The following is a 55,569-nucleotide window of genomic DNA, read 5'->3' as shown; positions in this document are numbered from 1 at the left end:
ACGCTGAAAGATGAAGGAATATTTAATAATAAGTTTAAATGAAGATCGCTATTTTTCACGCCCGCAAACGTGGTCTGTATCAAATCAAATTGCATTTTGTATTAAAATATGTTTTTTACGGATATTGTCAGTCTGTGTTACTGGGGAATTTGATTTTAAATAAAATGTTATAAAACTATTACGTATTTTATTTACAACAGTGCCTAGTACCCGTTTTTAACGACGAAAATGCTGAAAATCAACGAACTTATTTTTGGTGGGCGTCTAAGTAAGTGCTTATTTCAATTCGTTTTCAGATCTATACTTATAATAAATCTGTAGAGAGGTCAATTCTGTACATGAAATATATTTTCAAAATAACTATCAGGGGGTGATTAGTGATCGATACTGATGGCAAAAATGCAATCAGTAAAATTTTTGTCTGTCTGTCTGTCTGTCTGTCTGTCTGTCTGTCTGTCTGTCTGTATGTTCCTTATAGAAATAAAAACTACTTGACGGATTTTAACGAAACTTGGTACAATTATTCTTCGTACTCCTGGGCAGGTTATAGGATACTTAGGAATTCCCACGGGCACGGGAATTAGCGGGAAAATCCTTTTGTATGAAAAATCTAAACTGCTTAAGTTAGACGCTTGAAATTTGGCATGCAGGTACCTTAGTAAACTTAAAGCTTAGTTACAACAGGATATTGCAAAATTCCCACGTGAACGGGAGTTAGCGGGAAAAAACATTTGTATGAAAAATCTAAACCGCTTAAGTTAGATGCTTGAAATTTGGCATGCAGGTACCTTAGTAAACTCAAAGCTTAGTTACAACAGGATATCGCAAAATTCCCACGGGAACGGGAGTTATCGGGAAAAAACATTTGTATGAAAAAATCTAAACCGCGTAAGACAGATGAAGGGGGTAAAACGGGATCCACGCGTACGAAGTCGCGGGCGGCCGCTAGTCGTACCTAAGTACCTTCCTACTCTACGCTCTGCCTTCGCAATTCCATTACTTACTTATATGACCCTATTTAATTTTAATAAAAGACAATAAGATTTACGATCAGCGGTTGCCATTAACAAATAGAGCGTCCAAAATCATCTGCACGATTATAATGAAGTGGCCGACGATAAATAAAAAGCTTTATGACTTTAATCGTGCCTGCAGAACTCATCAGCTACGTAAGCGGCACAAAACATATTTGGACAGGGTTGACGGACTCACCAAATAATATTTCAGTTATTTTTTTGTGTAGAGTCGGCTTTAGAACTACATATTACCTACTTTTTCGAAGTTTTATTAGTTTTCAAATAGGTGGTTAACTGCACCTAGTTTTTATTAAAAATGAACAGAACAATATTGGCTACAAGTATAGTGCCTAAATAAATTAATTTGAATGTTTTTTTTGCTAACATAACAAATTGTGTCAACCCTACAAAATTTTAAGAATTCTTACGTCATTTTAATTACAAATAAGTATCTAAATAAGTAGGTAGGTAAATAATACCTAAAAGTTCAATGCAGCTAAATAAATTATACCTACCTACATAGTAAGGAATGAGTTTACAAAGAAACAGAAACGAGTACCTACCTAATTAGGTAGGTAGGTAGGATCTCTAATTTTTAGAGAGCTACCTACTACTTGCCCTAGGTATCCACCTCGGTAGCACATTTACCTACATCTACATTGCTTAATAGAAAGTATCACTCTCTAACAAAGTAAATCAGGCAAGTAAGTACTTATTATAAGTAGGTATAAGCCACATATAGCTCAAGGCATATCAAAACAATCAAAGTAAGACATCAACGCTGCAATTAAGCTGTAAAAAAGCAAATAAACCAAAAAAGTGTCCAATATATTGATCACCGCGGTGAGGCAGCTGCCCAAACAAGGGGCACGCGCGCACACAACGAGCTGGGAATTGCTTTTTATGCCTTTTGACTGCAGACGTAAGTATTGCCGCCTTCTCTTTTAAAAATAAACTGCACTAATTTTTTCTAAAGTTAGTACATCTTTATAATGTGCATATCCAATGCCTTTTGTAACTTGGCTCTTGTTTGTCAAAAGTCAAAATATTTCACATTTTCAGTTATGTAGGTTTTTTATTTGTAACTTACATTTTCACTACAACTTATTTTTTAAGCCCTTGAGGGGCTAAAGGCTAAGGTAAAATTTTATGCCGCATCTACGCGGTCCTTGCCGCCAAAACAGAATTCAGCAATATACCTACAAACATAGCTTCAGCTTTTTTGGACGTGTATAAAATAGATAGAGAATTACTATCGGTTTCATATTTTATGATCAGTAAGATATTAGCACAGAGGCACAGACAGAAGCTACAGACGGAATTGGAAGCTGCACCGAGCCGTGTCATCCGCGGCGGCATCATCTAAGATCTCTTATCAACTAATTACTAATGATACGCTACGTGTTCTCAATTAATTAGGTAGTTACTATCTCTACTACGTCCCGTCTGGTGAATTTGGAGCAGAATTTTGTAGCTAGGACGAAACTTTGAAATTTAAACTACGATTGAAGTTGCATTAATTAATTAAGTACTACGATTATTATAAGGCTCAACAAAGAAAAAACTGTGGACGATTAGGCCTAAAGATACCGTATTATCAACAAAAAATATTCAAAATACATAATAAGTAAATTGTTATGCGTTAGTCTCGCTGAAACTCAAGAACTCCGCCTGGATATGGAAAAATTGCGCGGAAGATTACGAAGTTCACCGAGTTAGCTAGTTGTAATACTTTAAATTGTTATTTACGACAAACCTAAACAAACCTTTCAACACGCTATTAACTACAATATCGAAATTAACTGTCTACAAAAATGTCGCCGTGGGAACCGGGGGCAGAGGGCCCGTCCCTGGGGGTTTCGCTAACAACAATCTTATGACTGTAAACATGGACCCGTTCTCATACAGATCATTCAATTAGGACCTAATTAATGGTTCTTTAGTAATAACTATTCAATGTGTTAGGTGCGTATCTCTTCACATGGACAGTAGAGTTATATGGGTCTTAATTGTATGATTGATGAACAAAGGAAGTTGATAAAGCTTAAAGTTTATCAACTTCTTTTGTTTTACACTTTTATGTAGTGGAGCCTGATAATTGCCGGTTTTCCATGCCGTTTTTCATAATTTTCCATGGTTGTTTCCGCAGCTTTAACATTTGAATGAAACCTACCAAAGTCCAATAGGTATAGGTACTAAATAAGTTTCATGAGGGCAGATTTTGTTCAATGATATAAATAATTTTGTGTCTCATTGTCCACTGTCAAATCTCAAACAACACAATAAGTGAACTTCTATTAAAACAAAAAGCTCACCATGTCCAATGTGTGAGCGGCTCCTCCCCGCCCAAAAACTGGCCCCGCCTTCCTGAAGTCACTCTGCGCGCGCGCATTGTTCTATTCTTCAGTGGATCAAAGCGTATTCAGTGGTCACCTGAAACAGTCCCGTTGCAGTTAGTGAAGAAATTTGAAAGTCAAAAAAATCTAAATAGTGTTTAACTTTATTGTGTTTGTAGTCGGTACTAATTACGACATCGAGTGATTTTTGAACCGTAACTAAAATTTGAAAATTATTTTTAAATGGCGCAAAGAATTGAAAAATTATTTGATACAATCGAATAAATGAAATTTTTAAAAAATCCTACAAATAATGGAGTTCATAAAACCAGACTTCATGCCCAATGATTCGACTGATACTCAGGAATTAACTTACTTCGACATCCCGTGCCATGAAGAAGTGGTTCAAGATGTCTTCCACCCAAGCTATTTGCCGATGTTCTACGACTACCGCCAGCTGGAAAGGCACATGTTTGACGGTCCCAGCGATGGGAATCAGTGGGATTGGGCTGAGTGGAACGAGCGGCAAGTTTTGGTAAAGGTGGAGACGGATTTTGACGCTGGAGGTGCGTCTTCCAGCTTCAGTGAGGAAGGTAAGAGTAACAATGCTTCAGTTATCATAACAGCAGCCTTCTAAAAAAAAAATAAAAAAAATAAACAGTGTTATGAGGTGCAAACTGAAAGTGAGTTGAGACAAGTTCAAAGGTGACAAAATTACGTATTTGAGTCGATATTTGCTATTGTTATTTTATCAAAATTAAAAAATATTTGAAAAATACAAACATAATTTCCGTATTTTTCTTAGTTAACTATTGCTTTTTAATGACATTAAATTTATTTTCTGAGCTGTATGTAGGGACATTCTTGCGTTGCGAATACTTATGCCATTTATTGTTTATGATAAGAAATTTCATAAAGATATTTATCAAAACATTATTCGCATCAAATACATAGCTAGTAGCTAGCTATCCTATCCTACGACAAAGCAATAAAACACACCTGTCTGCCAGGAAGCTCACAAACAACGGCGGTCATAAAACTCCTCGTAAACATGCGCGGGCGCCGGCGCTAACATTTGCTATCAATTGATTTGATCTCTGCTGTCTTTACACCTACTGTTATAACTATGATAATTTTACTGAGATCAAAAGAAAAAGTTTTTTCGTTATTTACGACGTCGTACCTACGAGTGCGTATGAAACTGAATTGTAGTTATATTTTATTCCTTCAAGTATCTACCAGTAAATAAAGATAATACAAATCACTGTTAGCGCATTAAACTTAAATTAAACAATGTTTACTTATTTATTTACAAGTGATTCATTTAAGTTTCATCAATGTGCGCATGTGTAGACTCTTGTGTAGAGTTGGTGAAAAACCAGAAAAAAGCTTTAAAGTATGAAAAGTTTGGTCAGGTCAATATTACGTCAAAACAAATTGTTATAGCGGAAAATAAAATATATTTTATGTAGATCTAAGTTTTCTTTTATCAGAAGTTCGCTCGCCTGGCAGCAGCCGCAAGGAAAGAACAGCGTTCAGCAAAGCTCAAATACGAAGTCTAGAGGAGGAGTTTGCGAGAGCCAACTACCTGACCAGGCTGCGGCGGTATGAGATCGCTGTCGCCCTAAATCTTACCGAACGACAGGTCAGCTTTTTTTTTCTTAAAGGGACTTGACATTTTTAGGAAAAAATCTAGAATCTATGACTCCAACCAAGTATTTAGTCGGCCGTTTGGTGTAGTGGTTCAGAACGGACTACTATGCCGAATAGGTCCCGGGTTCGATTCCCGGCCGGGCAGAATTTCTGTGACGGGTCGGGGTGTTAATGTTTTAAAAAAGTAATTAATATGTTTATATCCGTTGTTTAGTACCCATAGCACAAGCTTTGCTTAGTTTGGGACTAGAGTCGCAGTGTAAAATGTCCAAGGATATTTATTCATTTTCAAAATTCGGAGTAATAACTCAAAAATGTTAAATCGGATGGACAACTGATTTGAGAATTTGAGTGAGAAGACGCTAGTTCGATTCCCGTGATTTATGGTGATAAATGTAGTTTATGGAAATGTTACAAATAGGCACTCTATTGATAAGGTAAAAATCATTGTTTTATTTTGTGCCAGGTGAAAGTGTGGTTCCAGAACAGGCGTATGAAGTGGAAACGCACCAAGGGAGCCGTGAAGTACAGCAAGAAGAAAGAGACCGAGTCTGATACCGCCCAAGCAACGTGTATGCCAGCCATGACGCATTGAGATAATTTCGTCTAATGGATAAAGTATTACTGTCTTAATAATATTAATCGAAATCGTTAATGTAGCTGTTCCATGATTTTTTTTAATGAAATCTCTTTTATAACATGAAAAAATATGTAGTTATGATGGGTATGAATAAAAAAATATTTGTTGAAATCTACAAATTGAATTGTAGATTTCAACAAATATTTTGTTATTCACTTTAGAAATACTATGCTGGTTTTTAATAATAAGTAACGGTTAGCGTAAATAGCTAATGATGTAATGTAATATAATGTAAGCAGCAAGAAAACACAAAGTTCAGGAGATAAGGATATGTTTATTAGACAATTCATACCTCCGGCACGAGCGGACAGTCGCGTGCCGAACATAAAACTAAAAAATAATAATAATATTGTAAACTAACACACTATCTTTGGAAGAAACTAAGCATCCGGGCTATGAGGGCCTACAATTTGTTCAAAAACCTGTCAGCATTTAACCTCGATGACAACCGATCAAAAAAAATATGAAAACAGTGATGAAACTTCCAAATACTAAAATACCTAGCAGTATTATAATAACATTCAAATTATCTGATAAGGCGATGCCTTCCAAAGCAAACTTCACTTCGTGAATGTCAAATGAGCATGATTCTTCGCGCAAACCATCGCCTTAGCAAACTGCTGTACAACACCTAAGTTAACATTGGACCGTAATCTATTAGTGGACCAAAATAAAATACTAGTAATTCTCAACAATAGATATATAATATGTATTTAACATACAATTTTCAACCATGAGCTCTATGAATATAAAATCGAAACTTCACTCATCTGGTTCTGTGTATGTACATGTCTGCTGTGCTATGTATGTAACATACGCTATGTATTTATTAAATTGTTACCTTAATTAGGCACGAATTTAATCACTTCTTTGTAATTTTGTTGTGTGTACCATTAATTTACTCCTGGTACTATGTCAATAGTAAGATCATTTAATATAAGTAATTATCATTCATCAATGTATGTTATGTGGGTTTACTATATTAATGTATAATAAAAGTTACATCTAAATAAGGACCAATGTCATTTTCAATACTTATTCTTTATTAGTTTACAATGAGGATAGTGTAAATTGTGATGAATAAGAGTTCATTCATACAGTTTAAATGTAGGTAGGTAGAATTTGTTTAGTGGGTGAAAAGACATTTTTTGGTAGTTTTAGTGTTCTATATTATTCTATTGCGTACATAGGTTATTCAGTAGGAAATCTTAAAATACAACAATGGAAAAATATGCTCCAATGATATTCAACATATCGTTAATGCTATACATATCTATACATAATAATTGTCTACATTCACGCAAATGATACGAGGTGCGGGGCAGCGGGTTTCTTCGTGAATTATTCAAATAAATTATAAATGCATTATAAAACCTGACTAGAGAATTTTGAATGTATATTTTCTCTACAGTTTGTGTTGCTTACATGGATATATTATACTATTTGTTTTAGTCTTATGACTCATCAATAATTGGCAGTACAGTTATGTAACTATTTGATACAATAATATACAATATTTACGACAGTTCATGGGATATCTTAATTTAATGATTACGTTCCTAGCATCCCTAATATGTAAGTATATTATTATACATATATAGAAAGAATAGTGATTTAGTTAGCTATTGTAGGAAAATATTTCTTCTATCATAAAATATTTTTTACTATCATCACTTTACTCATGAACATATCAGGTTCTCACAGGAAGTGTACCATAAATATAGGTGGTTCCAATTTAAAACACGACATGAAACAAACGAATCGTAATTCACAAAGACCTTCGTATCATTTGCACAAAATAAAATAATAAAACCTAATATTTGAGAGTACAATATATTCAACACGATCCTCGTCCATAATTCACAGCGCTCAAAAACGTCCTCCTACACTACTATAATACACAGTATAATTATAAGGCTCAACCGGTGTCTCACTTATCATATTGCATCGCCTCGGCGGCGCACACCGTCCGGCGCTACACTACACCACACGCGATACGAAAATAGGCGTCATCAATAATTTACGGGGTTCGATACACTAGGAGTCCGACTGCACAACGCCACGTCACTCGCGCGGCGTGACGTCACTCGCGCGCAGTCGCGGGCGGTCGCTACACCACCACGAAGATCAGGCTTCGTTATGGGCGCGGCTCGGGCGCCGCTACGGTCTGCGGGATCACCGTCAGGGACTTCGGGATCTTCGGCAGGACCATGTGGCTCGCCGCGACTATAGGAGACACCGCCGGGACCGTCTCGCTCGTGACGGACACGGCCGGGCCCAGCTGCGGCAGCTTGACCGGCGTCGACGTCACGAGCAGCGACGGCGACGTCACGAAGGGCGCGGGCGCCGTCTGCGAGGTGACGGTGGCCGTCTTCGGCGGGATGGGCGCGATCGTGATGTTCTTCAGGCCGACGTTCTTGAGAATGTTCGCGGCGTTGGAGCCGATGGGTTGGACGATGATTTCGGGGTCGGCTTTGTCGGGGGTTTTGTCGTCCTGGGGGATGTTTTGGACGAGGGTGCCCCCGTTGCCGAGGAGGGTGGAGGGTTGGATTTCAGTGACGACGGGCTCGTTGTCGCGGCGGCCATCTTGGAGTTGTTGGAGCTTCTCGCGGCGCATGACGCACATCTTGTTGTAGTCCTGCAGCGTGATGTGGTAGCGCGTGCCCGAAGACATCACCTGCACTAGGGAAGGCAGCGCGCGCCCGTCGACCGCCACTTGTGTGGGCTCGCGGGCGATCTTCGCTAGGTTCTCCTGTGGATGGAAATTTAAGTTAAATTAGTATTTATTGTCACATTTCAAAGTCAATGAATGAACAACGAAATCGTAATGTTATAAATACAACAAAACAAAACATAGAATGAAATAACATTCACGATTAGAAAAAAAAATACAAAGAACAACACAAATATTTTAAGATTGAGTGCTGGATTTTTCAATCGTCAGATATCTTTTATCTGAAGAATAACCTTGTCACATATTTCCCATACTGAAACTGTCATTATGTCTAACTTATTCTTCAGTTAAAAGTTTTTCGACAATTGAAAAATCAGCCCAGGACTTGTTGATCTGAAATAGATAAAAACTGATAAATAATCTGAAGGGAAATATGATTACTATTGTAAACTGTTAATTTGAAGTTAACATTATTTTAGATGCTAACACTGTTATTAATTTTGCTTTAAAAATGTAGGCTAAAAACAACTCACCGCAGTAATAGGCATGAGCGTGGGCCGCCACGGCTTGCTGCTAGTCTTCTGTTTCTTGGGCGTGTCCGCTTTCGGCGCCTCCTTCTTATCCCGCGGCGCCTCCTTCACCGGTACCGGCGTTATCGGCACCGGCGCCGGCGGCATGGGCGGAGGCAAAGGCGCCGCTGCGACTTCAGTAGGATCCGACGCCGATACACCCTTCACTAGCTGCTGAATATTGTGCAGGACGTTCTGAATCGCTTTGCGGCCTTGAGCGTTGGGAGTATTAATCGCTATCAGCTCTGGTGGCAGTGCTTTTGACTTTGACTTCTCGCTGGATTTGGATTTCGGCTTGGGTAACACGCCTGGGGGCGGCGGCATTGACTTCTTCGGGTCTTTGTCGCTGTCTTGATTTGATTTGAGGAGACTTTTTCCGTTTACAGATGGTTTCTTGCGGTATTCTATGAGGCTGACGGGCGGGTCCCGTCTGGGCTCGCTGGGAATGTTATCATATGCGCGGAGCCGGGCCTGGACTGAATCGCTGTACATGGCAGCGTGAGGCGCGGCGCCGTGGGCCAATACTAAGTCCCCGCTGCGAAAGTATTTTTCTAGCAGCAGCAGATGGCGTAGGAAGGAAGACTGGAATGAAATGAAATTACTATTTAATTATGATCAAGATTTGGCACGTCAAAATTCTATACAGGGTGTTAGGTAAATGGGTATATGAGCCGACACTAGCCCATGTTAACATGGTCATATAAATGGTATGGTGAAGTCAGAAAATTGATATCTTCATTTTAATAATTAAAATTTTCATACAAATCGGAATTTATAAAATTAATTTTGTATGAAAATTAAAAACCTACACTACACACATAAAGTTGTCACATAGGTCAGTTCTACCATTTATAACTCAAGAAAGCTTTCTTGAGACATGATTAAATATCGTTAAATTTTACTAGTTGGATTCATCTCAGCCCCAAATAGCAGAATAAATAATAAAATCCAAGACAAAATATGAAGAAAATTATTTTATAACTATGAATTCCTGCATTTGACAGCTTACACCACGCACCCTTATTTACAACTTAAAAAACATTCAGTATCTGTAGAGTCAGTTAATAATAAATAAATAAACAATTAATATGATGTTACCTAAAAAAATACCATAATTGCAATGCAAATAAATTACTCTTGATTCTTTCTTACCTGGTTCCCATAGGGCCGCTGCAGCTCGTGCCACAGACGCCTCGTATCTGCGTCGTACTGAATCACGCTGGAGCACTTCTCCCAGCCCTCGGGCGTCACACCTTTCACATTATTGAACTCAATATTACATTGCAAGTTCATCTCCTCTTCACCTGGGAACAATTCCCGGACGGATATGGAAGGATTGGTCTCTAGACGACGAACAGGATTTGAGTATTTCATGTCACTTTTCTTCTGCTCTTTAGCCTCACCCGTTGATAGTTTCTTTGATAATTCACTCAGGTTTTTCTTCACCTGAGTGAAACTTTCCGACATCTGCCATTTGTTTTTCAGAGTGTTGATATCAGCTGGTTTCTTGTTAGGGATAGTTTCTATGGTGCACTCGTCGTTTAGGGATATGTTTTTGGGTACAGGTATGCCTCCATCTTTGCATTTGTCCGGGTCGAATATTTCTAGGTCGTCCTTTCGGACGGTCTTGTCTTTGTGGGCGACTATTTGACCCAATTTGTGTATTCTCTTGGCGTTTTTGTCATTAATTCTTTGCTGCTGACCTGGCTTGTGGACGCCAGACATAGCTTGTAGCTTCATAATATCTCTCTGCTTCTGCGTCAAATTCGCAGTTTTGTTCAGAACCTGCGTTTTCTGCAGGAACTGCGCCGGGTTGTTTTGCTTTTGCAGCAAATATTGAAGCTCTGTCTGTTTATCTAAAGGCAGGAGAGGCATATCCATGTCTAATGTTTCTGACTCTGATCCGTCACTCTGAGCGTTTGGTTCTGAAGGAGGTTTGGCTCCAGGAACTAGGATTTTGTTTGAGGAGATCAGGCTTTCAATGTCTTCTTCGAGGGGTTGGGCGGTCCTTTGTTCGTCCTTGACTTTCTCAGGGGAGGAGCCTTCGTCGTGAGGCGTGGTTCTCTCTGAGGACTCACTGTCTCCCGTCTTGTCAGGGTCTGAGGATTTCCTCTGTTTGGACTTGATGCGCTGCTTTTTCTTCTGTTTATTGGCGATGCTCTCATCCTGCATAATAGCGTCCATCGGCTCATTTTGGATTTCAGGAGGCACCGCCACGTTGTGTATTTGAAGTAACCTGAAAGATTTTTAATTTTTAATAAATATTACAGCTGTAGACAGACCCCATTAACTCTGGAGTATAGCTGGTAAAACTGGCTGGAAGTTTAGTAGCAACCGCGAACCTTATTCCATCATGTTAAGGTCGACAATGCTACTTACCCTAGACTACATCTTAAAATCGACTACATTCACTTGGGTCTGGCTGTCGTTGAGCGCTCGCAGTAGCAGTGTGCCTCTCTTGGTGACCAACAACCGTAGTAGCTACAGTGAACTTTATCTCCCATTCTTAAAGTCTATAATGCCGTGTACTAGCTTCAACCACCCATAACTGACCGGCAGTTTCAGTACCTACTGTGAACCTTATTACCTTCTCTCAAGGTCTAAAATGTACTCAATTGCGTCGGTAGCCCTTGGCTTGGTTGTCGTCATGTCCCGAGCGTTGCAGCAGCGTGCAGTATTACAAAGCAATGGCCGCTCTGTGAACTGCGCCGGGAGTTTGAACCTTACTCCCTCGTCTTAGGGTCTACAATGCCGTGTACTTACTTGCGTCGGTAGCCCTTGGCCTGGTGGAAGAAGCTGCACACCTTGCGCTTAGTTAGTACCCCACAACTTGTCAGGAATGTCAGTAGCTACCGTGAACCTTACTCCCTCGTCTTAAGGTCTAGAATGCCGTGTACTCACTTGCGTCGATAGCCTTGGCCTGGTTGTCGTCATGTCCCGAGCGTTGCAGCAGCGTGCAGTAAAAGCGGCACACTTTACACAGCAATGGCCACTCCGTGAACTGCGCCGGGAGTTTGAACCTTACTCTCTCGTCTTAGGGTCTAGAATGCCATGTACTTACTTGCGTCGGTAGCCCTTGGCTTGGTTGTCATTATGTCCCGAGCGTTGCAGCAGCGTGCAGTAGAAGCGGCACACTCTTTTTTCCTTACAACTAACTGGCCGGGAGTTTGAAATTGACTCCATCGTCTCAAAGTCGAAAATGCTATGTGATATAGTAGACTACACTCACTTGCGTCGGTAGCCCTTGGCCTGGTTGTCGTCATGTCCCGAGCGCTGCAGCAGCGTGCAATAAAAGCGGCACACTTTACACAGCAGTGGCCGTTCTGTAAACTGCACCGGGATGCCCGCCTCTTTCAGCAAAGGGTTCAACTCCAGGTAGCCCTGTAAGAAGGACGACGTTTTAATAAATACTTAAAATTCATCTTGATACGTCACAAGAAGTGGCAGTTATGTTGTAAATGTACGTTCATTCTAACAAAAGCCCACTGCTGGTGAAAGCAAGAAAGAAAAATTCTGGTGCTGCCACACTCTCTCAGACAGAGGCCTTTGTCCAGCACCCAGGCGCAAGCGCCTGATGATCGTTACTGTAAAGCTAATGAAATGAAGTATAGTAGCAGCATTTTTCTATTTTGAACTAAGTACAGTTTATGTAGTGAGAGATGCGGTTAGCTGACAACTCAGCCACTCACTGTGGGATTCTATGGGAGAGGCCTTTATCTAACAGTAAGCATTAAGAGGCTATATGATTTTTTACTAAGTAGGTATGTTGCAACAACTGAATGAGTAACTTTGGTATTTATACAAGCCACAGCGGCTCCGTGTGTCCTGGATACACTTTAGCAACTACAAGGGTACACTCCGGCAACTACTAGGGTACACTCTGGCAACTACTTGGGTACACTGGCAACTACAAGGGAACACTGGCAACTACTAGGGTACATTCTGACAACTACAAGATACACTTTGGCAACTACAAGGGTACACTCGGGCAACTACTAGGATACATTTTGGCAACTACTAGGGTACACTGGCAACTACAAGGGAACACTCTGGCAACTACTAGGATACACTTTGGCAACTACTAGGGTACACTCTGGCAACTATTAGGGTACACTCTGGCAACTACAAGATACACTTTGGAAACTACAAGGGTACACTCTGACAACTACTAGGGTACAGCAGCACTCACGTGGTGTATGAAGTGCACGTTGTAGTGCTTGGTGATGCGGCGGCGGCACAGGCGGCAGGCCATGAGCGGCGCCAGCGCGCGGTGGTGCTCCGCGCACAGCGGGATGTGTGCGGGCCCGGGTACACTCCAGCTACTAGGGTACACTCTGGCAACTACTAGGGTACATTCTTACAACCAGTACTCACGTGGTGTATGAAGTGCACGTTGTGGTGCTTGGTGATGCGGCGGCGGCACAGGCGGCAGGCCATGAGCGGCGCCAGCGCGCGGTGGTGCTCCGCGCACAGCGGGATGTGTGCGGGCCCGGGTACACTCCAGCTACTAGGGTACACTCTGGCAACTACTAGGGTACATTCTTACAACCAGTACTCACGTGGTGTATGAAGTGCACGTTGTGGTGCTTGGTGATGCGGCGGCGGCACAGGCGGCAGGCCATGAGCGGCGCCAGCGCGCGGTGGTGCTCCGCGCACAGCGGGATGTGTGCGGGCCCGGGTACACTCCAGCTACTAGGGTACACTCTGGCAACTACTAGGGTACATTCTTACAACCAGTACTCACGTGGTGTATGAAGTGCACGTTGTGGTGCTTGGTGATGCGGCGGCGGCACAGGCGGCAGGCCATGAGCGGCGCCAGCGCGCGGTGGTGCTCCGCGCACAGCGGGATGTGTGCGGGCCCGGGTACACTCCAGCTACTAGGGTACACTCTGGCAACTACTAGGGTACATTCTTACAACCAGTACTCACGTGGTGTATGAAGTGCACGTTGTGGTGCTTGGTGATGCGGCGGCGGCACAGGCGGCAGGCCATGAGCGGCGCCAGCGCGCGGTGGTGCTCCGCGCACAGCGGGATCGTGTGCAGGCCTGGGTAGTCGCACTCTAGCTTTAGCTGCAACAAAATAACAATATTTAACCACTAGAAAAATGCCACCTATTGTAAAGTCCGGTCGCCGAGCAGATAGAATTTCGTCCAACGACCCCAAGCTACCCATCTTCATCTCGCACTTACTGCGGCCGCCCGTCGCACAGCGCGACAACAATATTATTACGCGCGAGCGATAAGGATGGGTAGCTTCGGGTTGCTCGGCGACCGGACGGACTGGCATGACTGTGGAATGACACTCCGGCGGGGTCTTAAGGTTGCGTGTCCACCAGATATACCGAGGCAGTGTAAATGAAGCGATTCTATTAGTTCTTTACAAACACATCCCTCACCAGAAATCCTCGCACATCTCTGGTGGAAACTCAGCCTAAATCAGCGATGAGTGTAGTGCGGTAAGCGCAACGAGCCGAATATGTGCCAGTTTGCAACTTATCATAGTGTCGCGTTGCATCGCGGTCGTCTATGACCAAAGCCTTGTTCGCACTAGTCGAGTAATTTAGAAGAGTGGGAAGTAATTTTGTAGCTAAACATTTCCTGTCCATTCCATTTCCAAACTGAAATATTAAGATGGTGAAACCCAGCCTAAGTATTAGGATGGTGGTGTACTGACCACTTCGTTGACACTGGAGCGCATCTTGATGAGTCCCTTACAAGTTACAACGGATGTAGTGTTTATGGCCTGCTACAATTTTCATTTAGCTACAAATTACTCGCCACTCGACTAATTAAATAGTAAGTTGAAATAGTAAGATGGTGAAACCCAGCCTAAGTATTAGGATGGTTGTGCACTGACCACTTTGTTGACGCTGGAGCGCATCTTGATGAGCCACTTGCGGCGGATGGAGTGGTCGGCGGGCGCGGCGCAGGCCTCGGTGTGGCACGTGGCGCGCCGTCCCGCCTCGCCTGGAGTCGGTTCGTCCTCGCTCTCCTCCTCGGTAGGGCTCGGAGGCTTCTCGGGCTGACTCCTGGGAATAACGAAATATTACCAGGCCTGTTCATCTCCGCGAGTTTACATCGAAAACAAAACACGCACGATTGCCCCCTACAAGAGTACTATTCGACAAGGCCTCACATACGAGCGAACTTTGACTCACGCACGCGTATTCTTGTGTATGATGGAAAAAATAAAGAAAATGGTGTACTAAATACTGTGCAGTATTTAACTGCCTAAATAATAATAAAAACACAGAATGTACTTTTTTAAGTTGCCTGAAGACACTGAGAGGTAAATAAGTAGTTAATATTATTCATGATAATTCATGCTAAATCATGTATTTCCTCCGCCATTTTCTGCAGTTTGGCACCTCACGTCACATCATTTTACCGAAGTCAGCCCTATAGCTTCGGCGCAGTACCGATCACTGACGTTTGTCAACAAAACTTTTGACAAACTTGCTTGTCTCTTGAGACAAGCTAAATTACACCATATTGTTAATGACATTGAGCATACATTTTTTTAAATACCTTCGCGAAGTAAAACTTCTGTACGTAGTACTTATTATTATTCTGTGATATTACGCTGGGTTACACCAGGCCTGTTCATCAATTGATCTAACAACACCTGCAAACAGGCGCCGACACAGTAATCAATGCCAAAGAGGCGGCAGAAAGAGAACGGGAAAACGATCCTCTCTCAGATCCCATACGCCGCCGAAGAGCTGGTCGGAGGCGGCGTGCTTTTGCTAACCGTCTCTGACACTAGTCAACGCTAGTCATAGAGTTAAGGTTCTACGGAGCATCAGTGGATAGGCCTTTTACACCTTTCCGCTGGTCTCAACTATTTTTTGTAAATATGTAGATAGATACTTGCACAAATGTACATTCTTGTAAATATAAAGTTAAATGTATATAGCGTGTAAATTTATCTCCGAGTGGTCGGTGGCGGATCAGCAAGCCACCACTGTTAAAAGAAGGATGTGGTAAAGACGGAGTCTGCACACTTAAGCGGACTACATGAGCATTGGTTGGATAGGTCGGGATAAGGCCTAGCTACACCGGCTCCTGCCTCTGCTCAATAAGACGGAGATTGGTGGATTTTTTAGTGGGTAGGCCCCTCCCTTCTGGAGGGGAGAGCCCCACATAACCCGTCGCCTTACCACAGCGTCGGGTATGCAACTCAATGCATTTTTACCACCTAAAATAAAAAAATAAAAAGGCCTGTTCATCTCTGCGAGTTTGCATGGAAAACAAAATACGCGCGACGACATCTAATCGACAGGACAATCACGAGCGAGCATTGACGCGCACGCACACGTATTCTTCACCCATTTGCATTGGAAAGACATCAACTATGTACGATGGAAAATAGAAAAAAAAAACGGTGGTGTATTAAATACTGTGCAGTATTTAACTGCCTGAATAATAAAATAATTAATCATGTATTCCGAAGTTTGGCACTTCACGTAACACATTAATTCACCGAAGTCAGCCCTATGGCACCGTCACAGTACCGATCACTGATGTATGTCAACAAAACGGTGCTCGAGACAAGCTAATTTACACCATATTGTTGACATTTTTTTAAATACTTTCGCCATGAAAGCTTTTTGTACGTAGTACTTATATAATAATAAGTACTACGTACAGAAAGCTTTCTGTGGTTACAGCATCTTCCATGGTTTACGCCGTGTGGTGACGGCAGAATACATTTGTCACCAATCCCTACTCTTCCCGCGGGTATCGTAAGAGGCGAATAGGGACTCTGACAAACGTTAATATTTTAAACTGCGATCTCCAACCCGCCTACCAAGCGTGGAGACGGCAAAACCCTTCACTGACATGGAGGAGGCTCATAGTCAAGGAGTGAACTGTAAAGGGCTTTTGATGATGAATGATGAACACCATCTTCCTTAAACTTTAACAAACGTCAAAAATTTGTCTAACCCCATACAATAAACGCCGGTTATGATTATAGTTACTTTCGGCGTCACAAACAATTTGACGCTACTGTACCCATGCATACTAATATCTCCAGCATCAAAAATCTAAACTGTATGTTGATACTTACACCAGGCCTGTTCATCTCCGCGAGTTTACATTGAAAACAAAACACGCACGATTGCCCCCTACAAGAGTACTATTCGACAAGGCCTCACATACGAGCGAACATTGACTCACGCACGCGTATTCTTGTGTATGATGGAAGAAAATAAAGAAAATGGTGTACTAAATACTGTGCAGTATTTAACTGCCTAAATAATAATAAAAACACAGAATGTACTTTTTTAAGTTGCCTGAAGACACTGAGAGGTAAATAAGTAGTTAATATTATTCATGATAATTCATGCTAAATCATGTATTTCCTACGCCATTTTCTGCAGATTGACACCTCACGTCACATCATTTTACCGAAGTCAGCCCTATAGCTTCGGCGCAGTACCGATCACTGACGTTTGTCAACAAAACTTCTGACAAACTTGCTTGACTCTTGAGACAAGCTAAATTACACCATATTGTTAATGACATTGAGCATACATTTTTTTAAATACCTTCGCGAAGTAAAACTTCTGTACGTAGTACTTATTATTATTCTGTGCTTACACGTCGAGAGCTGAGGTCATCATCAGGGTATCGGTGGGCTGCTTGACGAGCGGGCGCTTGCGGTAGGACGGGCAGTTGGCGCGCCGGTCTACGTGGCGGAAGCACGCGTCGCATAAACAGCTGTCGCTCGTCAGCTTCTCCTCGTCTGGAGACAAGAGAGACATTTAAAGGATGCTTAAAACATTGTTATGGAAAAGCAGGGTCCCCTAACACAGGTACAAGTAAATACTTAAGAGAAGACCTCTGCCTAAGTTATGTATTATTATTAGAAATTCTTAAATATCATGTCACTAACAGATTCTCATTTAGATGAGACAAAACTTTTTATTTTGTCACTGGATTGTTGATCATCAAAGAAGATACTGCAGTATTGCTCAAGCCAGTGCAGCGTTTCGATTTTCTTATTACCGATAGGAATAGTTATAATCGGAAATGAGAGACAGCATCCAGATCCAGAAACTGTCTCAATTCAGATAAGTATTAGATAAGCAAATGAAGTAACAAATTGCGAAATAACTAGGCACGAATATCCGAGAGATTTTCGAACGTGCGCTAGCTTTAGGAGCAGAATCTAGTTTGGGAGGCCTCAGCCTCGAGTTTAGCGGGCAGCGGGGCGGGAGCGGCGGCGGCGCGGGAGCGGCAGGATCTTATGCGTAAAATCAAATAGACCGGTTCTCGAAAACAGCGGCGCGGGAGCGGGCAACGAGCGGGCAGTGCACTCCTTCTTTTGCCCACAATAAATCGAGCGTTAGGAATAAATTTGAATCGAAATAAAATTGTTGCCGTTGTTCAGACATTTCGTTTGCGAATAAAAACAAATATCTCGACAACACAACCCCGAGCACAACACTTCGCCGCTAAAGCGCCGCGCGAGCTGCCCGCTTGTTTCGAGAACGGGTCTGCGTTGCCCGCCCCGCTCCCGCGCCGCCGCCGCTCCCGCCCCGCTGCCCGCTAAACTCGAGGCTGAGGCCTTAGGCATCCTGTTATGGGACATTTTGTTCTCTACCTACACTATCAGAGGCATGAATAGCCATTATACGACCTTCTCAACCCATCTGGCCAGCATGGGGAGTGTAAGCCAACCTCCATTTGTCTCCTAAATTGAAGAGGATCGTATCCTGCAGAGGAGACTACATAACCAGATGATCAAAGAAAGTTACTCACTGTCCAAAACCTTCTTCTGTCTTTCAGCGCTCTTCATCTGGGCGATATGGCAGGGCGTGTCGAACAGTCCGAACTTCCCTCCGCAGTAGAAGCACTGGTCCTGGCATAGCCGGCCCGGGTGGATGCTGAATGAAGAAGCCTTCTCCGGGATTACCAGGTTCAGGGTCTCCTTGGGTTCGGACGGCTCGGGGACCGCTTCTGTTTCTGATAGGATGAATCAAATACAAGGTTTTATTAGAGTGAAAAGAGAAATAAAAAGAATCACTCAAAAGCCTCCCTTTTGATTTAAACAATACTTATCTGCCGCTATCTTACCGAAAGGGATGATTCTGGTGTTCAAATAAAAAATATTTTTTAAGAGATACATAGCTCAAATAATTAATTTACTTGCACACACACCAATTGCAACAGAATCACTCTTTTTCGGATGGGACTGTGTATTGTGTATAAATAATTTAAGGTCCTAACTTTAGGAACAAATTTTAGCTACAGGCATTCTCTGACCACCTTATTTATTAGTATTTGAATTCTTCATTAGTCTTGTGTATAAAACATTTAAGATAGTTCATTTTGGAAGATAATAATTTGTTATAATATATCAGAATGTAAACATAAAATGGTTAAATTAGTAGAACCAGGTTTAAATATTCATGCATGATGTTAAATGTTTACATTTCATGCTGTTTTTAGATCAAATAAACACTTAAACTTAACCTAGATCAAAATGTTAAGTGGAGTATTTAAAACATTGATTTGTTTTTAAAATACCTTCTACCAGATATGAAAGTTTCACTAAAAATAAATGAGTTATTTATTTTATAAACACATTATTTATAATTAATTAGTAAATAATGTGCTTTTAAAATTAAATGTTGTGTGAGTGTTAGGCATTCATGAAACCTTGGCCATTTATGCAGCAAGAGTTCTATTTTAATTTAAAAATTGTATTTTTTTTTAAGTTTAATGATTTAATATCTTTAATAATAACATACATTTATGAAGTTATAGTCATAGGCAAATTTACAATGACCTCTATGAATTTAAAGATTGAAATAAATTAGCACTTAACTTTTTTTTTAAGTAATCAACAGTGCAAACGTCGGGAGGGTAAATATTTTATTTACCGTTAAAATAGATGTTGTTGCAATAAATCCCGTGAAGTGATAATTTTATAGTGCAAACATTGCCAATTTTTCTAAAAGAACTCTTGCACATAAAATAAGTAACTTGTTTCAAACATGACTTTTAGTGAAAAAGTTTCAATGAAACTAAATCTTAAGATTTTAGATTACAGAACAATATTAAAAAGCTATTTTTGATAGTCATGTTTGTCATAGTCACAGAGTTAAGTGTGAGTGCATAATCCACACACCATGATTGTTAAGTCGATTACTGTAATGTGACTTTCTGTGCCCACCATCGGAAGCTGCGCCCGCGCCGCCCTGTGGACCAAAAGTTTACTCTATTTACCTCGAGCTTACAAAATTACTCCATTTTTAGTGGGTAAAATGCTGCTAGATTGAGGTTGGTACTAAAAAGGTTTTAAATAAATTGATGATTGAGAAATTAAGAAGTACCTGACGACATTCGCAGTTCCAATTGCACAGTTTTGGAAATTAAGTTATGGTAGAAGTTTGGGAGGGTGATTTAAATAGAAAAGAACTCACCTCGCGCCTCTCTATCGTGTAGTAAGTGTCGTCATCATCAGCCGCTTCGCCGCCGTCCGGAGCCAGCTTCCCGGATCGATTCTTGCTTTTCTGGAAGGTCATCTTCAAGGAACTCCTATATCTCTTCTTATCCTTGTCCCCAGAGTTCCTGTTAATTTTTATCACAGCCTTCAGACTTCCAGTGTGCACGACGCTCGCTCCCGAAGCGGACTTCGCGGCTTTACTCTTGTATATGCGCTCTTTTTCCTTCAATTTCTCAATTTTCGCCTCTTTAGCTGCCTTGTGCGTCAGCAAGCCCAGCGTCCGTAAAACGTTTTCCTTGCGCTTCTGACTCTCGGGAGTCTCTTGCAAGACGTTGCTGGGACCAGCTTGACATTCGATAGAATTCCGAGCAGACTTGCTGTTTCTACTCGTACTACGGACGGGTTTCGCGGGCTCAACAGGTGGGGTTTTCTCCACCGTTGCTTTGATCTTGTTTTCCTCACTCGGAACCTGTTTTGTCTCTTCTACTTTGGCATCATCAGGTTTTTCATCAACCACCATCTTTTCTGGAGATTGCTTCAGACTTTTATCTTCCTGGGTGATGGCAGGACTTGGCGATTTGTCGTCAATCTTAGCCTCCACAATAGGCGCCGGATCAACCACTTTCGTCACAACAGGTTCAGGCTTTTGAGCCTCTGTTATTGGTGTGCCTTCAACCTTTGAGATCTCTGTGGTCAGGGATGTGTCTTCAGGTAATGCTTTTAACTCTTCGATAGGTGGAGGAAGAGCTTCTGTCTCTATCGGCTGCGAGGCCTCGGACTTGGCCGCCACAGGTGCCGTAGGTAAGGGCACAGGCGGAGACTTTATCTGATGCGCCGGCGATTTTATCTTTTCCAATGTAGCCATCTTCTCTTCAGACTCATTTGCAGACTCCGACGATTTCCTAGATATGGATTCTCTAGACTTCCGTTTTGTGATTATTTTGACCTCATTATTGCTAACTTTAGGGTCGTTAACCACTCTAGGAGTTATAGAGATCTGATTGGAGTCCAAAACTACACCTCCCAAGTTTTGGCTTGCATTATTTGGTTGGACTGTTGCCAACTGATGTTTATCAATCTGAGCGGCTGGTGCAGACTTGTCCACGGATTTCCTGATCTCAGTCAATGTTACATCCTTGCCCAAAGACTTCTCAAAAATGCTGATTGCATCTGACTCTTTTGAATGATTGGAACTAGTCGATTCTTTTCTAGCACTTATGCTATTCCTTTTGATTAAAGTAACAGAATTGGTGAAGTCAATATCTACAGACTTTCTAACTTGATCCCTTTTGACTATTGATATAGCTGAATTATTCTCGAAACAACTTAATACATTCTCTTTTTCAAAAGGTCTTTCAGGTGACCTCACAGACTGAATGTCCTTCAATGGTTTTATTTCAGCTCCAGATTTTGGTATTAATACAACATCATTTGAAACCATAACTGACTTGTTATCACTTGATTTGGATTCAGATTCTTGTCTTTGTCTTCTTTTATCAAATTCTTCAAACTCCTTCAGTCTGTCCATCAATTTATCAATGCTAGCTACAGGATTAACTTTTTTATAAGTTATTTCAGTGTGTTTGGTATCAGTGGATTTCTCAACTGAATCTTCTTCATAGTGCAGTCTAATATTTTCGCTATCATCATTCTTGGAAGGCGTATTTTCATTCGTCACTGATGATATCGAATCTTTATCTTTAACTGGAGTTTCAGGAGTTATTATGCTATTATTATCACCGAGAGGCTTTGATATTCCATAAAATTTAGAGACCGTTTTAGTCTGTGTTTCTTCTAAAATATTTTCGACCGGGTTTGTAGCGGTTGCCATTTCATGATCACGGTCGATGTTCTGGTCTAGATTATTAATTAAGTCGTCAATTTCCTTTGATAATGTTTCGAGAGTCTCTTGCTTGTCTTCTGTGGAGTCGCTGGCGACGACGGGCGCGGAGCTCTTGGGCGCGCTCGGAGCGGGCCGCGGAGTGGCCGCCGCTTTCCTCCCCCTTCTTGCTTTTCTGATATTTTTAGACATCTCCTTTGAATTAAAAGTCTTGGACATACTAGTCAGTATACTACTACGAGCTTCAAAAAGCGTATTATTTTCAGTCTTCATCAATATTTTCTGTTCTATATCTGACGAATTTAAATTCTCTAATTTTAGCCTATTACTATTATTGTTGTCCGAGTCTAATGAAGTACTTCTTTTTAAGCTCAATTTTTTCTTATTTTTTTCAATGTCGACACAACTAGGTTCTGCATCTATTTTGGTTTCAGCTATATTGGAGTCAACAGTAAGAGAAGGCACTTTTTCAGTAGTCGAGATCTGTACATTATTTTCAATATCTATATCTAGGTCAGTCTTAGATTTATCTAATTTTTTGTTGAGCTCCTTGCCATCCGCATCATTGAGTGGTTCACTCAGACTTATGTCTGATTCAGTGATGTCCGAGCATTTGGATATCTCACTGCCGTCTCTAGAACAGGAGCGTCCCCTTTTCGATTTCTTGCAGTCTTCACTAGCTTCTGTGGCATCAGCTTTTGAGTCAGAGAGCAATCGACGCCTTTTCTTTTGCTCTTTCATAACAACTTCATTCAATAAGTTGCTTTTAACTTTTCTTGGTTTTCCGCTTCTAAGGTTTTTCCCTTCCGAAAGTAATGGGCTGTTACTTCTTTCAGATCGCATTGAATATGGGCTAGTCCGTGGTCCCAGCACTAGGCTGCTCGGGGAGTCTGCGAGGACTGACTTCATCATGACCATGTCAGAGGTGAGCCGCTGCCTTCTGCCAGCTGTTTTAGGACTTGATGATCTTGAGTTCGGTGTGGCCTCTTCCACAGGCTCCTTCTTGATCTCGGTGATAGGAATCAATGGGACGGTTTCCTTTTCTTGAGAGTTGCCAGAAGCAGGCTTGACTGCAGCTTTTCTTCCTCGAGTTACAGTCTGTCTGATTACAGCTTTGATTTTGTCTTTTGATACCACAGTTTTTTTGCTCCTTAAAGCCTTCCTGATGCCCAGAGGTCGCTTCTTCACGACCGCCTTGGGTTTGGCCACAGGTTTTTTTAAGTCTTTGGATGTCTTTGGCTCATCTTGACCGGGTTTATTTTTTTCCTCTTCAATTATGTCAGATGCCTTCTTGCGAGCGCGGGTCTTGGGTTCTATGATAGCGTCCTCATCGATACTCTTGTCCGACTCATCTTTGACCTGTTTGGTTTTCATGTTGGAATGTGTGGTGGGAGATGACCCCGTTTTTCCGACATCAGGTAAAGCCTGTTCAGGTCTGCCTCTGTGAGATGACCGGAGAGTGATGGAGGAGGGTGCTCGCTGCTTGCGAGGGCTCTTCAAGCTAGGGTCAGCTGGGTCGGTGTCACCATCCACCTCAAGCAGGTTACTGTCAATTAAACTTTCTTCTTGGCAGGTATCACAGCCGCTGTCGTCTTTATTAGTATAAATAGTATTTTTCACTCTCAATGACTCCTTTACTTTTAAGTGGGAACGACATTGAGCCATAATATGCCTATATCCCTTGCCATTTGGACCTGAAATGAAGAAAGTTAGAAATAAGTCACCATGGCTGTATTTATCAACGTGGTATTATAACTCTGACCAAACTACTTGTTGGACATCGTCAAAAATTAATGGCAAATTACGTTCACTGGTTTGATGAATTTCACATTATTCGTTAATTAAAACAATAAAGTAACGTTTTATGAGAGCAATTATCACACATTTTGACCCCATTCTCATATAAATTGAATCTACAAATCGCAGTAAACAAAAGCGAGCGCTCGACAATACCCAAGTTCGCGCACAATTCTGACGTTATTGTAGAAATAATTACAGATTTCACTGCATATTTAACTTCTCCGGCCAATAGTTGACTTAAAAAGTTGACGAAACACTTGTTTACATTTGTCATTGCTTAGAAAATCGCGCCGGAAAACTCATGAAAAACTCGTTGTTTTGGTGGTCTCACCTCGCGACTGACACCTAACGCCACCTACCAGCTGAGCGACTGCGTGTGCGTCGGACGAAAGCACCAAATCATTTCCCTAGCCGTGGCGCACCTCTGCAATGTCCTCACAAAATACTCACAATTTATCCAACGAAACCTCCAAAAACCACAATAAACAGTTAGTTGGACACACAATGCACCATAATATGCGAAAAAGTTCAATAAAAACTCGCGATTATACTTAGAAAACGATTTTTGAAAAGCCCAAATGTCTGCAGGCGTCCGCCATAATGTTTCCTTCGAAACGAATAATATAGTTCTTATTGCTCTTGTAGCAATTCGCTCTATTCGCTATTCAAAATGGCGACGGTGTTGCGTTCACGGTGCGCGTTTGCGCGACTTTTTGCCGGAAAAACTGGACAAATCTTGAACAACTCGACTGATTTAGGAATAAAATCAGCCCCAGAATCACTATCGGTAATTATTTTATTATATTTCCACTCGCGTTGTGCTGTAATGTCGTTTATACTGCGACATGTGACAGAACTATGGGTGTACACCCGTCCAAAGAGGTTGCTCTTGTAATTTTTGCAGATAATAATATTTTTTCAGATGACTGTTCAATATCATTAATAAATTGGTTGCTTTTTTTAAATATCAACTTCTAGTTATTTTTTATTGTACACATTTAAGTACCAAATAATAATTCGATTCATGAGTCATATTAACATTACGTGTGTCAATAATCGTATTCACGATTTTTTTATTAATGTGTAAGTAGGTATGTACTAGATAGTAGTACATACTTAAACTACGTTATTAATTTGATTATGTATATTTGTTTCAGACAACTCTCGCCTCCCGGAGTTACTCAAGTTATGCGAAGTCACCATTTGCGGACAAAATATCTGAACAATACAATTATGAAATAGTGAAAAATCCACCTGAATGGGCATTCGTTGAACAACTTTTGCCGTTTGAAACCATTCCGAAAGTGAAGCCTAAAGATTCTTATCCGTCTGGTTGGGTACCACCTAAAGAAGAAGCAGTTAATCATCCTTATTTCTTAAAAAGAAATAAAAACCACGAAATTCCGATATATTTGAATTTGTATAACAGAGGTGCGCGCAAAATTACTAGATTGAAAGGAATTGATGGTGATATTTGGTTACTGAACGATGAAATAAAAAGTTTATTAAAAAAGAAACATAACAAATATGTAGAAACTAGAGTACATGAGCTAGGCACATTTATCGATGTAAAAGGAGATTATGTCAATGATCTTCAAGAATGGGCATTTTCTAAAGGTTTTTAAGTGGAACGACAAATTTGTGGACAATAAATTGATTTAACTAGAGCTGTTGTTTTATTTCTTATTGCAAAACTCAATAAAATTTAGATTTAGTAAATAAAGATTATAAATAAAAATATGGTTATAATGAAGTAATAATATTCAGTTAATTTTTTTTACAAATATTTAAGATTCTTTTTTGGAATTACATTTCATTTTTTTTAAATTCTTACCATGAATAAAATTATAAAATGAACTAATCATAATTTTATATCATTTAAAAAAACAGCTACACCACATTAATTAATGTACCTACTACGTACTAAAAACAGTATTAGGCTGTCTACCTCATTAATCACACTACGCAGTTATTTATTACCATTTATAAGTTTTAATCCAATTCACATACTTTATTTATCTAATTCTGAATATATTTTCACGAAAAAACACAATTTGATCATATTTTTACACAAAAAAAGACTTGCATACTTATAAAAATAATAAAACATTACGGATATCATCCGAAAGCTCTTTGCAGTGGTGTACGCGGCATGAAGTTTGTTTCGTTCAGACGCCACCGGCGGCGCTAGCAACGGCGGAAGGTTTTATCTACGTAGCTATATAACATCCGCCCGGAGTATGCTGGGCCTCTTGCGATATATATTTTCGACTCGAGTCCACTTCTTTGTTCAAAACAACTTTTCTGTATCTTATGCGCGTGTTATTAAACGCTTTGGCACGCTTTTCAGACAGCGATGGAGGTACAATTCGATTTGTTGACTAACATAATCGTCTTAAATGTTTTAAATTGCTTTTATTTGTATTTCTCTTATGTTTATCTCGTCGCAAACTTGTTTATTTAAATAGCATAGCGATGTGTTAATCAGAAATCGATGTTTGAACCGTACGTACAGGCATAAAGTACGGACTAGGTAGGTAGGTTAGGTAGGTATAATGTATAATGAATTTCAAGGCTAAGCGCTTTCAGTCAGTTTGCCATACACGTGTTCGCTGGTCATTGTAATAGAACAGTAATAAATAAAGTAACGTGGGGGTTGATATTTATTGGTTAATGCAGCGCGATAGTTTATTACGACGCGTTTTAGTTATGACGTCATGTTGTATCTAGCAGTAGTAATTAAAAATCATTGTATTACGTAAATATTAAGTTAATAGTAGCGTGCTATGGCTTGAAATCTTTAATATGGTTTTAATACCTACCTATTATAACGAATTGAGCTTTCATTAACTGTGGGGTTGGATGATTCACTTAAATGATTGATGATTCACAAAAAAATCTACGGGGTGTAGGTAAGTAAAGTAATTCAATTTTAAATAATGATTTGTTGGTGTTATTTCGTACTTACATACTTTTTAAACAATGTAAGTAATGTGCACTTTCGTCACTAATTAAATCTGTTATGTAAGAAAAGTAAATAGGCACATAGCGTAAGTAGGTAAGATCAGAGGCGGGGCAAGACCTAAATTTGATGTGGGCAAGACAGATTTCGCGAGGCCTTGTTCTGTGGCGACTGGCGACCTGAAGACGGATTTTATGAAATAATAAAAAAAAGGGTCAAAGGTTACATTGACAGTTTCTGATTTCTTGATTCAGTGATTATTTTTAAAGGAATATTACGCCAAAGAATAATGTTCGTCACTTAAAACCGTGTTGTTGCTTAATTTTGTGTCTGATTATGGCTGAATTTGTTTGGAAAAAAATATATTTTTATTTTTAACTACATTGTTTAGCTATCAAGAATTTATATTTAATAGGGTCATTTCGCCTGTTCGCGTCCATCGCCCAATTCGCGTCCATTTTGCCGATCTCCTTTTAAAAATCCTCGAAAACAAGTCAACTAACATACCAATCAAACGAAAAGTCATTACCGCTAATACGTCAATGTATAAGAGGCACGCACACATAGACAAAAGTCCTGTGCGTCCAACCATTCCTGTTTAGAAAAATAGTTAGTCTCGGCTGTTCAACAAGGAAGCTCACACGCGCTGCATGTTTAGATAAAAATTAGTGTGCAGCGGCGTGTTTGATGGTAAGTTTTAAATTGTTTTATGTGAATTTTAGGATAGATAGCTATTTCTACAGTTTAATGATGAAAAAAGGTATAATGTTTATTATGAATTTGGTAATGTTTTTTATATTTAACGAATAAAATAAGGTGGACGCGAATTACTACATCGATTTTACAAAACTTCCACTTTGCGTCCACAATGGACGCAAACTATACCTATCCTCTATAATAATAAACCAAATTGCGTCCACTGTTTTCGTTAAATACTTGCTTATAAAAAAAAATTAAAACATACTGTTTAATATTAATGTGTATAGGTAAGGTCATTTTAAGAATACAAGTTCGCCCATCTGACCCTAAGTGAGCTACTTTTATTATAATTGATATTTTTGTTTTTGTTTAATTTTTTCCAAAATTTGACCTAAAAACTGCCAAAATTTTTTTTCTCGCGTGTTTTTAACCGCTTTTGTTATTTGATATTAATATCGAATATGTCTTTAGTCAAATAAATTCAATTTCAGATCCAGATAATGATTGAATAGCTAGTTACGAGCCGCGAAAGTTTAACAAAGGTACAAACCACGATAAAAATTTCAACTTGGAATTAGATTTAAAAAAAATTAAAGGTGATAGTGGATTGCCAATGATCTTAAAAACATCTCTAGCTTCTCTTCTTTCCAATGATATGTCACGTCATGTAGTAATTAGATATTGAAATTCGTCAAAAATTCAAAGTTTAGGGAAGAAAATGGAACAATAATACAAAAGTAGTTGAATGGCTTCTTAACATTTCTAAATGTGGATTTCCAGTAAAAAGCAAGAATTGTTGGATACTGTTCAAAAAATAATTCGAGATGGAGAGTTTAAAAATAATTTCAAAGATGATCGTCCAGGTCAAAAATTGTTTGAAAAATGTTTGGCCAGAAATAAAGAATTTTTTACTTAAACCAATGTTGAGAAGAATTATTTTTATTTTTTAAAGTGAGTTTTAAATGATGATTATGTTGATTTTTAATAAATTCTTAAAAATATCACCCCTATATTCCTTTTCTAAGCTGCTGGACGCTAATTGGTCCACGGGTGGACGCAATTTGGATTTTGTGGACGCAAACTGGGTATAACGCCTAATTCTGAAGTTTATCTATTTAAAAAGAAAACGCAAGATGTTTCTAATACAACTGAAAGTTAATCTTAAAATAGAATATATAATGAATACATTACACAAATTTGTCATAGAAATGAGTGCTGGGGCATTTTTATTATCGCCGTCAAACTTGCCAACTGCACTAAATGGACGCGAACAGGCGAAATGACCCTAGTCAATGTTCGTATTGTGATATTGTCATCTCCACCTTGTATACATTTTTTCAAAATTTTTGATGCGCGAGGCCCCTTGTACCGCGAGGCCGTAGGCGGTGGCCCACGTCGCCTACGCCTTACGCCGCCTCTGGGTAAGATGTTAGGTAGGGTGGATAGGTATAGCTATTTATTGTTTAATCAATACGTTTACGTAAATGCGTAAGTGAAGTAAGGTGGCAGTTTTACTAGTTTTATTACTTTTATTGGACTTTCTTAGAGGTGTGTAGGACCTACCTACTTAACTTGTGTACCTCTAGTCTTTGAATATCTAATAAGTTGTTAAGGAGGGTTTATGCAAGGAGGGTAGGTATTACAGTTACGACATTAGAGTAAAATAGGGTAGATATGAATTATTTAAGTAGATTAGTACCTACTTAGGTAGATGACTTTCCCTTTCAGATTTAAAATGTAGTAGGTACCTACCTATTTGATGATATCCAGGCACCTAATGATGACCATGTGGTATTGTTTTATGTTAAACCTGGTTCTTCAAGTCTTAAAACCTAAATGATTCGTTATCTGAATCGTACGACGCTCAAATTCGATCCTATGTTCGAATTTAATTGATATTTTAATATTTAACTAATCAAAGCTTTGAATCCGTGCTCAAGTTTCAATCGAGGTTTGAAATTATTGAAATATGGGCGTAAATAAAATATATTTCTTCCTTTTTAAACTGAATTATATTTCATCAATTAAAACACCAGACACCAGAAGCTATTAAGTACGCCCGTCTATAGAATCAGTTGACAATAGGATGACGGTCATCAAAACATAAAGAAGAAAAGTATGCTCTATGGAAGCTATCCACGGAGTTCCGTATAAACAGTGAATTTATTTTTGCACTTCAAATCAATTACATTCAACAGAAATTACAAGGCTAGACATCAATGGATAAACGGTGAAGGTTGCTGAGTTGCGCTTACTTTAAGGCTGAGTTGCACTATACTCTAACCGTAACTATAATAATAACAATAGCCTGTGTTTTTTGTATGGATTTTTGACGTTTGTTAAAGTTGAAGTAGGATTGTGCTCCTCAGTAAAACTAGTAAGGAGTGAAGAAACACGTCCACTGGACTGACTGGTGGCCTAACTAACACGTCTATTGTCCGTAACGAGGTTAAGGTTCATCTTTATGATCTATTGCTGAAAAGATAGGGGTCATTTTTCGGATGTTTTGGGGTTTATTTTAGCAGATAGAATATGAATTACGAGTAGGAATTTGCACTTTTACAGTTTGGGAAACATGGATAACAAAAATAATGGTTGTCATGGTTTGTGGCCAAGACCATATTCTATCGGGAATCTTTCTAATTAAATAACAAAATATCTATTAGTATAGTAGTGTAGGTACCTATATGAAATTAAGTAGGTACTCGTAGGAGTGTGAAGAATGGCTTTTCTTTAAGCCGGAAGATATCAATTTAAGCTCGGCGTATAGTCTTCCACCTGTCTTTCCTTAAGTGTTCCTTATGTAGGTACCTACCTACCTAATGTAATGCGGTTGAAATAACCTTTTAAACATTAGTATGGAAATAAACATCCCTTACAGCTTAGATTAATAAAACCTAGATGGATAGTCTTCATACAAACGCTTCGTCAAGAGTGAGGCAAAAATCTTATGTCATTAGTGTCAATTTTGTTGGGGAGTGTAGACAGTGAAGGCGATTTTCCCGAAAGTAGGGAAATTTTTAATACGTTTTTAATTATTTTATAATTAACAAAAACAAAACGCATCATTTACTTACTTATTTATTGAATTCAAAGTATCTACCTAATAACAATAAGATAAATCGACTTAAAAGTCTCGATTTCATAAAAAAGGAAGTGTATTTGTACGGCGAACAATTGGGAAATAAATTTTCTTGTTACTGGTATCATTCCCGTATTTAATTTTTGAAAGCCAAATTCAAGCAAAATACGCGTCGAATTGTAGTACTTACTTATGAAATGTAACACTGGTCACTTTCTTTCGTTTTTCTGATGTATTTTAGACACCCTTTCACAGCACAAACCATTATAATTAATTAAAATTCGTCGGACGTGTTTACCAATTTTTCACTTTGACAGTTCATGTGACGTTTACGGGTAAGCCGTGCCGGCTCCCTAAAAACTGCCTCACCTTTCGTGCATTGACTATCTATCTAGGCTTTATTAATCTAATGCCCGTTTTCACCATTAATCCCTAATATTTAAGTGACCCCTATGAAAACATAATTTCTGTTATGTGTTACCATAGGAGTCACTTAAAAATAAGGGATTGATGGTGAAAACGGGCATAAGCCTTACAGTAATTATTTAGGTTTATTTATATGAAATGCGTTTAGGAAAAAAACAATCAATTTAACGACATTACTTAATCCCCGTTTTTACCATCAATCCCTTTTAAGTGACCCATAAGGTATATTTAATAGGAATTTTGTTTTCATAGGGGTCACTTAAAAATTAGGGATTGATGGTGAAAACGGGCATTAATCAATGTAAGAGTTTATAAGATTTGTATTAGGTAGGTACTAAGTTTACAGCATTCTTATCATTATCACGTTTAATTAACTAATTACATTCCATTTTACTCGATCAAAAACTACTCTTCAATGGGAAATAGGTACCATAGGGAAAACCAAATCATGATAATTTTGAGTAACTAACCAATTTTTAAGTGGTGCTAAACCGCCTATACCCATAAATAATACTAACGTGGGCTTGGGTAATATTTAATTATTGAATTGAAAATGAAACCTACTATATTCTTTACCTTTAAATCTAAGTAGGTACTAAATAGTTTTCCTAGAAAACGAAAACTCATTAGCGTGACTTAACTCTTCCTTATTACTTACTCGTAGTTAATTACTTTTATTGAACCAGTTGATGAACTGCAGTCGTCGTGATTTTGTAAATCATTAGGAGTTTGTCCCATCTTCCCAGATGACCAATAAATTCCGAGAAGTCTAATTTAGTCTACTTATAGAAATGTCAACAATAAAGTTTTTTTAATTTTGTAGAATACATTTTTGTGTTTCGTAAGTTCGTAACGCATCGTAAGAGCAATTTTAACTATTATCTTTAATAAAGCTTATTTTAATTGAAGTTTACCTTCTCTTCCATAGATTTCCACTATTTTTTCAGGAGCTAAACTTTCCATGTAGTAAACGATCCTATGAGTAGTTAGGTACCTATATGGATAAGGGAAATGTGATATATTATTATGCGATATCTACCATCTACCTAAGATAAGTACTCATTGCTTGACATAAGTATCTTTTAGGATCATCCATTGCAAAATAATAATAAAGCAAGGAGTTTAGTGGCACTGTTCAATTTAAATATTTTAAAAGATATGGTGTCTTAAAGGGAATGCAAAGTAATTTTAAAGCTTCACCCGCGTGAAATTTAGTTTGTCACAGATTGTCATAAATTATAGCCTATAATATGTTATTCTGGATTATAAACAATAATACCGTAAAGTTTCATCAAAATCCGTTCGGTAGTTTTTGTGTGAAAGAGTAACAAACATCCAGACATCCAAAATTTCCCATTTATAATATTAGGATCAATGAAAATTTTATTAAGGGCTCTCGTTGAAATCTTCTGCTTCACCTTTCTCTATCTTTCAGTAGACTCATCATCAGTATGATCAGTATCCCTACATTTTCCTAATCTGTTGTCTTGTTAACTAGTAGGTACTAAACCTATACTTATTTTATATTTTGTTCACGAAAATTCCTGCTGATCAGGCTATTTACCATGTCATTTTCTGTAGCCTGCTTATGTGCGATGTTGCTAGAAAACTTGTACCTACCCTAGATTACTGTAAACTGTACCAGTGATTAGTATACCAAGGAGAACACTTTAGGATCGTAATTATACGATGTTACGAAGATTAATCTAACATTTAGCCTTCGGTAATTCCGCATTAAACTTGCTCTATTGATGGCTTCATATCTCCGCGTTATCAGCGATTCTAGAGACAACTTATTGTTTAGCTCTTATCTCGTAGTGCGCATTATCAAACCAGAATTTGGATCAATTTAAATAAGTATTTAGTGTATTTTGAATCGGAGGAATACATCATCCATCTTAGCCTAGGCGCAGACCTCCGATTTTTAGTTGGCCGATAGTTGGGTCGGGCTGTTGATCAGTATGGAGATGTATGAAAGTGCGCACATTACACCGATTTGGTATCCGCCGATACTTCATACAAATTAGAATCGGGCCCAACTATCGGCTAACTAAAAGTCGGTGGTCTGCGCCTAGGCTTAAGAATAGTAAATCAGTAAGTAGTTTTAACGGTCATTCTCCGGATCTGGATTATTTTGTTGATTACCCCGACCTTTTTTATTTTTTAATTTAGAGTAAGTTTAGGTAAAACATTTCAAAATAGACATTATTACGAGCATATTTTTTATATTGGCCCATCTGTAGCAAGCAGGAATAAAAAGTTATGCGACATCAAAATTTTCATGGTCGGGGTAATCAAAGTTGGGAGTCAGAGTAATCAAAAATAAAACAAAATATTTTATTTTCAAAGGTTTTTTTTAAGTTATGGTAAAATAAATGTTATTATAACTAGCCATTTGTTATTTTGATGTATAAACTACAATATTGTAAAGTTTCAACAAAATTGTTAAGTAGTTGTTGCGTAAAAGAGTAAAAAACATACATTATACATTATACATAATTATAATATTAGTGACTCAATGTCCTATGTCTCCTATATGGGACAGAAGGCGTCCACAACAGTCCTCCATCGCATTCGGTCTTGAGCTTCGCGTTTGATCTCGCTCCAAGTCTTAACAGTGCGCCGCTATGTTTTTTTGGCGCGACCACGTTTGCATTTTCCCTGGGGGTTCCAATCTAGAGCCTGCTTGGGGATGTGATCGGGGTCCCTTCGGAGTGTGTGGCCGATCCAGTTCCACTTGCAGCGTTTATTCTGCTGAATGATCGGTATTTCGTGGCAGCGTTCCAAAAGTTCATCGTTTGAAGATTTTGGAGAATTCGGCGAAGACAGCGGCTGAAGAAGATCTGCAGCTGGTGCGAGATAACCTTAGTGACCTTCCACGTTTCACGCCCGCCCATAGAGCAGAACTGGTTTGACGTTGGACCCGACCTTGCTTGGGTCAATTTCCGTGACTGCCATACGGCTTGAAGTTGTGCGAAGGTAGCTCTGGCCTTGGCAATGCGCGAAGTGATGTCCTCTTCGGTACCTCCAGGCTCTGAAACGATGCTCCCGAGGTAAGTGAAATTGTGGACTCATTGGACATCCTCTGCACCAACGGTGTGCAATTCCTCACTCCAGATCGCATCTCTTGGGTCTTCCGGTACTGATACCCTTGCTTTACCCTTTTTTCGGCACAATAATTAGAAGCCCCTTACGCCAGTCGTCTGGGACTTCCTCTTCCATCCAGATGTTTTCGAAGACAGGTATCAGGACGTAAACGACGGAGTTTACATCGGCTTACAGCATTTCAGCGGTGATAAGGTTTGAGGGATAATATTATTATTATCCCTCAAAATTGGCAAGACCCCTGGACTCGACCTTATCACCGCTGAAATGCTGTAAGCCGAAGTTTTCTCGAGTTCGAGAAAGCTCGAGCAGAAACCCTAATAATATTATTATTATGTATTAATAGGAGATAGGATTTCATTTTAGTAAAGGGTAATTTTGCTTATTAAACGTTATTTAGTTAATCATTCATTAGTAAAATTACAGTATTATTGATTACTCGGTGACAAAAGTCGGGGTAATCAAGGTCGGGGTAGTCAAAAAATTAAGGTTTATCCTGAGCCCTGCCCAATCTGTAAGTTGAATCCCATATGTTTTAATACACAAAAATGCGGTTACATGGACCATTATTCCTGTACATTCTCAAGAACTTTCCATGTAAAGAAACCTAAAAAAACAGGATAGAGTAAATCAATCGTGCACTGAACCAAGGTCGGGGTAATCATATTCTTATCTCGATAACTCCGAAATCCTGCGACGAGTTGCATTACCGATCACCTCGGCACGCAGGCCACCACTAAAGGTTCACGGGGAAGGATAGAGCTCGTTTCTAAATTGCGTAGCTAGGGACGTAGGCGCACATTAGCGACGTGTCGGGGTAATCACGGTTAACGCCCGGACACAACTTCAAATAATTATTTTACAAAACCTTTTAGTGATATAGTTATATCGTATTTAATTTATCAATGTTTATTTAATCAGTAATCGATTACATAAGCATTGAAAGCGGTAATAATATCGGATTAATTTATACGAGCAAATTTGTTCTGAAATCGGGAGCGCGGACACGTCGTGGTAATAAATTTTTGACGATTTACGTTTTTTTTTAAATTACTTAATTAACTATTATTAACTATCTCTGTGGTTTAACAACAAGAACCAAAGTTATACTATTAGATAAAAATATTTGTTACTAAAATATTATGATATTCGGGTACTTTTTGGCCCCGGACACGTGATTTTCTTGGCCGGTGGAATGACCCTTAATTAAGTACGTACTGAAATCTGGCAGCTGATTCAGGAACTCCGAATTGATAATGAAACGTAGTTAAAATGAGAATGATGATCGTCACGATCGATTAATTATCGAATGATTCTGAATCGCCCACTTCTTTAAATGATATCTAGGTATACTAATATTATAAAGCTGAAGTTTGTTTATTTGTTTGTTTACTTGAACGCGCTAATCTCCGGAACTACTGGTCCGATTTGAAAAATTCTTTCAGTGTTAGATAGCCCATTCATCGAGGAAGGATATAGGCAACATCACGCTACGATCAATAGGAGCAGAGCAACAATGAAAAATTTTGCGAAAACGGGTTTTCACGCGTACGAAGTCGCGGGCACAGCTAGTAATTAAATAATCGACGATTAGGTCGGGTGTAAATTACTATGTACCCAAAGTGGGTGATTATCAAATGGTAGAAACATTAAAAAGTGCATTTGAAAAAATAGAGATGAATAAAGTAATTAGGTATGAATTAAATATCATACTCGTATAGGTACCAAACAGTTTTAATCAAATAAAATCATTTATTAATTTATAAACATTACTAGCTTTCGCCCGCGGCTTCACCCGCGTGAAATTTAGTTTGTCACAGATCGTCATAAATTATAGCCTATATGTTAATCTGGGTTATAAACAATAATACTGTAAAGTTTCAATAAAATCCGTTCAGTAGTTTTTGCGTGAAAGAGTAACAAACATCCAGACATCCACACAAACTTTCGCATTTATAATATTAAGTAGGATAGTACGATATTATGTTTTATATTACATCTTGTGTACTTATAACGTTAACTTTCGATATGTTTTCCAAAATGTCCAAATCTAAAGCTTAACGAACGATTAACGGATTTGAATTTTATTTAGTAACGGATTAACGAAGTTAAGTTTTCTCAAGGGCTCAATTATAACGGTAAGCCGTCTTAAATTACTTACGATCTCTCAAGTACTTCTTTAAAAGCTTTTACAAAGTACTGTTTATGAAACAATAATATCGTCAATTGAATTGAAAATACATAATACATACTTATGCTGCTTAAAAATACATATTCGTTTAGAGCTTTTACTGTAGAGAGAATAATGTGTTTAAAAATGTATTAGAACAAAATAAATTAAATAGCTAAGAAAATAATATGTTCATAAAGTCTAGTTCAATTAATAAATCTACTAGGTATCATGGTAGGCGAGGGTTAAAATACTGTTCGTTCAATTAAACTAACTATAGGTACAGTCCTGCTGATTGTTGAGTGTTTTTATGGGCGAGCTGGTAGGTTCTCTACAAGTAAATAATATATTATTTGCAGTGGACGTCATTTGGCTGAAACGAACGAACGAACGAAATAAATATCCCATCAAAAACAATACTTGTCAAAAAAACCAAGTCTCGCAACTCAGTTGTTCTACGGTAAAAAGTTGTGAGATCCATGTAATACCAAGTCCAGGCCAGGAAATCTTTAACGTTTTACATAAATATAGGTATTGACTTGGCCATCGCACTAAATAATTTAATTTACACGTGTTTTCATGCGATGGCCAAGTCAATACCTATATTTATGTAAAACGTTAAAGATTTCCTGGCCTGGACTTGGTATTACATGGATCTCACAACTTTTTACCGTAGAACAACTGAGTTGCGAGACTTGGTTTTTTTGACAAGTATTGTTTTTGATGGGATCTCATTTCTTTTTGTATTTTGTAGACAACAGTTATGTATCTAGAAAACTGGACCGAAATTGAAAAATTTTACTCGACTTGGCGGTTGCACTACCGTGCCCCCAAATCTCATTTCTTTTTGTATTTTGTAGACAGCAGTTATGTATCTAGAAAACTGGACCGAAATTGAAAAAAATTACTCGACTTGGCGGTTGCACTACCGTGCCCCCAAATATTTTAGTTTTTCCTTGATTCATACACCAAACACTAATTATATTCCAAATTTGAAGCTTCTAGGTCTGCTAGAAGTGCCTTAGAATTTTGATGATCGGTGAGTCAGTGAGTCAGTCAGTGAGTGACAAAATTAAGTAACTTTGACCCGTTATAATTCTTAAACTACTGATTCAAATTGAATGAAATTTTCAATATACCGTGTCTTTACAATGCCTGCATAGCTAATGAAAATTCAGCCTTCTAGTTTTATCCACAACGAAGTTACAGGCGGTCGAAAATGGCCTGAATTGCTTCCAGAAAAGGATGGTACGGCCGTGCCGCTTTTTTGCTCGACTTGGTGGGGGCACTGCCGTGCCCCCAGATTTGAATAGTATTAATCAATCATTTTACCTTAAATTACTTAGACCTGAAAATATTTTTGGCTGTTCATAAATGTTTTTCTTCATCTTTTACTGTTTTAATAAGGTGCTTTAGTTGACACTTTTGTCATTAGTATTTTGTTGACATTTAAGGGACGTAGAAGCTCATTTGTAAAGGTTGAATAGGTCACTTCTGATGGTTTTACTTACTCTTGCAGTCGTTCTCCTTACAGTAACTACAGATAGGTTAGTGCAGTGGTTACCAAAGTTGTATGGGCTACGACTCATCTAATACAAGTTCAAAACTCGGGACCCACCTATAGGGAATTTCACCTGCTGCCCAACGCGACGGTTGGCTGGGTGAGGGTGGTGTGTCGTTCTACAGGCAGGGCCCACTCAATGTTCGCTCGCGCGACCCATAGTTTGAGTTACCCTGGGTTAGTGTATCGCGTGGTAAGTACCTACCACGTTACTACGTAGTTATTGGCGACCCCTCACACCACGAAGCTCATCCTAAACACACAACGATTTATTTATAGCCGGGGCGGCCTTTAGCACTGATTGGGTTTGCGTTTGTCTATATCAAAGTAAATGTAAATAATTAACTGTTGTGATTGTGATTAGTAGAAAGATATTTAAGTATAGTTAGGCTTAGTTGGAGAAGTTGTTTGCGATGTCTTGATAGGCCTACTTATAAATATGTAAACGTAACCTACTTATAAATATTTAGGGTTGCCTTTGATTTCTCTAGGATTCCATCATCAGATCCTGACTTGGTGACAGTGGGGCCACCTGAAAAGTGTAGGTAGGTACCTATCGAACAAAAGAATTTTGAAAATCAGACGGAGTTATCAGTGAACATACATAAAAATATACCTACAGTGGAACATTATTGTAAATGTAGAGTAAATTAGGTAGTATGATATCTAATGTCGTATAAGATAAAAGTTTTTATTTATCAACTTTATTAAATCCTATCTCGCGTGCTTTTAAAAACATTAGGTTTTTAATCGACCCGAGGCTGAGTTGCACCACCTAACAGTCTAACTAGTGTTGTTTACCAATCTTTCCTATTTTCATAAGACCACTTCTTTTATTAAAACCTCTTTTAGCCGTATTCACAAACGATACTTGCTTAAGTGAAGAAATCGAACGCACAGCGTTGAATAGAGCTCTGTGATTGGTTCGTGTGTGACCCTATGCGTGCACGAGAACTGTGAGACCTCATAGTAATGTTTGTGAATACGGGCGTTTGTTTAATATTCGTCGAGTATTTGGAATACGTTGTGCAGTGAGGATTAAATATGGCGCGCAAATTACCAATTCCAGGTAGAGAGGCGTAAATCCTGCGCACTCAGTTCGCAGAAAACGTTCCACGTGGCGTAATGAATTGCTTGCCTCTGATATTCTGATTCGTTAGAAATACCGAGAACGGGCCAATTTATGTAGTTATAACAAATGTATTATTGAAATAGAAACTGCTTGTAAGATTTGGTATCATTTTTGCTATTAACGACATGTGTAAATTTTGATATCATCGTAAAATCAAATCTGTAAATGATAGAAAGAATCACGGCTTTTGTTACAACTAACTGATACTAAGTACTGAGATATCTTTAACATGGGTTACCTACGTGAGTGCGACAAACGTTACATCGAATTTTGTTTCTTCGAAAACCTTTCTGCGAAGTTATTATACTGCGACGCCTTGTTATATCGATGCCTTGTTACTGCGATGTTACGTTACATCGAAAAACTTTACTGCGAACGATTTTACTGCGAAGCCTTCTTTATTTGACTTAGCAGATAGATAAAAAAATGAAATTACATACATACATACATAGAATAAAGTGGGCGGTACAAAATTATAGATGAAATAAGATTATAAATACATTACATTTTATTTACTTATTACATATATTTAACAGTTACATCTTTGATTAAATAACATAAGAATAGAAACATAAATATAAATAAATTATAAAATACGACTAGAAAATCGTTCGCAGTAAAGTTTTTCGATGTAACGTAACATCGCAGTAACAAGGCATCGATATAACAAGGCGTCGCAGTATAGTAACTTCGCAGAAAGGTTTTCGAAGAAACAAAATTCGATGTAACGTTTGTCGCACTCACGTAGTTTATTTTTAAAGAATAATAGGTACCTATTAAATTGTAAATACGTTTGCATTTCATGCTTCACATTATACTTCAGACGTAACATTAACAAAATTACGAAATAGAAAATAGAATTTCATGAAAAAAGAAATTTCTCGACTTTACATTCCTTACGCTTCCAATTATTTCACAATACATTACTACTTACAACAGCGAACATTATGAAGAGTTAAATAAGAATTCATTAAAGTTCACGAGTCGTTACTGAATATTTATGAAGCCTAACTAGCCTGCATGGGTATTGAATGAAACTTATTTTAGAACTGGCCATTTTTATATCATAACCTATTTAATGTGTTTATAAAAGAAAACAATAAGCTTTTTTTTTTAATTTATAACAATTTTATTCGGATTTCGAAAATAAAGCACTGTGGGCGTACGCCCTTGCCTTTCTTCAAGCCGAATGAGAGAAAAAAACAATAAGATTGCTCGTAGGTGTATACTGTGTAGGTAGCGTCTACAGACAGTCATAGAACCAGCATTTTTTAAAACTGCTGTATTGTTAGAAGGTTCACAAACAACTTAAAAATAGCTGAAAAATATGAAAGATTTTTCGATTTGTTTATTTGTTATTTGATTGATTTGTTAAAATCCTTTAAATCGACATTCCACAGTTACATTCACAAACGACTATCAATGAGTTTAATTAAGCAAACTTATTCATTGGAATGCGTCTACTAGTTATGCGTAAGCAACGTATTAGTTAGCTATCGTTACTTAAGTAGGTACAAACTAACATTTATTTATGTTTTTCTTTTCAGGAATTTTCTCAGAAACTTAAAAAAAGTAAAAGCTTACTTACTTACCAAATAAAACGTGTAAAGCGTAAAGCATGTCCATGAGGCGAAGAGATGCGGATGCTAGCTGTATTTCCTCGATGGATAGTTACGGGTGACTTAGCATTTACACGAAATTATTGAACAATGATACTTATCATAAGGTAGGTATAGCATAAACTTTTTATTTATTTGGTTCAGTAAAATATAGTTCCAGATTTCCAATTTTCCATAAGGGATGTTCTTATTCAATATTTAAAAAAAAACTTATGCTGGGTTGCAGCATCTTACTTTAATTTTAACAAAGGACAAATCTGTCAAACTCCATAGCAATGAATCTGAAAAACTCCGCCGTGGCTCAAACTTTTCCACGCTACGCTGGTTTGTGATTAACTAAAAAGTTACAACAGTTTACGATTTCTGAGTTGGGTGACCAAACAAACATTTTAAATCGTCACTGATGCTTTTAGGTATGTACCTACCTACAAATTTTGCGGGTTACATAAATTATGATATAAGAAAATAAATTATAATATGTTGCATTTTCCCTAAGGGCTTGTTCCTACGGAGACATCCCGTTTTTTGTAGGAACTGTTTTTTGCAGGATATGTTTGTCAAACCGTTCAAAGTTGTGATTGAATCCTAGTGATTCTCAAACACACATTCTGCGTGTGCAGCACACGATAGTCAAGTTTTGCGGGATCATGCACACTGGAACCCGCAAAACAGGATTGCCGTGGGAACGAGCTGTAACTTTATTACAGATATACTTTATGATAAGAGCTTTTTGCAGATTTGTGAACGATACAATATTTTTCGATGCTTTACATTAATTTGAGGTTTGATTTCCTAGCCGTAAACTAACACTAACTTTATCCGTAACCGATAAGAACGATACCTACTTGAGTTATTAAACTTTTTTTGAGCTAAGCAAATAAGTATTCGTACAATAAAGTTGTATTAACTTTTCAATTGGTACCTACTAATATTAAAAGAACCAAATGCGTCCTAGTAATATTATAAAAATATGAAAGTTTGTAAGGATGAAGGTTTGTTACTGTTTCACGCAAAACTACTGAACGGATTTTGATGAAACTTTACAGTATTACTCTGATCTGTGACAAATTTAATTTCACGCGGGTGAAAGATAGTTTAAAATAATTTCTATGATTCTCTTTACCGTATCCAAGAACATCCTTAACAAAATAGTGTGCCTGCGACTTAGTATACGTAAAAGTAGTTTTTGCCGTCTTTGCAACATTTTTCATTTGTTCCCCTTCCTATTGACTAACTCAGTTATTAAAAGTAATAGAACAGAAGAAGAAGATAAGTAAGAAATCTCTTGCTGTGGAGAAAATATAAGAATATTTTTGTTAATTAAAGTTTAATTAATTACAAAAATACTTTGTTATTTTATTAAACGAATGATACAAAAATAACAAGAATACCTTAACCTTATCTGATCAAATCAAATCATCATCATAGGTGTTACCATTTTTCAAGTAGGTATCTCCATCTTCCACCTTTAGGCATGCAAATTTATAACTGTAGGTATAAATGTCCTTAAGGGATGGTATATTATTTACTAAGCACTAATATGCTTAATACCTGAATGTTATTAAAATGTCATCGTACCGAAATATCTCAACACTAATTGCATAAAAATAAGACTGAAGTGTAGCAACTGTAGGTATAGCACGAGAACTGGTTTGACAATAACGACGTGACATTAGCGTGCGCCTCATTACGGAACTAGTTTAGTGTGTTTAACCACGATACTGCGTCTGCGCATGGCGTAATGCGCATGGGCTTTTACCTACTCGAATTAGAAACAAGTGGTGCTATACTAATTTAGGACTATTTATTGAGGATTGCAGACCAGAGCTACGCTAAGTTATTGGTGAAGAAATTCATCATCATCATTTTAGCTATAGGAGGTCCACTGCTGAATATAGGCCTCCCCCAATGCTTTCCATGTTGCCCTGTTGATAGCGGCCTGTGTCCAGCGCCTTCCTGCCACCTTTATGATGTCGTCGGTCTACGTTGTGGGTGAAGAAATTAATAAAGATTTGTTTATTTATTTAAAAAAGTTAGTTCAGCTTATCTCCTGATACTTACCTGACGCAGCTTTCCATCATTCGTTCGTTTCAGCCAAATGACGTCCACTGCTGGACTAAGGCCTTTATCCTCCAAGGATTTCCATAAAGACCGGTCCTGCGTCGCTTGCATCTGTTGCCAGTTGCCAAAAGTTGTATGTAATTTAAATTGGTTTGCTACATTTTTCTCGAAAAATCTACATTTTCCCATATGTTTCTTCGGACGTCTTTCTGCTGAAACGAACGAACGAACAACTTTTGGCAACTGGCAACATGATTTTAGCTTTTTAATACGTTTTAATATAATTTTAACTCTTAAACTCTTAATAAATATACTTAGTTGATCAAAGCTGGAAATTGGTGAACCGATACAAGTACCTTGCTACTCACCGCTCCTATCATTAAAAATAACTACCCAGGTAGATATTAATTACTGTTTTGTTAAACTTCCATAATTAATTGTGGTGTGGTACTTGGACATTGAACATCCCAATGTTTAATCACTAATATAATATTACTGCTTAACAAAGGTCATATTACATGAAACTGTGAAACCTCTGAACTTAAAATTATTTATTTAGGCTGGGTTGCACCATCTTACATTAACTTTAACAAACGTCAAAAGTCTATTTATGCAAAAAACAACGGTTATCGTCAAAGTTTCGGTCAAAGTTAGGTGGGGCAACTCAGCCTTAATAACCTACATACTAGCTTTTCCCGGGATTACCTAGTATGTGACGTGTTCGGTTTTTATTCTATACATTAAAATGGTCTAACTTTTCGCATAACGTTTCATCACCGTAATCTCTTACAGCATTCATGACTCTTACTAAATAAAAGGATGCAAACCACTTCCAACCGGCCAAAATAGAAGGCCAGGACAGATTTAAACTACGTAATTAAGAATCTCCCCCTTTTTACCCGACTACGGCAAAGCAAAAAGAGGGTCATGATTTTGACAGGCTATGTATGTATGTATGTTCATCTGTTCCCTCGTAACTTCTAAACTACTTATCAGAATTCGACAAATGACATATCATTAGAAGCGTGAAACATGAAAATTACTATGCAACTACCTACATTAGCAACTTTGTTCAGTTCAATATTCAGAAAATCTTGTTTTATACTTTTTCAGCGTAGTTTTTTGTCATAGTTGGGTTTTAGTTTTTTAGAAATTTTATAATGTTAATAGACAAATAGTGAAGACAAAAAGTAGATGAATTTACCACAGTATTATACGTACTTAACTACTTACTCTCTGTGTACATAGTAGGTACACACGAGACTTACATAGCTGTCCCTTATGATTTTAATGTACCTATCTAGACTGCATTTCCTACGTATTTCAGGGAATTGAAACTATCTACTAAACTGTGAAGGCTTTTAAGGCATCACCAGCAAGATAATATTGATCAAACTACTGGAAACAACTCCGACTTACTAAAATATTTTATCATTTTACGTTGCGATTCGACTTTATCAGTAGAAAAAGAAAACAATAACAATAAAAATTGTAAGAATAGTGCCTGAAACAGGCGGACAATTCGTTTATATTTAGTTGAAAATTAAGCTTTTTATTTATTACTATATTTTTTATCAGTAAATTAATTATATTTTAAGTAATCAAAAACATTCAGCTAATGATAATGAGTGACATTGATACCCTTTTCTTTAAGTTTCAGTAAAGATTAGCACTTTACTGAAACCTTCATGCACGTTCACTATGGTTTAATATTCCATTATTATACATTAATAGTCGGTTAAACACAACTTTTAACTAAATAAAACAAAAAAGCTAAACCGATTCACTTTCCCGCCCAGAATGTGATATTATAGGATACTTTAACATTTCACAGTAATTTAAGAGTTTTAATATTTCTAAAACAATATTGTACGTAAGTATCTATCGAAGCAGCAAACTCTATTTTGTATTATTATTAGTCAGTTAACTATCAGAATTATGAATTGTGAAATCAAGCGGTGAAACTTGCCCTAACGATAACATGTGCATACCCAGTTCGTACGTGGACGTACGTTTTACCCCTACAACAGGACTATTAAGCTTGTGTTAGAAGTGGATTCAACATAAATAGTACAGAGGTCGACGGGATTCGAATTAGCGAACCTCGAATCGACAGTCAGATACCGAAAGCGTTGGGCTATAGTCGCCTATGAATGTTTGCTACGAGAACTGGGGAGTTCTTATTTTAGCTATATTAGGTGCCTCGTTTTTAAACATTAAGAAAATTAATAACCCTTACCCCACCAGCCTTTAGGAGGTGGGGGCAGTCAGTCCCTCCTGCTAATATGCGTCTTCCCGTTCTATACATGGCCAGAACGCACCCATAGGAAACTGCTCGTGTATATTTCGGAGTGCCTGTTTGTAAATCTGTGACTCCAAACTATACACGAATTTTGCGTACTGATCGTGTATAGTTTGGAGGAGCTTAGTAAAAAAAGTCATCTCCAAACTATACTCGATTAGTTTCTACTACACCACTTACACTTGACTAGAGTGTGTTTAGTTGATATTGATTTAGTAAAATTCAGTAAAATATGGAACTATATTTAAAATTACATTTATTTGATATTTTTACATAAAATATTATTATTTTACTGAATCTATAATAAATCTAGATTTTTAACACTATTGTAAGTGGTTTTTGAAATTAAATTGATTAGGTAGATTTCAAATTAAATAACAATTTAATTAATATGAGAGAGAGTGAGAGAAGAAAGTTCAACGCGCATTAAATACAATATTATGCGAGACTTTAAATGCTAGGTTTGTATTGTCGGCCGTTTGGTGTAGTGGTTCGAAGTGGTAGCGGGTTCGATTCCCGCACAGTACAAACATTTGTGTGCATGAACATATTTGTTTGTATTGGACTGGGTGTTTTCTATGTATAATAAGTATGTATTTACAAAAAAAAGTATTTAATTATGTTTATATCCGTTGTCTAGTACCCATAGTACAAGCTTTGCTTAGTTTGGGACTAGAAGCGCAGTGTAAAATGTCTAAGGATATTTATTTATTATTTATTTTATTTATTAACTTTTATCTCAAGAACAAAATCATTTTGACATATTTCCATACCTACAATTGGTGAAATATCAGCCCCAAAACAAATATCTTTTCTATGGCAGAATAAGAAACACCAAAAAATCCTTTATCAAAACAATGACACGTGTCGAAAGATGATTCAATGTTTAAAGTAGACACGCAGATATGAATTAATCTATCTATATAAATAAAAATGAATTGATGTTCATTAGTCTGATTAAAACTCGAGAACGGCTGGGCCGATTGAGCTGATTTTGGTTTTAAAATGTTTGTCGTAGTCCAGGGTAGGTCTAAACGGTGAGCAAATATAATAGCAATTGTTTTTCTTATAGACAAAATTCCACGCGAGCGAAGCCGCGGGCGGAAAGCTAGTATGTAATAGAAAGAGAGGTCAATAAGTCAAAATGACTAGCATGCAACTACTCGCGTATAAATTGTAATCACGCACTTATTACAATACATACATGATTAGTCCGTATGCGTACTGGCGATGTATATTTTGGAGGAAGATAATTGACCTAAGTCACTACAAAGTATACGCGAGCAGTACGCAGCGTATGTGTACTGGTCGTGTATAGTTTGGAGGAGCTTAGTAAAAAAAGTCATATCCAAACTATACTCGATTAGTTTCACACCCTTGCGTTCTGGCTATGTATAGAATGGAAAGACGCTGCTAATATTTAGAAGCCCTCTGGCAGGCTGCACTGTAGGATTTTGAACAAATTTTTTTTAAGCAACGAATTGGACTTTATGGTTGCTACGACTTTTAATACAGCGAAAATAAAAATGTTAACTATTTATCTTAGTATTAATAGTTTAGAATGTACTGTGTTTCTAAGTTCAGAATGTAAGGTGAAAGTTAAATTTCTTTCATTAATTAACCAACTTTATATCTTTACTAGCTTTGCCCGCGGCTTCACCCGCGCGTATTTAGATTGTCAAAGATCGGCATAAATTGTAGCCTTTAAGTTATTCTGATATTAGTAGGATAGGATTTATAATATTAGTAGGATTAGTAGGAAGTAGGATATTAGTAGGATATACTGAACTTAACCGCCAAGTCGGTCACATAGAATGAATTTAAAAAAAGTTTTGTGTTTAAAATTCAGTTGTTTTTAAATTTTATTAAATTGTCAAGCTTTTTAACCACGTAAAGAGTTCAAAGTTACATGTAAATTGAAACCATTTTGATTTATTTAAGTACAACGTAAAAATGACTATGGTGTTATTAAGGTCGTTAGTTTAGTATTAGCTAAAAGCATAGACTCTGCGGGTGCTTTAGTTTTATAAGGGAAAGCTTTAGAGCTTTTGAAAAAAGAAAAACATTAATTCGGTTCGTACATAAAATTAAAAAAAAAATACATTAGGAGATACCAAAAATGGTAACCGTTAAACATATGTCATGCTCTAAGGTAGTAGAACCCAGAACATAAGGCTGTAAGGCTGGTACGGAAGCTTTTGTTGATTGTTGGAGAGAGCTTTTGCTTGGAGCTTCGCCATTTGTCACAGAAAGACTTGAACGCGCGCGTGGCCGCTTACGAAAACCGATATAATATTATCCTATTTTTTAATCACAATCGTCATACTTAAGCTGAGTTGCACCAACTTACTTTAACCATAACTTTAACGATAACCGGTGTTTTTTTTGTATGTAGTTTGACAGATTTCTGACGTTTGTTAAAGTTAAAGTAAGATGGTGCAACTTAGCCTTATGTCCGTTTTCACCATTAAGGCGTAATTTTTAAGTGACCCATATGGTAACACATAACAGGAATTTTGTTTTCATAGGGGTCACTTAAAAATATGGATTGATAGTGAAGCATAAAACAAACAAAACAGACAGAGCTACTTCTGCACCATTTAGTCGTAAGAAAAATGTACGTAAGACACCTTTGCTTGTCTATTTGTGCCTGGCTTGTTGTTGTCCTAAATAACTAAAATACAATAAAATGAAGTATGGAATACTTACTGTATTATTTGGATTACAATATGAACAGTAGGTAGATTTTGTGTTCCAGCTGTGTGACAGAGTATAGAAGGACACCTCCCTCTTCCCGTGGACGTCGTAAAAGGCCCGGGGAATAAAAGCCTAATCCTCCATTAGCCTCTGTTGATATGGAAAAGGATAGATCATGCATTGGAGGGATATACTTTTATTATGATAGGATAGATTTTTTTACATGTTCAATGTTGAACAATGTCAAACTTCCATGTTCATTACGCATTATGTTCTTATCAATTGACGTCACGTTAAAGCCGCACCTTAGTTGTTACCTGCATTGCGTTTGCGGTTTCAACTAATTTAAATAACAATTAAATACTTCACAAGATTTTATAGGTAGCTCGTTATTGCATAATGCATGCGACTTAGGTACCGCCAAAATGTTAGTCTTCACGATATAAAATATCTATAAAAAAATATTTTGAATAATGCAAGCTCCATAGATTGTTCAACAATGAGCCGCTCTATGTTAATTATGTTCTAACTAAAATAGTAAGACACGGGTCTTAACGCGACGTTTATTAAGAGCCATTTTACATTTTCGTGCGAAATTCTAAGATTTTGGAAGCATGAATTACTATCTTAAGCAACACCCAGAGATTATTTAATAACTGCGAAAGATAGGTCAATCCTTGGTGTTGACCATTAATGAAACGGATTTACTAAAATTCTTTTGCTTAATTCACAGTGCCCCATCTCCCACAACCATTTTACGGAAAAAATGCCGCAGACTCATTTTCAAAGTCCTGTATCTATTATTTATGCTCATATAATAAGCTTAAAAATATATAGTAATCATCGGACATATATTCTTGTAGTCCATTAATGAAATAGATTCTTGAATTTCATTACCATTATTGAGTAAAATCTAAAAATAATTTGGCAAATTTGAAGATTAACGTCACATTTTGATCGTGGTTTTTGGTTTAAAAACACAGCAATAACTGCAATAAAAGTATCCCAAAATAAAGAATATTCATTGTAGAATTGATTTCTACAGTTATTGTTTAAATATTAGTAACCACTTTGTCAAAATATTGATGTGAATATCAGTATAAATTACAATGCGCAAGCCGACATCGATTAGTATGGCGCGAGCGCCCGTCAAGGCAGGACCTGTGTCATTTTTCCCGCCGTGACGTTTACGTGCGTTCGTGTCGTAAAGCGGTGATTTGTACGGCGACCAAATACATTTGGTACTATGCCGAGAGGCTGTTTCGAGTCGGCCGGCCGAGCAGAAATTGAAATGATGAATTTTAATTTCTTTGACGGATCTGGGTGTAACTATGTATAATATGTAGGTACCATGTATTTAATTTAATAAATAAATTATAAAAAAGTATATCCATTATGCTAGCACCCTTAACACAAGCATATTGGTTGCCTACTTTTGGACTAGATGGCGCTGTGAAATTGTTCAAAGATTTGTTAATTTATTTATCCGCTTTGAGTTTTGTTTCGTGAAGAAAAAAAAACAAGCGTTTTGTTTCGAGAGGGAAGCTTTGTTGTTAAATCTATAGTAATAAAAGAGGAAAGATTTGATTGTTTGTTTGGAGGCAATAGCTCCGAAAAAAAATTCTTTCACAGTTTAGAATCCAAATTTTTTTTCTATGTAGGCTATAAAATATTTTCAAAAACTATATTATAGTACAAAATCTTTGATAAAATTCGACGTTTAATAAATAAATTAGATAACATATTAATACTTTTTTTTTCGGTACGATTTTAGTACTTGTTTTTCAGAAATTCTACGATTTAACTAAACTTCTAGTGTTTATATTTTATGCATAATTTATTAACTTCTAAAATATACTTTATACATATATCCTATTGATAGATGACGTGCTTCGTATTTTATTAAAATTATTACCTGACTATGTTAAAAAGGTGTGGAATGTTATTTTGGAGATAACTTGGTTCCATAGAAATATAGAGAGATGCTAAGTAATGCGCTAAGTTCGAAACTCGTGTCGTATTAGAAATTCACACACACAAAGAAATCAAATTATGTGCTCATTATCCACTGCGGTATCAGTATTCAACGTTCGAATAATCTTTAGTACTATGCAAGCAATATAAACTGTTTACATAATGACGTCGCTACTGTCATCATTGCTTTCACAAGCAATATGTTCCAATTTGTCCCTTGTCACATTTCCCTTTAGTTTCTGTGATCTGTGCTTGTTTCTAAGTTGATATCAATGAAATTTTCCTTAGTACTTTTGATTTAATTTTTTTTTTATTTTGACACGTGTTTGAAAAATCAAGGTCAGATTACAATAAAATAACAAGTGAAAACGTAACATTGCATTGCAACTCGCAATTTCGCAATATTGATGAGGAGATCCCATTGGAAAGTCTGTATTTATTCCTAGGATTCCCCTAACACCATCAAATTCAAGAGAATTCAAGAGAGTGCAGTTTCCCATCTCATGCTTAGGGACCACGGTTTAAAATAGTGTGGTTGCATAGAGCCTGCAACGGGCAACCGCGTGCGCAGCTGCTCATACTAATTTTCGATAAAAAGCAAGTGTTGGCGCCCTCATGAGTTTTAGCGGAGTTCCATATGGTAGCGGGAGTAGACTTAATGGAAATCTATGCTTCTCCGACGACCAGTTGTATGTGGCATACTCCAGAGTATGCGCACACAATAGCCTGGTGATTTTAGCACCTGAAGGAAAAACAAAAAAACATTGTTTACAAAGAAATCTGCGGCAGGTTTAGTGTTTTAATTTTGTTTTAGAAAGATCTCATAATTTTGTAAGTATTCAAATATTTAAACATAATAATTTGTAGATTTTATATCAAAAAATATAATCATTTATTTTAACAAAATTAATTTTCTTAGAATATTTTAATTCTATTAGAACCATTTTCCACTTCATCGCAGAAGAAGTCGCGGGCAAAAAGCTAGTATGAAATATGTAGTATTGCCCGCGGCTTCACCCGCTTGAAATTTAGTTTGTCACAGATCGTCATAAATTATAGCCTAACATTGTTATTCTGGTCGACGCCAGGGATGGATGAGCGTCGCTGTCGCTGGCGACAGGGTCTTCTGGTTCAGGGTTCATGGCGTAGGTCTCAGGCAAAATGAAATCCACTCGTAGAAATTAATAAATTCAGTGTATTCACGAAAATAATTACACACAGCACTAGAGTCGTATCGGAACTGAGTGAACCAAAGGTCTTGCGATAGGAACTTCATACCCGAGTGATAGTTGAACACAGACTGCCTAGTACTGCTGTACTGTACTGTAAAGTTTCATCAAAATCTGTTCAGTAGTTTTTGCGTGAAAGTGTAACAAACATCCAGACATCCACACAAACTTTCGTATTTATAATATTAGTAAGACTAGTAAGAAGTAAGATAGTAAGATGAATTATTTTAGTTATTTGTTTACTTATAATAATATTTATTTATTTATTTCTTAGCTCTGTCTGATAATAGATCTGGAGGAGATGCAATGGCCACCTCCGTAACAAAACTATGGAGTTTGGGCTTGTGTGATTCGCCTTGACGAATATTTCGTATCCAGGGCCCGATGATGGAGCTGTAAAGGGGCAGATTTTTTTTTCACTTAGTTTGAATACCTCATTCTACCTTAAAATTAATAACTTAAATCAAGTCTTAATACGGTCAAGGCTCAAGATTTTTTTGTCCATTTAAGCGTTCTTTTTACTCTTTTGACGTTGCGTTGACAGCTTTTACCTAAATTCGCGCGGAATATTTTTGTGAAATGGCTCTTAATGAGTTACATTATGTACTCACGTCAAACGTCGCGTTAAGACCCGTGTCTTACTATTTTAGTTGAAATGGAACGCGAAAGTCTAAAATCTTATGTTCTACTATTGTATCCCTAACGAACCAAGCGTGCTTTGGAAACTGAGCTTTTTTTAACTGTATTTTAGGTACCATTTGTTGGAACGTTACATTACATAGGAATGCTTTAGTCTATACTCACCTTAACTTGAATGGAACTCATCGAATTCACGCGGGAAAATACGCAACATTTTCCGCAATTTGACTTTGATTGGCTCATAATTCCGGTCCAATTTGAGCTTTAATTTTATGTTTAGCTAAATAAAATGAAAAAAAGTTTAAGGAGGTTGTGGTTAGAGATGCCATCCGTCTGGGTTTTCCCGGATTTGTCCTAGTTTAGAGGGCGTCTGGGGAGCGTCCGGGCGGGGTTTTATTTGTTGTTCGGGTATAAAAACTTTAAGTTTTGGTCCAATGGCGGGCGATGTGACTAAGTTTTATAAAAAAACCTGTTGATATATCCGGGTTCTGGGCTCCAAAATTCGGGGTTTTCACGCGTCTTGTCCTGGTTACCAAATTTTAGAGATGCCAACCCCAGTTGTGGTTATAAAAGCGGGGTCGGGCTGAAATGGCATGTTGAATAGGCTACATAAATCATAGGCATGCTGTTAATGGTTTTATAATATGTTTAAACAAGAATGTATCAGAATGATCCATGCCGCAACGATTTCCGTCGTGAGCTCGCGTCAACACCACTAAATTGAATATTTTATGGATCATGTCATTTAATTTACATGACGATTTTCCGATTTATAGATCTTGTTACTCACTGTTGTTTTGTGAACTTTAACAAGTATTTATTTAATCAAACTTATTTTATTTATACATTCACTACGTAACTGTACGGTTTTTTGTGTGAGTAAAATAAAATATATTTATCTATTATTTATTAATCATATTTACTGAAACAGTAAGTAACGTTTGTTCAAAAAATATCTCAATTTTTAATTCTGTTAAAAAACTGAAACGGAAAAATTAAGCCTGTAATCGTAAACACTCATAGATTAGACATTGTATTATGTAGGGCAGCTTTATTCACAAATCCTGTTATAAAACTGTAACGGAGAATATTATGCCAATACTACTTATACATACTCGTAGTAAATCAGGTAAGAATGCTACTTACCTTTCAAAAATGTAACTTATGCTACTTATCTTTCTGTTTCATTCACCATTATCCTGAAATGCAAGTTGCAATGGCCGCCATTGTCCCGAGCCTCGGTTGAATCACCGGTATTTCGAGCCCGGAATATGAACACGTTGAAATTGAGCTGCGCTGGCCGCTAACTCATCTTTTGATATCGATGCGATTATTATGATCACGTCACATAAGATGATCTGTGGAAGAATGTTAGGTGCTTGCTTATAGGCAAGAGTGAATAGACACACAGAATAGATTAATTATGTACCACCCTAGACTGCATCTCACATAACATCGGGCGATTGTGATCAAATACCTGCCCAGTTCTGCAGAACTAAATGAATAATTGTGTAGGATTGTTGTACAATTACGTATCATCAAGTTATTTACACCCGTATTCACAAACATTACTACACACGGGTTGGAATGGCCTGATGTTCGCATATTTTTCCTTCTAAGTCTTTTTTTACAAAATCCACTTCTCTTTTCCTCTTCACAACTTTCAATTTAATACTGACTAACCAAAAAATTACCTACATGATGATGATGTTGAATGCTCTTCTACCATTCAATAACCTTTTACTTGTTTAATCTGTGACGGAAAAGATCATAGGAAAATGAAACGGCCCTGTACTTTTCTCAATAACCAGCCAATAAGTTAAGTGCTTGTTTGATATTTATTTCAATAAAAAATTATAATAAAAATAAACTTTTTTAAAAACAAGCTTTTATTCTGAATTTCGAAAGCTTGTATCGCGCATGGCATTTATTCCTCTTTTTCTCTGTTTGCGCTACAAGCTTTCGAAATTCAGAATAAAAGCTTGTTTTTAAAAAAGTTTATTTTTATTATAATTTTTTTTACACTTTTTAGTTATATCTTACTGTTAGTATTAGGTTCTGATAGGTAGATAGTGAATTAAGATGTATGTACTTATTCAAGTTTCAGTTCCATAGAAATGTCTCAATTTATTTAATTCTTTTCAGACTTTATGTTGACATTTCTGTTCAGTAACTTCTAAACTCAACACAATAAATAAATGTGTACTTATGAAAGTTGACAGAGTTTTAACGTTAAGTGAAGCAAAAATGGAAATGTACAAAAAGTCGGGCTCGTTTCTAAGAAAAAAAAGACTACTTATTTGTATCGATTCGAAGTGAAGGAATGAACTTACTCGTGCTCTGTCTCACTCAGATCATGAATAATTGAATGGTGACTTTTATTTTCTTACCTTATGAGAACTTACAGAAGTCATAAAATTAATTTATTTTCTGCAAATGAGCTTTTACACATCCCAGTATTACTTTAACGTACCTACGTATGTACAACAAAGTTCACGTAAGTACTAGTGTTTGTTAGGACGGTTCCCGCAGAAGTACATCTGCTTGTTCTGGCTATTGGACAACTTGTGAATTACCGACCTACATAAAATTTGTTAGTTACTCATGTGACTGTAAGGTTTTTAATGAGAAATTTAATGTTCTTTAAAAATAACCTTAGACTGCTTAGGGACAATAAACAACCCAGTGCAGAATAAAGGAAAAATAAAATAATTAAAATATGAAAAGGATCCTCTGAGCCACCCCCTTAATGGCTCGATAACTTTTTTACACTCTGTAATAGTGTTTTCTAGGTAGGTTATGTATAAATCGATATGGACATCGATTGTGTTCGTCTTTTATGGGATTAGATGTTGGCTGGCAGTTTTAGACGTATTAATGTAATCTTAGGCTGAGTTGCACCACCAAACTTTAACCGTAGCTAACGATAATCGGTGTATTTTGTATGGAGTTTGACAGATCTTTGACGTTTGTTAAAGTCAAAGTAAAATGGTGCAACCCAGCCTTAATAGACTAACGTAATATTGTCTACACAGGCATTAATGTGATCAAGGTTTAATGATAAAAAGTAAATGCTATGTGGGAATTTAGGTGTTCAATGAAAACAAGATATTTTATTTAAATAACTATTTATTAAAATTACAATTAAATGCGGAACAATCCTCATCACATCACATAATTCTTTAATCTGGCTGACATAATGAAATAATCAAACATTTTTTTAATTATCTAGAGATAGTAAGAGTAATACTGTCAATGACAATTTTGACGGATAAATTAGTTCCAAATTAGCACTTAAACCTATTTTCCAGTGACCACGGTTACAAAACGTCTTAAATACATCAATATTAATGCAGTTCTTGTATAGTCTCTTTGATTGATTTTTTAATTAATAATAATATTAATTATTAATTTAAACTCGTATTTCAATCGTTAAAAATACAATTTGCAAACAACAGGAAATAATATTTATTTTCTAAACAATTTATCAGGTCTGAGGTACATTTAAAAATCTTTTATTTATTTTCTATTTTATTAATAACAAAATTTTCGTAAGCGCTAGACAGACAGTTTACAAACGTTATTAATATTATGACACAGAATAAACAAAGAGAAACCTGTTTTAATTTAGGCGGTTTGGTTAGTAGTACCTATACAGAACGAAGCTAAAAAAACTCCATTCAAATTAAGCATAGCTTTTTGAGCTTTTGAATATTTTGACCAATTACAGAATATAATCTATGTCTGAGTGTGAATTATTAAGATTTGAGCGATGTTTTGTAAAGAGACCTAGTGAGGTTAGTATTACAGAATGAAACTCAATACTCCTTTCAAATCAAGCGAAGCTTTTTGATCGATTGAATTTGAATATTTCGACCAATTACATAATAGAATCTATGTCTGAGTTTGAATTAAGATTTGAGCT

At 37.4% G+C, this 55,569-nt stretch overlaps 2 protein-coding genes across 2 annotated transcripts; one reads left to right on the top strand and one right to left on the bottom strand.

Annotated features, from left to right (window-relative positions):
- The first annotated feature begins 3,449 nt into the window (after positions 1-3,449).
- LOC135077859 (homeobox protein MOX-2-like) lies at positions 3,450-5,650 on the top strand. Its single transcript, XM_063972395.1, has 3 exons — positions 3,450-3,945; positions 4,846-4,997; positions 5,472-5,650. The coding sequence occupies exons 1-3, from the start codon at positions 3,666-3,668 to the stop codon at positions 5,598-5,600; spliced, it is 561 nt and encodes a 186-aa protein (XP_063828465.1). The 5' UTR covers positions 3,450-3,665; the 3' UTR covers positions 5,601-5,650.
- Positions 5,651-5,899: 249 nt separating this feature from the next.
- On the bottom strand, positions 5,900-24,648 carry LOC135078324 (uncharacterized). Its single transcript, XM_063972923.1, has 13 exons — positions 24,437-24,648; positions 20,324-23,880; positions 20,074-20,098; positions 18,657-18,860; positions 17,493-17,637; positions 14,746-14,917; positions 13,805-13,958; positions 13,435-13,599; positions 13,078-13,229; positions 12,118-12,269; positions 10,041-11,124; positions 8,853-9,470; positions 5,900-8,397 (listed from the first exon to the last, which is right to left on the bottom strand). The coding sequence occupies exons 2-13, from the start codon at positions 23,849-23,851 to the stop codon at positions 7,783-7,785; spliced, it is 7,014 nt and encodes a 2,337-aa protein (XP_063828993.1). The 5' UTR covers positions 23,852-23,880; positions 24,437-24,648; the 3' UTR covers positions 5,900-7,782.
- Between the last annotated feature and the right edge of the window lie 30,921 nt (positions 24,649-55,569).

This window comes from Ostrinia nubilalis, chromosome 14 (assembly GCF_963855985.1).
Source record: "Ostrinia nubilalis chromosome 14, ilOstNubi1.1, whole genome shotgun sequence".
Lineage (NCBI taxonomy): Eukaryota > Metazoa > Arthropoda > Insecta > Lepidoptera > Crambidae > Ostrinia > Ostrinia nubilalis.
Note: the sequence above shows the minus strand (reverse complement) of the source record. Positions and strands in the feature narration are given on the sequence as shown.

Coding starts and splice junctions, on each gene's coding strand:
- LOC135077859 (XM_063972395.1), top strand. CDS start 3,666: ATGGAGTTCATAAAACCAGACTTCATGCCCAATGATTCGACTGATACT. Junction 3,946..4,845: donor TTCCAGCTTCAGTGAGGAAG/GTAAGAGTAACA, acceptor TTCTTTTATCAG/AAGTTCGCTCGCCTGGCAGC. Junction 4,998..5,471: donor TAAATCTTACCGAACGACAG/GTCAGCTTTTTT, acceptor ATTTTGTGCCAG/GTGAAAGTGTGGTTCCAGAA.
- LOC135078324 (XM_063972923.1), bottom strand. CDS start 23,851: ATGGCTCAATGTCGTTCCCACTTAAAAGTAAAGGAGTCATTGAGAGTG. Junction 20,099..20,323: donor ACACGATAGAGAGGCGCGAG/GTGAGTTCTTTT, acceptor TTTGGTCCACAG/GGCGGCGCGGGCGCAGCTTC. Junction 17,638..18,656: donor ACAGAAGAAGGTTTTGGACA/GTGAGTAACTTT, acceptor TCTTGTCTCCAG/ACGAGGAGAAGCTGACGAGC.